This window comes from Lissotriton vulgaris, chromosome 7 (assembly GCF_964263255.1).
Source record: "Lissotriton vulgaris chromosome 7, aLisVul1.2, whole genome shotgun sequence".
Lineage (NCBI taxonomy): Eukaryota > Metazoa > Chordata > Amphibia > Caudata > Salamandridae > Lissotriton > Lissotriton vulgaris.
Window position 1 is genome coordinate 383158414 of NC_141695.1, and position 72089 is coordinate 383230502.

Consider the following 72089-nt stretch of genomic DNA (forward strand, 5'->3'; position numbering starts at 1 on the left):
TCTCTCAGTTAGCTGCGACTCTCCCTGCATAGGTCTCGTTTCGACTCTGTGAGACAACTAGTGCCTCGAAGGTGAGTATCCCCTCAGGATAAAGGAACATTTACAGTAAGCAGATACAACCATACAAAGCCATATATCCCCCCACCTCTTTCTCATCAAGTAACTCGTCCAACATTGTCTCAGGGTGTAGACCATACTTATCACGCAGGGTCACCAAACTCAGTTCTGTCCTGTTCCTCTAGCAGTCCTCCTGCTGCCTCGTCTAATAGCTGCCTTTCGGGGCTGTTGTGTTGCTCTATCGACCAGTCTTTTAACCCCTTCTGCAAAGCTTTCGGTCTGTGAAGATGTGGGATCGTCCCTGCCTGTTGACACGCAGCTTTTCCAGGTAAAGCATGGCATAGTCCACTCCAAGATCACGTCGCTGTTTTTTCAGCGGGGCAAACTGTTGGCGTGCCTCCTGGACACGAATCGTAAAGTCTGGAAATAGAGAGATAGTAGAACCTTCAAATCCCAAAGGCTGCTTCTCCCTGGCCAACTTTAGTGCGACGTCTCGTTCGCGGTAGTTGAGTAGTTTTGCAATGATTGAAGGGTGAGGCGCCCCCAGCGGTGGCCGGGGTCTCAAGGAGCGGTGCGCCCTTTCTACCCCGAATATAGTCGAGAACGAGTCTTCAATAGGTTCTCTGTAAATTGCTCCATATTACCAGTATGCGTGGTCTCCTGAAGCCCCGTGATTCTGAGGTTGCAGCGCCGAGAGCGCGCCTCTAAGTCTTCAGTCTTGTCCTGTAGACCCCACTGCAACCTGCCTAGTTGTTTGTAGTGAAAGTCAAGGGTGGTGTGCACTTTCTTCACTTTTGTCAGCCTCCGTTCAGACATATCTAGCCTCACTGCATTTTTGTCAAGCCTCTCAGCCTTGCGATCCATTCTGTAGGATAAGGCATCCATTTTTGTGCCTAGGAATGAAATACCACTCTGCAGACTTTTCTCTATGGCCACTAGCATGCCTCGAATATCCAGATGCGAGTCTTCTGTGGACTGCTCCTGCATTCAAGAGGCATCCTCAATGGACGTGTCTCTGGACTTGGACTACTTCTGTTCAAACAACAGCTTTGGTTGTGCCCTGTCGACCCTGCCCATCCTAGCCTTCAGCAGCCTGTACAACCGGCAAGGCTCAGCCAAACCGGGGGTGTCTGCGCTGTAGGAGGGGTGACAGCACGGTATGTTTAGCTTGCCCACTGAGTTAGTGACCCAGATGTCACTTCAGGCCAGGGGTGGCGTCAGACAGTGTCAGTCTATTAGCACTCCCTCCAGAAGGGGGGTCTGGCAGTCAACTTGAGGCCCCAGGACATCAGTACCACGCTTGACACTTATGGTGGTTTTCAGGATTACCTCTTCTGTTTTGCTGAGCACAGGGAGAGGTCGCTCTAGCCCCCTGCCAAGTCCACATGCAGTCTCTCCCTCACATTGATAATCTCTGAGATGGCATTTTGCTAACTGCCACAGTATTCACTACCGAGGGGTGCAGTGTCCTCTATATCCAATTCTGGATCTCTTGCGTGTCCTGAACACGTCTATCTAGCCAGCCCGGGACAAGGCGGGCAAACAGGCAGGGCGTAGCTTTCCCCAGTGGCTATTATTGCCACAAACTGTGCTGGCAATGTCTTAACGCCCGACCCTGCTCCCAGGGCGCAGCCCTAACCCCATCATGGGTCCCCCAACGGGTTCTGCAACTCCTAGCGTGGCTGGACACTTACTCCGCTGGCTGAACACACTCGAGGCTCTTAGTGTCTAAAATGGTGGCCTCACGTTGTCCGCTCACCAATATTCCCGAAGGCTCTGCTTTTTATGGAGGGGTGGGGTCGCTGCAAGAGTCTATTTTAATAGGCCCGACAGGCGGCTAAAAGGTCATTACTGGGCATCGGTGTCTCTTAACCCCCAGTGCATCAGGCTCCCTCCCGTAAGGCACTCCTCTCCAGCGCCGAGGCCGGCACATGTAGCAGGGTTCCTTCTCGGGCCTTGCCGAGTTCCGCGCAGCCACACCAGGAGGGAGGACACTCACCGCTTGACTCCGCCAGGGCAGTCCGAGCCACGATCTCAATGCGTGCTGGGGCGCTCCGTGTGTACCTCCAGTCCCCAAGCCGCTGTAGTTCCAGGCGAGTGACTCCCACTCCTCTCACACAAGTCCGACACTCGAGGCCCAGCTCTGTCGACCCCCGAAATCGCCTCAACATCGCCTAGAGTCGTGGTACAGCAGTCTGGAGCACTGCAAAACGCTGCCACAGGTCTCCGGGGTACAGGGGACTCGGATTCTGGACGCTTATAAGGCGCAGTTGCAGGATAAATACTGGATAATTAGACAGTGTTACGGGGCTCTCGGCTCAAGCGGCCGGCCATCTTGGTCGCCAGCAAGCTCCGCCCGCCCCCCAGGAGTAAGAAGCTATTACTTGCAAATAAGAGATTCACTGCCCATACTCCTTTGTCTGACTCTCCACCTGTTGATTCTGCTGTGCTGCGAGAAAATAACGTTATGGTGCACCTTGAGTCTTCAAGGTTGAAGATCTCACCACCATCCTCAACCAAAACACAGACTCCAGCCTCTGCCAACAAGCGCCTTAAACAGGACCCTCCCTCTCCGTCAAAGTCTGTTTCTCTAGTATCTCTGGACATTGTCTTAGAGGAAATTTGCGCTTTGCGCCCATTTATTGAAGAAACGAATTCCTGCTTGCAAGCAGCGACGGCTCGTGGAGGGAGTTACGGTGGGGCAGGAGGGTGGGGAGGGGGAGGGGCAGGGTGGAGGTTGCTAAAAACCGGCATATGGATAATTGCAGGTAAGTAAACAATTTAATTAATAAAACGAATTTCGTAGTGCGCCTTGCATCGCAAAATGCAATGCAGTGCGAGCTACGAAATTCGTTTTATTAATTAAATTGTTTACTTACCTGCAATTATCCATATGCCGGTTTTTAGCAACCTCCACCCTGCCCCTCCCCCTCCCCACCCTCCTGCCCCACCGTAACTCCCTCCACGAGCCGTCGCTGCTTGCAAGCTATGGATACTTAATGGTCACCTCGGGAATCTCACATTATTATAATGGAGCAACAAGTTGATGACCTACAAAATGTATCCACTAAATTGTCTACCTTAGAGAAGGAGGTCCTTTTGATAAGGAAATCAGTGGAGGACCTTGAAAATCGAAATAGGCCCAATAATCTTCGCTTGTATGTTCTTTCTGAAGGTTTGGAGGGTGATGATCCTGTCCATTTTTTCAACAACTTTCTTACAAAGCCTCTTAATCTTTCTGCATCTACGAATTTGCATATCCAACGAGCTCACAGGCTGGGTCCTCGTAAGCCACGAGGGGGAATTTTTCTATTTTTGAAATTTACAGACTTGCTACTAGTTTTAAATGCAGCCAAACATAAAAAACAGCTTGTTTGGTCAGGATCTAAATTGTTTTTCTCCCAGGATGTTTCTCCATCAACAGCTAAACGACGGAAAGAATTCCTTGACCTCCAGCCAGCTCTACATTCACTTGGAGCAAGATATGGAATATTTCACCCGTGTTTCTTCAAGGTTACTTTCCGCAACAATACTTTCATTTACACTCTGTGACATTGATGGAAATCTCTGGTCCTCTTTCTTCTACGCCCTCCATACCTTGACTTTCTTATCTTTCATTACATTATTTGATTCGATTTGCTTTACCTGATACTTTCTTTCTTTACAGGTTTTTGTTAATAAGTGTTATCTAACATGCCATTCTGACTTCTCATTTGTATCTTCTCTTCCTCTGTATCTCTGCAGGTTTTTATCTTTGTTGACTTATCTTTTTATCCGTTTCCAATTTGTTATATATGATCCCCGCTGTGGTGCTTCCTCCCTGGTTAGTCATGCCGTCTTCTCCCTTGTGTAGCCATTTCTCGTATTTTTCTCTTGTCTTCCCTTAGAAGGTACGTATTACAGTCGTCAATCCTTTTTATTTCCCCATTTACATTTTTATTTGGTAATATTGGATGTCATGTACCGTCTTCTCTTACTTTCTCTCCTACTACTCTCCTCTTTTTCCCTTCTTTTCTTTTTCTCCTCTTCTCTACAACCCTCTCCTTTTCTCTACTGTTTCCTTTATTTATGGCTTTTATGGTTGATTGTGTTATTCAATATACATATCAATGTAGCACTGTTGTTGGTTCTCTTGTTCTATATATATATTACTTATTCTCTCACGATTAGAGTTGTTACTTGGAATGTAAAATGATTTATTAACCCTATAAAAAGACAGATAATTATCTCTCATTTAGCTTCCTTTAATCCTGATTTAGCTTTATTACAAGAAACTCTTTTATCAGAGGGTGAGGTTTTTAAACTTAAACGCAATTGGGTTGGATCCGTTCTTGTTTCTCCTACCACTACAAAGAAAAATGGTGTTAAAATTTCATGTCATAAAAAGTTGAAATGTTCTGTTTTATCGCAAGAAAGTGACGCAGTTGGGAGATGGATTTTAGTTAAATTACTTACTAATGATAATATTTCTTTAACCGTCTTCCATATTTATGGTCCAACTCAACTAGATTATTCCTTCTGGCCTACTATTACAAACAAATGTTTGCAGCACAAAGATGATTTTTTTATCCTAGGGAGAAATTGCAATCCGATCATGGATCCCTTTATTGAGGGTAAGTCTCGGGTATGCCCCTCACAAAACTCACAAACAATTTCACAGCACCATTACACATCTTGTAGATGCTTGGAGATTATGTAACCCAGACCAAACATCATTTTCTTTTTCTTCACTCCACATGGCCCCCTAACCTGATTAGATTACCTTTTTCTATCTAAACCTTTGGTTCAAAATCTTATCTCCTCTTCAATCGAACCTATTTTGATCTCCGACCGTGCCCCGGTAATCGCTGATTTTGATCTGCTCCCTTCGCAATCCAAGTCCTCCAGATGGAGGTTTAATAACTTTCTTTTACAAGATCCATTCTTTTTTTCCTCCTTCACCTCTTTTGCTGAGGAATTATTCTCTTTAAATGAAGGTCCATCCGTTTCTTCTGCACTAGTATGGGACACTTTTAAAGCTGCTGCTCACGGTTTCATGATAGACTTTGTCTCTAGGGAAAAGAAGCATGCCCTTTCTCAACATAAAATCTTACTTGATAATATCAAACGCTTGGAACATCAATTCTATACATCCTCATCAGATTCTACTTTGCAGGAACTTGTTCATGCAAAACTGGATTTTAATAAGATTTCTACTGACAATGTTTCTTCTATTCTTCTTCGTAGTAGACCCCAATACTATGGAGGCTGTAATAGGGTGGGTTCTCTTCTAGCTAATTACCCAAAATCTAGAAAAGAAAGAACTCTGGTAGATTCTATTCAGTGAGAGGATGGGAAAACTCTTTTTAAAAACAATGACATTTTGGATGAATTTGCCTCCTTTTACGAAAACGTATACACTCTGGAATCTCCAGCACCGTCCCCTCTTATCGATTCATATCTCAACAATGTTCCTCTCTCTTCATCTTCAGGTCTTGACTTCGACTCCTTAGATTCAGATATATCGATCTAAGAGATTACTACTTCCCTAGGCTCATTAAAGAAAAGCAAATCCCCTGGCCCAGATGGTTTTTCAGTTGAATTTTATCTACATTTTTCTAATATCTTACTCCCAAAAATCTTCAATCGTTTTCAGTACTTTTGCACTACTGGTGCAGCAAGTGGTACTTTCTTAGAGGCTTCTATTTGTCGTATTCCTAAAGAGGGTAAAGATCCAAAATTCTGCAAAAACTACCATCCTATTTCTTTGATAAATGTAGATTATAAAATCTTTTCTAAAATTTTAGCATTATGCCTTTAATTACTCCTACCTCATTTAATTGGCTCAGAACAGTGTGGTTTCGTCAAAAGTAGACTAACATCTGATAATTCCTGATTATTGTTTCATTTTTCAAACAAAGCATCTATTCTGCCCTATCCCTCAGCTGCAATTTCCATTGACGCGGAAAAGGCTTTTGATAGAGTTGATTAGTCTTTTTTATTTAAGTCATTACGTTGGCATGGTTTTGTGCTGAAATTCATTTCCTTAGTTTCATTACTTTATACCACACCTATTGCATCTACTGTTGTCAATGGTATTATTTCAAAAAGCTTTTCCCTTCATCGTAGTGTTCGATAGGATTTCCCCCTCTCTCCTCTTCTTTTTATCTTATCTCTGAAACCCTTTTTGTCCCACATTCGTCACAACCCTTCTATTTCTGGGTTTCTGTATGCGGACGATATTTTGCTTTTTATTTCCAATCCGCAATCTTCTCCCCCCCTTTATTACCAGAAATGTATTATTTCTCTGCAGTATCAGGTTACAAAATTAATTCTGATAAAAAAGAAATTCTTCCTATAACCAAATTTAGCTCAAAACTTCATTTTGACCTAACGGGATTTCGCTAGAATACTTAAAAAATTAAATACCTTGGTGTATGGTTTACTAATTCCATTACAGACTTGATCACAATAAATTTGAAAGAAATCCTGGATCGGATTTCTAAACTACCTTCTTCCTGGAACTCTCTTTTTCTTTCCTGGTGGGGTGTATTGACTCTATTAAGATGATGGTCACCTCTATAATATTATATGTTCTTTCAATGCTCCCAGTTCATATCCCCTCTCTTATTTCAAAAAGCTGGATTCCCTTCTTTCTAAATTTCTAAGTTCTCCTTTCTAGAATTTCTCTATCTCATCTCAAGAAATAGAAATCTACTGGAGGTGTGAATTTTCCAAACTTTAGATTATATCATAAGGCCTTTTATCTTAGGCTTCTTATTGGCTTCATACTGATATCTCCTCTCTTACTCCGTCATGGGTCACTATTGAACACTGCCTTCTCTCCCCTTTTTCTTTTTCAGAGATCCTTTCTTTTACTGCCAAAACTAGCCTCACTTCTCTCCTGCTATTTAAACACACTTGCTCATTACCTAGACCCCATTTACAACCAAAGGTAATCTCCACGAATGCATTGTTATGTTCTCCTCTTTGACACAATCACTTTCTTACCATTAACAATTGACCTTTATTTTGGAGTGCTTGGAGATCTAAAGGTATCATTTAGATCCATGATATCTTTGATGGTATTTCTCATTGTTCTTTTCCCCATTTTCAAACAACTTTTCAATATCCTCGTTCGTTTCTACATAAACTTCAATTATTAATGGAAACCATCTTAGAAATGTTTTATTCTCATCCCCCTGAAGATTGCCTGCACACGTTAGATCTACTTATAAAAATGTTAATGTTAATACTCAAGGCCTCTCTTCTTTAAAAATTCTTCAACTCTGTGGATCCAGAATGATCCAAATCTAAGGTATAACTTGTGTAGGAGGCGGATCTGGGTTGTGAATGGAGCACTGATTTTTGGAACAGGATCTGGATCAGATTGTTAAAAATCTCCAGATCGGCATCCACCACTCAATCTATCTTTTTTATGTATCATAGATTGTTTTTTACTCCGATCTCCATTGCTACTTTTACACACTCTGATAACACATCTTGCTGGTCCTGTGACCATTCATTAGCTGACTTATATCATCTCCTTTTTTCTTGTCCTCATGTAGCCTCATTTTGGCCCAACCGGCTCAGATGGTGGTGCAGGAGTACCGACGGAGAGAGCGGTGCTTCCCTCGTGTCCTGAGCCGTTGCCAGGCGGGGTGGGGCCATTTGCTCCAACTATAATGTGACGATTATATCTTCTGCGAACAAAAGAATACACCTATAGAACCAGGTGATCTTTTTCATGTTGCTGCAATGTCAATACTCTGTCACTGTTTTAATCCATCACCTTACTTTTTGCAGTAGCATTTCATTATAATCCGGTCCTGATGAAAGCAATGGACTCTATAGTCCCTAGTATATTGCTGAAACATGTTGACCATTTTTACATCAGAGTAGATATTTGTTAAATCTACTTATGCTGCTCTTTTAATATTGGTGGAGCGAGCATAGAACCGAATAAAGTTGTCTTCTTTCTGCTCCCTCACCCAATTTTATACATCTTTTTCACTCACTTATCACACCCCCTTTTTTCACAGCACTGCAAATCAGTCACCCACTTATTCAATTGATGGGTAGTTTGTGACACTCCACCACTATTGGCCATCACTTGGTTCTCAGGAGGTTATACCAACTGACCCCCCATTTGAACCAGTGGTGTACCGGTCCTTGTGGACAACAGGAATGCCAAATGATGAAGGGCGGTTCCGAGTGGTGACTGATGGATATCCTGAGAGTAATCACTGGTATCCACCAATGTTTTCTATCACTGGTAGATGAGTTGACACTGTTCTATTAGTTTAATGAACCACACATAGACTTTGTAGACCCTCTGACACTCTTAGGTTGTTTTGCCTCATTTTGGTCACAAATTTGGTCTAAGGTCTCAACTATTTCTAATCTCCATACTCCCATATCAAATACCATTCTCTTTATGGGTAGTTTATCAGAATCACTTGCTTTGCTGTCTCATGAGCAGGGACTCTTCGACCTTATGTTAGCTTTAGCCTTTCAGCAGATTACACTTAATTGGAAATGTTCAAACAAACTCTCAGTTAAATACTGTTGGAACAAATTATGCCATTACCATAGGTTGGATACTGCCTTCGCATTCTTTCATAATCCACAGGGAAATAGAGATATATTTTGGTTACCACTAACTGGTTATTTGAATAAAATCTCCAACGTTCAGATATCCTGTAATTGTTCTGAAAATTTCAAGCCTCCATGATTTTTCTGCTGTATGTCTTTGCCTTTTTTTCTCTTTTCTTATTCTAAAATGTTTTATTATTGTAATCCTATTTGCACATATCAACCTATATTCCATTTTCTCTGATATATATTTATAGTTATTTAATCTTCAGTTGTGGAATATATTTGATCTCTCCCTTCTTTTTCTATCCCTCACCCTATTTTTGTTTTCTTTATGAATCCTAAAATTTTGTAAACAGTTTTCTGTAGCAATTCAAGAAAATCACTTTGCCAAGTGGTGCTGAAGCAGAAAGTAACAGGCAGGCAGTTGTAGATTGAAGATCCTTTAATAACAAAAGATCCCAGTCATTCATCAGCAGGGCAGCTCCCAACTGACCACCTTCAGGTAATAAAACCAGTCTGTTATGTTGGGCAAGGGATATCTATCAACAATAACACACTTGTTGAGGTATCTTAAGTCCACACACAGGCGTAGACTACCATTGGCTCTTCTGGCAGCGACGACAGACGGAAATCATTCTGTGCCCTCCACCTCTTCTATAATGCCACCATCCTTAAGTTTGTCAAACTCAAGACTCATCTCATCACGAACAGCCATGGACACATTTGTCACCTTACAATGTGCAGGTTGAGCATGAGCGACCAACCATATTTTGTGTTCGTAGTCCACCAAGTACCCCAGTTCCTCCCTAAAAACTTGTGGAAAATCTTTTCTCATCTGCACCACCAAATCTGGATCATCCAACACAACATGAAAAAAGAGCCCAAGTTATTGGGTTCTGAGACCTAGCTTGTGACAGGGCTACCGGCCAGTGTGGTCAGACAAAGCCCAAAAGAAAGAAAAATGTCTTTCTAGAGTCTCCTCACTCACCGGGGTTGACCCACAGTGAGATGATTCATCATTGGGGCTATTCCAGTTCTCTACGAACTGGGGCGTGCTACGACTTGCGAACTACGTAGGAGCATTATATTGTGAAGGACTATGTGTGGTGCAAAGTGTAGTGGAGTGGGTGTAGGTAATTTTAAAAGTACCGTGCTAATGGGCCTAAACAATTTATTCTTGCTCCTAGGTTGGTAAGGTTTAAAAATGGAGTAGAACACTCTATGGCAGTTCGGCGGAGCAGCGTGTGGGGTAAGACGGAGGACAACTCATCCTGAGTTCATTGCACAATAGCAATCACCCCCCAGACATTTCTGAATGCTCATGAAGCAAGCAAGCAATACTTGACAAGTCATGCAAATTGCATTAAACTTGAGCCAAACCGCTGTAGGCACATTGTAGCCTTTAGTTCTATACACATATTTATTTATCTATTTTTCACTTTTTGTTATTAACATAAATACATTTTTTATAACAAAACTAGTGAAACGTGAGTAAGGTGGGGAAGTTGTGCCCCCGTCCTGAAGAAGGAGCTCTGCCTCCGAAACATGTGGACGCACACATGAGGTACTGTCCATTAACACGACAGGTTTAACCTCGCACTTCACTTCTTTTAATGGTACCAGCCCGGGGTCATGAATACAAATGTTTTCTAGCATACCCACGAGCCAGGTATTTTTTAATCTTTTCACTATAATCCCACCACTCACATAAAATATCCCCAATCACATGCACCACATATAGTCATAACTAAAAGTGCTCCCGCGTAGTCGTAGGTCGTAGCACGTCGCATTCCGTTAGAGGGGTGCAAAGACCCCTATGATGAAGCATGACACCAAGGGGCCTTTTGGTGTGTGAGGGGTATTTTACACAACACTAAGTGCTCCCTTACCACTGTGGTGAACACTTCCCTAACACCCCTAGTTGGATTCCTTTTGTTTATGTAACTAACCCCTAGATTCATCAAAGTCCCGTTTTGCGAGTCCTTAATAGCGATTATTAAGGAATCGCTATTAAGGACTTGCAAAACGGGATTCATGTAGGAATCGCTAAATAAATTGCGATTCCTACACATTCCTTATTTGCGAATAGCAATTTGCTAATCGCAAATAAGGATGCAATTTCAAAGGTGCTAGGGGTGTCAAAAGGACACCCTGTAGCACTCCTGAAATGTACATTTTGACTTATGTTGCACACACACATGTCCAAAAGACATGTGTGTGTGTAACATACAACGGAGAAAAATGCACAAAAGTAAATTTTTCTCAGTTTTCGCTATTTACCACGAAGTCAGACTTCGCGGTAAATAGCGGCAAAAAATAGCGAAATCACTATGTATTAATGGTTCATGAATAGCATTTAAGGAATCTCAAAATGAGATTCCTTAAATGCGATCGCAATTTGAAAAATCGCAATTTTTTGCGATTTTTCAAATTGCGAGTTCATGACCCATTGATGAATTCCAAATGCCATTTTTGCGGGCGCAAACGGCTGAATTCTGCGATTTTCAACGTTTGCGCCCGCAAAAATGCTTCATGAATCTAGCTGTAAGTCTGTGGAGTCAGAATCCTTCTCTATTACTCTACCTCCCCCTCCAGTTTATTTGTAGAACACTCTATGCCAGCCTATAATGGAGATGGGATCAGTGTTACATCAAGATGCGGTCCGGTGGGGCAGCGAAGTAGGTGTTCCGGCGCGGCGTCTCCCAGTCCTAAGAGTATTTTGAAGGGAGACACCGCCCCCCACAGAGACCATGAAGTGTTATTTGGCACTTTTACAAATATACTGCGAAGAATAGAAATTGTATGTTTTATTATGCATGTTTTTATTAGTAGCAGCGTCCACCTATCCTTTATTATTTGTTTTCCTATTTAGGTTTAAACAGGAGTGGCATATACAGGGCTGGTCCCTGTGTGGTCCTGAAGAAAAGCTAGGGGAAGCTTGAAACATGTCGACCGTAACACTGATCCCATCTCCATTATAGGCTGGCATACAGTGTTCTACCCCATTTTTAAACCATACCAGCCTAGGAGCAAGAATAAATTGTTCAGGCCCACTAGCACGGTATTTTGAAAATCACCTACACCCACTCCACTCCACTTTGCACCACACATAGTCCTTCACAATATAGTGCTCCTACGTAGTTTGCAAGTAGTAGCACGCCCCAGTTCATAGAGAACTGGGATGGCTCCAATGATGAAGCATGTCACTGTGGGGCAACCCCGGTGAGTGAGGGGACTCTAGAAAGACATTTTTCTTTCTTTAGGGCTTTGTCTGACCACACTGGCCGGTAGCCCTGTCACAAGCTAGGTCTCAGAACTCAATACTGTGGGCTCTTTTTTCATGATACGTCTTCGGAGGGTGATCTAGCATTGCATACCTCCTTCTCCCCCATGTATATGTACGCATCCAACACACCAACAGGACATACCGTGTCTTTCTCTTTTAAACGAATGGGAACCGGATCACTGGGATAAGGATAAGTGTTTCACGTCAGGTGTTTCAACCTCAACATAGCTTTCTCTCCTCAGCAGAGCAACTGCTGCACTTAGTCTGGATGAGAGTATGACGTAGGAATGAGAGGCAGGAAAGAAAAATGAAACAGTTTCACCCAAAAAGTATTCCAGGTGTTGGGATCTTCTGAGGCTGCTGACTATGCCAGTGTAGCAATTGTAGAAAATCACTTTGCCAAGTGTTGTTGAAGCAGAAAGTAACAGGCAGGCAGTTATAGATTGAAAATTCTTTATTAACAGAAGATCCCAGCCATCCATCAGCAAGGCAGCTCCCAACTGACCAGTACAATCAAGTAATGACATTCCATTCCCAGGGTAGCCTACAGCACATTGCATCATAGTGGCAATCACATTTAGTGCCAAAACAGGGCCCATCTGTGATTGCTAATAAACACACTGTAAGGAATACCACACTTTCTACTTTGTTTCATGGCATATTTTATTTCGTATGTTCTAATTGTTCTTAAATATTGTTCTGATTTTTGCCCAATGTTGTATGATATAAAAAAAAGGTGAAAGGTGTGTTGTTACAGCTGCTTCTTTTCAAGCCCCTTTCTCTGCTACCCCTCCCCCTCCTCCACACGCAAGCCATCAAGGGCTAGAAATAACACTTCTGAAGTGAAAGCTCTCAGCTTCCTCGGCCAGCCAGCATGTCCGGCGCTTTACCGCAACCTATGCACACACATCAACAAAGGTGGGTGCAAAGAGCATAGTGCTGCATAGTGGGGCTAGGGGCCTCAGTGGGGCACAGGGTGACACCAAATGGCACAGCCGGTGTACTGTTCTAGGGACGATAGACCATTGGGTCAAGATACTTCTTCGGCTGGCTTAGTGCACTGTGCAGGTGAAGGGCTCACGTGCCAGAGTGGCCCGCTCAGTCCTCTAACCAAGGTCGATAACTTAAGTAAAGATGGTAAACAGTGTAGCAATTCGACAGGTTTCCACTGTTATAGTAATGGAAAGGTTTTCCAGGGAAAGGCCTGTGGGCGTTGCTGAGTAAAAGAAGACGCTTTCACGCATGTCTGTTTCAAGGGTACAGTATCCTTTAGCAAACACTTACAACTTTTAATAAACACATTCTAAAGGGGTGTTGTTACAGCTGTCTTTCAAGCCCCTTTCTCTGCCACCACTCCCCTTCCACACACAAACCATCAAGGACTAGAAATAACACATCTCAAGTTTACTTTTTCAGTGTGTGAATGCACGCAGCTTCCTCGAGCAGCCAGCATGCCCGACGCTTTACTGTACTCTGTGCACACGCATCAAAGGTGGCTGCAGAGAACGGATACAGCACTGAAAAAGGCCAGGATTCACAAACACAGAGATCCCACCGCACGTCGGGCTGGGGGCTCGGTGGGACGCAAGGTGGCACCGATTGGCACGGCTGGTGGACTGTTTTTGGTCCGATAGTTCTGTGGGTCGAAAAACTTCTGTGGATGGCTGAGTGCACTGCGTAGGTGAAGGGCTCATGTGCCAGAGTGGCCCACTCTGCCCTCCTTCCTTCCAAGGTCGATAACTTGAGTAAAGATGGCAAACAGTATAGTAATTCACAGGTTTCCACAGTTATAATAATGGAAAGGTTTTTCCAGGGAAAGGCAAGTTGGTGTGAGGGTTGGGGGTGGGGATTGGGGTGGGTTCTGGGTGAGGTTACCTCAGCTGCATTCAATTCTACAATTTTAGAAAACAGGTTATTGGCTACCTACACACTCTTTGCACTAAACACTTGGGCAACCCTCCCTCTCTCCACTTTGCCCTACCCCTGGGCCTCACTGCCTGTCACCGGTGGTGTGGGAGCTAGGGGTGACGTTTTACCAGTGTTTGAAAGGAGCGTGACCCGCTTTACCAGATACAGTGGGATTTGCCAAGATCAGGTGAAACAGATAACGCTCATTTACTCCCACTGAGTGCTCGCTTCATCCCGTCTAACCTGATACATTACATTTACCCCAGCTCCGTCAACTCATTTCCCAGTAATAATTTCATTTCCCGGAAATAATTTAGTTGATTGCTAAATCCAATCTCTCTGTACAGGTTTTTTTAATTCAATACGTATTTGGTCGAACCTACCGGCCCAGTATGCTTTAAAACTCACCATTTCGCACAATAGTCGCTATTCTATAATTCGCTCACCTTGCAGAGAAATCCATAAATCGGATCCAGTGGTGACCAGGGGCGTAGCTTCCATTGGGGCGCAGGCACAGTGGCACAGGGGCGCAGAGGCCTGAGGGGCCACCCAACACAGAATATTGCAGTATTTCAAAGTTCAAAGAGTGGCCAGGGGCCCATGTCCTCCTTGCACAAGGGCCCATATCCCTCCTTGCACGAGGGCTCATACCCTTCCTTGCACTGGGATTCATACCCTTCCTTGCACTTGGCCCATGTCCCTCCTTGCACTGTGGCCCACTCCCCTCCTTGCAATGAGGCCCATGCCCCTCCTTCCACTGAGGCCCATGCCCCTCCATCCACTGAGGCCCATGCCCCTCCTTCCACTGAGGCCCATGCCCCTCCTTCCTCTGGGGCCCATGCCCCTCCTTGCACTGGGGCCCATGTCCCTTTTTGCACTGGGGCCCATGTCCCTTTTTGCACTGGGGTCCATGTCCCTCTTTGCACTGGGGCCCATGTCCCTCTTTGCACTGGGGCCATGTCCCTCCTTGCACTGGGGACACGCCAAGATCAACCCCATCCTAAAGAAGCCCTTGGCGGATCTTACCGACCTCAAAAACTACAGACCCATCTTCCTGCACCCGTCCAACTCGCCACCTTCATCAAAGAGCACACCATCCTGGACGGAATGCAGAACAAATCAAAACATTCACCCCCAGTCAAAAGATCTGGGTTAAATCCATCATTCTATTGCTCACCATGCCACCCCAGTTTAGACGTGGCCATATGCAAATCAGTCTTGACCCTGTGCCTCATGGGAACAGTCCAGATCGAACTGCCAAGCCAGGTCCTCCCTTGACTGGAAACAAGGCTAGAATCACCTTCAAGATATTCATTCACGTACACAAGCCCTCCACAACACCAGAGCAGCGTACCTCAACTGATGACTCAACTTCCACCCACTCTAAAGAACCTTACGATCAGCCCAGCTCTCCTACGCCGTGGTTCCCGTGCCAGAAAGACCAGATTGAGAGCAACTCCTCCTTCCTCGCACCCAGAGCCTGGAACGCCCTACCGCTCCACCTCAGACGTACCACATCCCTCCCCATCTTCACGAGAAACCTAAAAACTTGGCTCTTCAACGGACCCCCTCCTTAATGGACTTGAACGTGCACCACCCCTCCTCCCCAGCTCCTTGAGACCCTTAACGGTGAGGAGTCATGCTCTACAAACACGTGATTGACTGCCTGCTCTTAAAAAAAAAAATGCATGCATTTTCAAAGGGAAAGGGGTTCCCTGGAGTCTCCTTCATGTTAACAAATGGGTTACCACCTACTTGAAGTAGGTGGTAAAATGTCAATGTTTTGAGACCGCATTTCCGCCACCAAACATTTGTACAGAACACTGCGAGTCGCTATTTAAAGGGACACCCTCAGCACGCCCCATCCAAATGCGAATCAGTAACCCATTTTGAGATTTGGTAATAGGTTACCAAAACTCAAAATGGGTTTGAACATGGGAAAATGCATTTTTCTGGTCGCAGACGGCCCGTTTCGGCGAATCTCGAAAAAAATGACGTATTTGTAACCCTAAATGTTAAATAAAGCTGAAAGTTTATATGCAAGCTTAACACAGGTTGAATTTCAGAATACCGAGCACAAAAATATTTAGCTGCTAAATTTCACAAACCTAAGTGTATATCTGTACACTATAAAATTACTATTTTTAGCTCTGTGTACCTTAACAATATACCTTTAGTCAAAGTACAGATATGTGGAGTTAGATATAGTACACCTATACTTAATTAGATAACGTAACTTCGATGTATTTTTTAAAACAAGATAATAGCCAGAATAGCTCCTCCCAAGCCTCAGTCCGATACCCACCAAGAATTACAGGGCAGATACACACCGGAATAGCTTGTAACTTGTACCTGAGACGCATGACCCCCACTCCTGTCCCGTGTCCACAAGTCCGACCAAAATGATCTCACCAGACTGTACAAAACCCGAACAAATTAATCCTGCGATATCACATGTTTTCAAAACAAAGTTAAGCCCCTTAAGCTTGCTGAGTTTGTTTTGCCTCCCACTCGGCGGAGCAGGACTTTGCTAAGATAGTGGCCTGGGCTGAGAGAACTTTGGCGCCTTTGCTGATGGTAGTGAATTAAACGAGACAGCAGCGGGCCCTTTTGTGTTCTCTGGTAATTTTCTGGACAAGCAGGGACTGGCCTCTGAACACAAACATCCCCAGACCTCCCCCAGGCCACCCAAATCACCTGGATAGCTTACCTGCCTCACACATATGACAGATTTGTTGGTGTGCTTCAGCAGGGGTCGAGAGAGGGCAAGGAAGAGGGTTAAAGGGGTGTTAAAAACATCACAAAGGGTATACTAATCACTTTCAACTGACTAAGCACACAGATGAACAGGCAGGGGCAAGGACAAGGCTGGAGCAAGATAAGAAGGGCGCTGCTATTGGCATTAGGGTGACCAACCATCCGTAAATTTCACGGATCGTCCGTAAATTGTATCTCACATCCGTTGTCCGTGATGATCCCATTTACGGACGCCTTTCGTCCGTAATTTTAGGCCTTCCCTGCAAGAAGCCTCAGCTCACTGATGGGGCCGCCTTGCACTCTTCCTCAGAGCACAAGAGCAGCTCCATCCACCCATTGTCATTCTGTATGTGGCTGATGATTGCCACATACAGAATGACAATGGGCCGTTTGGGCTATTACAGCATGGGGTGGCCTTCTCCTGCCTTGGTCTAGGGTAGGGCATTCTGTCAGATGAAAGAAATGTGCAAACACACCAATGCTGCTACAGAATCCAGTTCATGAAAAGAAGTTTTGAAAGAAGTTAAAAAGAAGGGGCTAGAGTTCTTTCACAGACTCATCTTTTTAGAACTGATGCATTTTCAATATTATATTCAACGAAGCCATGGTTGCTGCTTTTTTATTTTTTGCAACTAACAACCATTGACAATGCCAATAGTTCTCGCTTGTTATAGGCGTAACATTACTTGTGCTGTCATATATCTGGATACAATGACAGAAGAGGCCAAATACCAGTCGGGCGGCACACTATACAAAGCACAGATTTTTAGCTTAGGTTTTAAGCCACGCCCTTAATTACATCGCATACCACCTTTGGAGATACTCCCCAGTTTTTTCATCCCACTTAAAGCCCTGGAAACAACAACTCATGGCCTGGCACTATGCATTATTTATGACTTCGACTTTTTCAGATTGTCTATGTGCAGGGGCACAGTAAACCCTCCCTCCAGCCCTTACTTTAGGAACTACTGCAGGGATGACATTCTTGATAGCCTTCTACTGTCTGCAACTCTGCAGACAAAGGCTCAGCTCATAATTAATATGAAAAGGTGGGCGAGTGAGTAAGTGAAGGGATGGCTGGATGGCTGGATGGATTAGTGAAAGGGTGAATGGATGAATGAAAGGGTGAATGGATGTATAATGAGAAAAAGGATGGATGGATGAGTGAGTGGAAGAATGGATGAGAGAAAAGGTAAATAGATGGGTGGATGGGTGGATGGATTAGTGAAAGGCTGGATGGATGAGTGAAAGGGTGGATGATGGGCGAGTGAATGGGTGGATGGATGAGTGAAATGATGGATGGATTGATGAATTGATAAGTGAAATGGATAATGGATGGACGGATGAGTGAAAGGGTAGATGGAAGTATAGGTGAAAGGGAGAGTAGATGTAGAGTAGAGAGTAGTCGCCTGGACTACTGTAACGGTCTTCTCCTAGCAGCCAATGAGGGCGTTTTAAACAAATTCCAAGTAGTACAGAACACAGCAGCACGCCTGGTGACAAATGCCCCTCCCAGAACTCCATCTTAAACTGCTCAGTTGCCCATCCGGAAACGGGTGGAATTTAAGACCTGCTGCGTGGTGCACAAAAGTCTGCATAATCTAGGGCCGTCCTATCTAGCTGATAAATTTGTCCATCATCGCCCCTCACGTAACCTGCGCTCTAGTAACCAGATGTCACTGCAGATTCCCCGATTCAGCAAGACCAGACAGGGAGGACGTGCCCTCTCTGTAATGGGTCCACGACTGTGGAACAACCTTCCCTTCTCCCTTAGGCAGTGTACCAGCCACTCAATTTTCAGTAAGAGTCTTAAGACCACTCTGTTTCAGTACTAGAGCCTACCTCTCCTTGCACCCTCCGACAGCACTGCGCGGAGATACACCTTCGGGTGTGATTCAGGCGCGTTACAAACCTATAAATAAATAAATAAATGGACAAAAGGATGGCTAGATGAGTGAAGCAGTGAAAGGATGGATGAGAGAAAGGATGGATGGATGAGAGAAAAGATGGATGGATGAGTGAAAGGATGGATGAGTGATAGGGTCAATGGATGGATGGATTCATGAATGGATGAGTAGATGGATGGGTGGGTGGGTAGTTGGATGGATGGGTGGCTAAGTGAAAGGGTTGATGGAGAGAGAAAGGGAGATGGATGGATGACTGAAAGGGCGAATGGGTGGAAGGATGAGTGGCTAGGTGGATCGATGAGTAAGTGAAAGGATAGCTGTATGGGTGGAAGGGTAATTGGCTGGATGGATGAGTAAATGGATGAATGGGTAGAAGAGTGGATGAATTAGTGTATTGATGGATAGGGTGAAAGGGTTGTTGGATGGATAATGGATGGGTGAGTTAAAGGTTAAATGAAGGGATGGATGAGTGAAATGACGGATGGAAGGATACATGATGGATAGGTTTGCAAATAGTTGGATATGGATACGCTTATTTATATACTACTAGCTTACCCGTCGCGCATTGCTACGATCTCAGAAGAAAGGAAATTTAAGGAAACTTGTTATTATAACATTCAATTTACATTGTGTCATTTTTATTTAAACATATTCATTTTAATATGGAAAACATTTTAAAGTGTTGTTTTATTTCTGTTTATTTATTCTAGTGTTTGTGGATACCCGGTATTTTTTGTTTTTCGGTCTAGTGCGTACTCGAATAAATCAGAAGGTTTTCCAATGCGTGATCTGGCCACATACAGTTGTCCATGTGAGAAGCACGTAGTCTCCAATCTAGTCCACACACTTGCAGCGATTGTCCTTATGCTTTGTTGATGGTCATTGCAAAAGCGAGTCGCACCGGAAACTGTAAACGTTCAGTATTGGAAAGATTATGAGGGCCCTGAGGGGCCGATATTTAACAAATGTTTTTTTTTGTTTTTTTTGCCGGAAACCTTTGCAGGAGTGCACTCAACAACTTTTAACAATTTTTATTTTTTTTGCCAGAAACCTTTGCGGGAGTCAGATGAATGGTGTAGTAATGCATGAAAGGACAAAAAGACAGACATACATTTTTATTTATATATATAGACTAGCTTACCCGTTGCGTGTTGCTGCGATCTCAGAAGAAAGGATATTTAAGGAAACTTGTTATGATAACTTTTAATTTACATTGTGTCATTTTTATTGTGCAGGAAGGTGTTCCTTTCTGCACATAAACAATCCAGAATGGTGAACTGTTAATTCTATGTGGGCTGCATTGTGCAGCAAAAATAGAAGTTGCAAATCATACTTTTTTTAATGATTGTTTATGTGCAGGAAGAGTCACCTTCCTGCACATGAATAATCATTCATGGCTTTTTGCTGTTTCCATGTGTGCTGCACAATGCAGCATCCATAGAAACAGTAAAAACAGGAGAAATAAATGATTCCTCTTCTTTTCACCATGTTAGGTACAGGTATTCCCTGGTCTTAATTTTGGTGCTGCCTCCTACTTACGTCTCTCTTTTAAATATGGGGTAGCATCAAAATCAATGCACGTCCCTTTCATGCTAAGTGTGGCGTGAAAGGGGACCTTATTTAAAAGGAGGCTCTGAGCCACGTTAAGTTGCTCAACGCTTTCTGTAAATGAGGCAAAGAGTTTATCACCACGGGAACGTCATAAAAAGTGATGTTCCTGTAGTAGTAGGGCCTGGTAAATATGCCCCTAAGTCTCATTTACAGCTGGTTGTATTTATCACGCGGTAAAACTACCCTGGGGAAATATCATTACTGAAGACTGTGGTGTTAAACCTGGACAGTTTTACCTTCCCTTTCTCTACTTTGCAGGCCATGATGGACAATAATATGCATGTTCAGTTTTACCATCAGGTGTATTTGCATGATTTTTCCCTTTCATCCATTCTTTTAGAAATGTCACAAGGTAATTCTTGCAAAAATGTGTTCAGAAGGAAAATCAAATATCTGCAATTTGCACTTGACTTGGAATTCAAAATTCGAAATTGGCAGCAAACATCATTTCCACCTGATTTTCAATTTAGCGTGACACTCTCAATTAGGTCAATGGACAGTTTCTGAAGATCTATCCAAACTTCTTGGGATTACTGGAGTACTCTAGCCCTGTCAAGTTAAGTACTTACGTATGTGCAAATTGCACACCTGTTAAACACCAATTCTGTAGGTTTTAGTAATTATGGTACTTACAGGGTGTGGAAATTGCATATGATCCCACGTTTATGACCATATCGGGAGTAACATACTAATATAACTTGATTTACAACATTCTACAATCCACAAATTATTTTTTGTGCAATTTGTCAGAATGATTTTCTCCAGGTTTCATCTAGCAATAATTGTGTAGACAAAATTCCAGGCATGTGTAATTTGAACCTAGACTATGATCCCATTTCTAGAGCCCAAAACAGCATTAGTGTCAGACATGTAATGAGGCTCATTTCCACCTCTTCTTTGTTCTCCCACGAAGATCGCTCCCAGGTGTCTGGCACACGCTCAAGTCTCCAAAGTGATTGGGTAACACATTGTTAGGCTTACCTCCACCCCAAATCTAGTAGGCGAATAATGGGTTTGGTCTACCTGCTCAGTGAAATTATGTAGTTACAACTGTGATGGGTAGACGCCAGCTCATTAAACTGTTCACAAGTTTCTTAATACATCATTTCAGAACACAAGCCACTCCACCTTCTAAGTAAGGGATTACCCATCAATGACTTTAGAATTCATTATGTAACACATGGAAAAACAGTGCATAACTTCAGATCACATTTTCAAAAATTGGGCCATTTCATTGCAGTTATGGAAATTAAAAGTACTGTTATGTGAGTTTTTTTTTATTTGGATATTTGATTCCCCTTACATATTCTTCATCCCAACTTTGGAGCAGGTCTTTGGAAGTGCACCCATTTAAACATCTGTAAGCATAGAGTCACCATGACACAAGGACATAGGAAATTATGGGCCTGATTTAGAGTTTGGTGGACGGGAACTAAATGACAAACATGACAGATATCCCATCTGCCTTTATTACAAGTGCATTAGAGTGTAAAGCACTTGTAATGAGGGGGATAGGATATCTGTCGTGATAGGGTATGAGGCATATCTTGTCTGAGACAGAGTGCCCGTACACTACACTCTAAATCGACCAATAATATTTGGCTATGTTGGCCTATAAAAAGTAAACTCTTTACTAACTTTAGTTACTTTTTTAGATGTTTCAGGTCAAGTGAGATGATGGTATTTGGTTGCAACCCAGGTTGGCGAATAAAGCACCTCTTGGCACTGATGGCACCCTCACTTGCAAGACTTAAGCGCTTTGCAGTTTATGAAAGTGAGTCATCCGATGAAGGATGAAGCAGTAACGCTTGATTAGATCAGCTTATTTGAGCTCCATATAAATTGGTTCGATGTGCGGACTACTGTGTTCTCAAACTAATTTAACAACAAACAAAATAAGAGGTATGATTTCTCCGCTTCCATGTTATATAACTATTTAACAAACCACTCAATTTCAGTTTGAATACAAGACTGAAAGATCAGCTGGAATCCCAACCCAATGAGGGAGGAAAGCTGCCTCGTAGCGGAAGACACTGAGAAATGGTGACTCTGGTAATGTAAAGTTGGTGAGGTACACCGTCTCCCCACCGGCGAGGTATCCAGACCAATAACCAAAAGTCCCGATGGTCATAATTGTGTGGTTGCAATGGGCGAGAAGGGCAAAGTCTTTTCCTGGGGTCGACTCAATGCCATCACCCGAAAAGTAAACATCTCCTTTGGAGGCATCAATGTTCTCTCTGCACCACTGCATCCCATCGCTGGTCACTATGAAGACAGGCTCAAGATACTTCTTCCTAAAGTAGGCCATGGCATTTTGTAGGTAGTCTTTATCTGCTAACACCCCTTTCCAGATTTTGGGCATGACATAAACATAGTCCCCCCTGCGCACATGGATCCCAATGTAGGTCACATTTTTTCGGTCCCCTCTCAGCTGGTCCAGGTGCTGGTTGACCTCTTCCTTGATAAAGTCATGGAAGGTGAATTCTCTGAGGATCTCATCCCTGATAGGGTGGTAGAACGTCCATGAACAGGGATACCCGGTCAGCTTAACATACTTGCCCTTTATAGTCCGGTACTCATTGGACATCCAGTCATGGAGCTCATATTCCTTCCAACATATTGCAGTGGCATTGCTCCTCGGAAGTACAGGTAAGGAGATCTTGAAGATTTGGCTCAGCAATTGGTACATTTCGGGCAAAATGTATGCTGGGTGCCCATTGATCTTGGCCAGCGCATACAAAGCTGCATATTGTCCCATCTGGTTGCCCAAACGTCCCATGGGCCTAATGGTCCATACACTACTGTAGTTATCAAAATGTATTGAATTATTTTTTTCAGACCAGGATATGGTACAGGGGCATGTATTAAAAAAGGAACAGAATGTGCTGATATGTAGGAAGTAAGCATATGTCACCAGACACAGGGACAAATATAGGACAAAGAAGAGAAGGCAAATCTTTAGTCTTCGGTGTTTCAGCATCAATCTTCGAGGATCACAGTGGCATTTCCTGCTCCCAAAATAAACAAACAATGAAAAGGAAACGTTATAACACTGCAAAGAGAAAACATTTTCAGTAAGAATGTGTTTTTGAAGGATATATAAAAAATTATTACTTTTCTGACTACACTAGAGCCTCTAAAAAGCCTTGCATACAGTGGACTCGGCCAGTCATAAGCAGCCCCTGTTAGAAATTCTTCTGCTATTGTTAAAGGCCAATCCATCTCTTATTTTAAGAGGCGGATCCACATCACGACCCCCCCCACCCCCCACCCGCCCTCCCCAGCTCAGAAACCTCCACTGGCTCCCCATCCAGAAAAGATTCCAGTTCAAGATCCTCATGTGCTCCTGCAAAGCTCTATACCATTAAGGACAAGCCCACGTTACCATCGACTGAACTTCCATCTCTCCACAAGACACCTATGCTCCTCCTCACTTACACTCATGTGCACTCCCATGCATCTGTCCCAGCCGCAGCGGGGGTCACTCCTTCTGCTACATCGCCACCAAGACCTTGAATGACCTGCCTCTCCACCTCCGAATAGCACCCTCCCTGGTGGACTTCAGTAAGAAACTCAAGACCATGCTGTTCAGCAGAGACATGGCACCCTCAGCACCTAGATTCCCCTAGGGCTGATAGAGTTGTGCTATATAAATGCGGATTGATTTATTGATTGATCTACAAAGCGGAAAGAAAATGTTACTTACCATTTGTAACAATCTTTTTTTTATTTTTATTTTGTTTTTTATTTTTTTTTCTGAAAAGAAAAGGGATAACACAACCAAAAGGATATACAAAAAAAAGGCAAAATAGTCATCTTCATATTTACCAAGACAGTAAGCAAGTCCACCAGTATAGCAACAACAGTTATCATATAAATGCACCTCTTAGTCCCATCTTGTTGCGTGTTAGCATCACTACCATATGAAAAGAAAAGTATTGAGGTATGAGATAGTAACGCTGAAGCAAAAAGTAATGTTAAAGCAACCTGAAAGGAGAGGAGAAAAAACTTGCACCAATATACAACTGCAGCTCATCAACAGGTAACTTGGTTTCAAACATTGTGCAATCCCAGCGACTGCAGTTCACTTCCATAGTCATCACTACTTGTAGAGGATCCCCATTGCTACATTAGGCGCTTGCCCTGCCCCTCCCAGGCGCCTCCCTCCACCAAGAGGCTCAGTCACCCTTATTCAACAGATATAGCCTCAAAGGTTCCCAAATGTCTCTTGGACGTGACCTAACGGGCAGCTCCTCCGCGTACACCGTGAGGTTATCCCGACAGTATACCAGGTCAGTCAGCCACGCTTTGATTAGAGGCTTGCACCTCTTTCCCCATGTAATCGCCACTCTACGAGTAGCCAGCAGTAACGCCAGATGCACAAAGGTGGCGGTCGCTCCCCTCACATGCGGCGAATTTCTTTGCTGAAAAAATTCAAAAGATCCTCCTGTCCCTCCCTCCTCTACCTCCTGAAGAACCTATCCTCCCTTTGCCAGATGATACAGATATTATTCTGCCTTGCCTCCCTTCCTTTTCCCCCCTCAGTACGGAACTGTTGCCCACGCTTTTCAACTCTGTAAAAAGCGGTTCTCCGCTAGACCCTGCCCCTATGAATATTCTAAAGTTAGCCTTGCCCAACATCAGCACATACATTATCCATCTAGTTAACACCTCACTTGAATTAGGAAGGGTACCCCAAGACTGGAAATTGGCAATGGTCAAGGCCTTGTTAAAGAAGCCTCATCTCGACCCCCAGGACTTTTCCAATTATCGTCCCATCTCCCTGCTCCCCGGCATTAGTAAACTTGCAGAGAAATGGGTAAATAAACAACTAGCATCCTTTCTGGAGACCCATAACCTGCTCCATTCAACCCAAACTGGGTTTCGGAAGGGACAGGGTACGGAGACGGCACTGCTGAGGGTGGTAGAGGATTCCAGGAGGATTCTGGACGCAGGTGGCAGCGCGGCCATTATCCTCCTGGACCTCAGTGCCGCTTTCGACACGGTGAACCACCGTGTCCTCCTGTCTCGTCTCAAAAAACTGGGCGTCAAAGACAGGGCACTCATGTGGCTGGAGTCCTTCCTTGGTGACAGATCCTTCAAGGTCTTTACAGAAAATAGCTGCTCTCCATCAATGCCATTACAGTGTGGGGTGCCACAGGGCTCCTCCCTTAGCCCCACACTGTTTAATGTTTATATGGCGCCCCTGGCAGAAGTAGTTGCCCCCTTTGGGATCCAACTGGTAAGCTATGCTGACGACACCCAGCTAGTTGTTTCTCTTAATCAGTTGGAATCCTCCCCCTCCAGGCTCTGTCATTGCCTGGAGGCAGTAGCAAACTGGATGGACCTGTCCCACCTGAAATTGAATGGAGGTAAAACGGAGCTGATGCTTCTAGGAAAACGAGCCACATTTGACAACTCGATACACTGGCCCTCCTGTATGGGTCCAAGACCCACTCCAAAGACCGAGATAAAGAGTCTCGGCTTCTGGTTGGACGCAGAGTTGTCATTTAAGACCCAGGCAAGGAAAACAGTAGCCACCTGCTTCGGACTGCTGAAAACAATCCGGAAAATCCTTCCTCAGTTACCCGAGGCAGCAAAGAAAACCATTGTCCAGTCCCTTGTCCTATCCAGGTTGGATTATGGAAATGCGCTCTATCTTGGAGCCCCCGTGTCGGTTATTCGGCAACTTCAGGTTGTCCAGAATTCCGCAGCACGGCTACTCACGGGCACGAGCCATCGTACATCAGCCAGGCCCGCACTCCGCACCTTGCATTGGCTCCCCATAAAGGAGCGAATCTATTTCAAGACCCTCTGCACGGTCCATAAAACACTCTATGGGAGTGGCCCCCCCATTCTAGAGGATATGATCAGACCTTACAACCCTACCAGGAATCTTCGCTCGAACCAACAAAACTTGCTGACAGTGCCTAGGATCAGGAGATCCCGCACAGGAGGTCGCCTGTTCTCGCACAACGCGGCTGGGCTGTGGAATGCTCTTCCTCCACCTCTTCGCCAAGAGCCTAACCTCCTTGTCTTTCGGAAAAAGTTAAAAACTCTTCTGTTTCCAAAAAACTAGTTAAAATGGTTCTCTATTTTTAATTCATCTCCGCTTGGTTAGTCTTAAGCGCTGGGATGCTCCCGAGTGGCCATGCGCTATAGAAGAGCCTTTTTAATAATAATAATAATAATAATGCGGCGCACAACACAAAAGACACTCCAGCGGGGCGCATGGGATGTCCACCGCAACCATTTCGCGCAAGCAATCAACCACAGCTATCCAGAAGTCTGCCACCTTCCTACAGCTCAAGGCCAAGTGCATGAAATCCGCGTCATCCTGTCCACACCTGTCCCATCTAGCTGACACACGCAACCCATAGCGGTACAATCATGCTGGCGTGTAGTATACCTAATGAATGTACTTAAAGTGAATAATCTTGAGATTCCCATTCATACAAAGCTTTCCAGTTAATCCACAAATATGCTTCAATTATCCTCAGATATCGCTGTAGGCAAGCAGTCATTCCATCTAACCCAGCTCTTGTCCTCCGCATCCACCACTTCATCTTTAATGAGTTTATACAAATTGGATAGCAGTCTCTTATTATTAGAGACCGTGATAACCGATTGCAGTGACAGTAGCTCTGATGGCTCCGCTGGAAAAGTGGGGTCGCATGCCTCAATCTATGTACCGCAAAACGGAAAAGGAGCGACTGATTGGTGATATGTTGCATATCCTCCTGCGCAATGAAAGCACCATTCGGATAGACATCGCACATGTGCGTGATGCCCGCCTCCCTCAGGACTCTCATCGACGGAGCCTCCTGAGTGACAGACAGATGCGCATGGTGTTCGAGGGGCGTCGCCGACGCATACAGCGGCAATTTCCGGGCCAACCGCCCAATCCTCTACGAGACTAAGATTGTGGCGTCTACCAAGTTAATTTCCGCCTTCGGAGTACCACGCGAGTTGTGAGTGACCACACTGTGCAGTGGGATCGGAGAAGTGTCTCCCTCCTCCACCGCAACATGCGGCGAGAATGCATGTAATATGTAATATAGGTACTGTGCCTGCGCACTAAGATAGTATACATAGAAGTCCGGCGCCGCAAAACCCCCTCGCTCATAGCTCTTCGTTAGGGTCGTCCACTGCACTCACGCGGCTCTGCCCCCCCAGACCAGATGCAGCAGCTGGCCGCGGAGAGTCGCGAAGAATGCCATATTCAACACGATTGGCACATTCACAAATAAATAGAGGAACCTAGGCAACACCACCATTTTTATTAGAGCAATGCGATCAGCGAGTGACAGCGGCAGCAGAATCCAGGCATCAACCATTTCCTCCAACCGAGAGCATGCCGTGCCATAGTTCTCTCTAATTACAACCGCGGGGTCTCGATGTATCCACACACCCAAATATTTGATTGGGTCCTTAGACCACAGCAGGGGGAAGTCCAGCTCAGGGCACGCAGCACCCGCCATAAGCGGTATTATATAGGACTTTTCCCAAATATTCTGTAGCCCTGAGAGAAGGCCAAATCTGACATATTCACACAGCAGCTGCGACAAATACTTGCTTGGTTCCCGCAAAAAAAGGACCATGTCGTCTGCAAATAGAGATATCGCAACCGGGCGACAATTAAAATTCAGCGCAACCTCCCTGTGACGTTGCCGGATGACACAGGCTAGCGGCTCCAAGACGATCGCAAACAGGAGAGGCGAGAGGGGGCAACCCTGACGCGTGCCACGCTCTATGCTCAGCCAAGACCTTCGCCAGTATCTTGGCGTCAATATTTATTAGCGATATCGGGCGGTACGACTCACACCGATCCGCCGGCTTGTCCTTTTTGAGCAGTGTAATGATTAGAGCCTCACGCAGCATATTTCTTATAAAATTCCGCTGTGAGGCCATCCGGCCCTGGTGCCTTACCATTAGGCAATGACGCTATAGCCAGCTTTATATCCTGTTCATCAATAGGAAGGGTGAAGTATTTGCGCTGCACATCAGAGAGCCAGGCGCACGCAATGCCCTCCAAAAAGTTATCAAACTCCACCCGTCGCGGGGAGCCTTTCGCGCTGTACAAGTTTGCATAATAGCTGCGGAACTGCTCGGCAATGGCCTCCGGCACGTAGTGTTCAGCCCCAGTGTCGTCTACAATCCTGTCTACGCGCTGCTGGTCGTGTTGTTCTTTAATTTTAGACACTAATGTGCGGCCCGGCCTACCCGCCTCACCATAGTGCCTGGCCAAAAGCCTGCGGGATAAATATTTGATCTCTGACTCCGCAAATGTATCATAGTCCCGAAGCAGTTCTTGTATTCGGGCTAATTTAGGCATCTCAGGCCGACACGCGTAGTCACGTTCCCGGTCCCGTAACTCACGCTCGACCCTCTGCAATTGTTGACGTATATCACGCAAAATGCCCGCTGCCGTGCCTATGCACACACCCCTGATGGTGACCTGAAAGGCCTCCAAAAGCGTAGATATCTGGTCCACAGTGCCCTTATTCAGTGCAAAATACTGCACTATTGCATCATATACGGTCTTCTCATACACTGGATCAAGAAGCGCCTCCGAGCGCAATCTCCACGTGAACGGTTTATGCACCCCATTCGGATAGCGTAGTGTTAACCTCACCGGGTTATGATCCGATAGCGTGCAAGCCAGCAGCGCCACTTCGTCAACCCACTCCATCAGTTCCCTATCAACTAGCCAGTAATCAAGCCTCGACCAGCTTCCATGCATAGGTGTGGCATGTGTACCCTCTTTTCTATGCGAGTTACGCACTCTCCAGACATCATACAACCCAAACTCTTCTATCACTCTTCTAACTCTCTCAGCAACTCTCGGGGTGCGGTGTGTCAATGGATTCGATTTGTTCAACTGCACATTCAAATAAGTGTTTAAATCCCCACCCAGATCACGGGCGCAGGCGGCCTCTCACGCAATATGCTGCACGCACGTTCTATACATACTGGGTCATCTGCTATTGATCCATACAAATTTACAAGTGTGATCAACGAGCCACGTAGCTTCCCACACACCATTGCACACCTCCCCTCTAAGTCCACATATCTACGCAGCTCCTGGAAATCAACCCCTCTCTTGACCAGTATCATCACACCTCTTGCGTATGACGAGCATGAAGAAGCCAACCTAAAGCCCGCCCATCTTCTCATCACACCACCCGCATCCGCCGCGGTCAGATGCGTCTCCTGCAATAAAGCAATCTGAATCCCATGCCTATTCAGATATGCGAGCACTTGTCTTACTTTCTTAGGGAAATTAAGGCCACGCACGTTCCATGTTACCATTATACATTTATCCGCCATTGAAGCACACCCTGTCTGAATTCGCCTGTTTCCAATCCCAATTCCCCAAGGGGGGCCGTGCCAGCAGCTGAGTAGTAATAGAACCAGTGGAAAGTCACCACACCATGCCTGCACAAATGACCAGTCTCAAGAATAAAAGAATACCAAAGAAACAGAAACAACCCAACCTCATCCACCCCCTCCAACCTCCCACTCCAACCTCCCTATCAGGTCGAGAACATACCCCCCCGTCTCCCTCCACAGCACTACCAAATGAGTGATACCCACTCGGGGACGAGGAACAGCAGTGCATACACGCACCGAAGTGCGGCCGCCGCAACCAGTATCACTAACCCCCCGTCAGGACCTACAGCAAAACATAGCACACATAGCAATAAACTGCCATCGTCTGACCAGCACCCATAGGAGACGCCATTGTCAGCTCGGCGTGTGTACATCCCCCACTCCAACATTGTAAGCTAATCCAGCAAAATACAGCAAGTAAATAAGATGATGTCCCAGGCAAGGTACAAACTCCCACTTCAGCACAAGGGACAAGCAAGACTCAATGCGAATCCATCTCTAGTCAGCGTCATCCAGCCTAGAGGCTGCCGGTTCTTCCTCCACCTGCTGCCGTCTGGAGCTGTGCTTACAAATATGCTTTGTGAACTTCAGTGCGGACTTCGCGTCCGTGAAAAAGTGCGGTTGTTCATCATGTGAGATTTTTCATTCTGCCGGATATAGCATGGCATAGGGGACGGCGGCCTCACGCAGCAGCCTCTTCACTGGCACAAACTCCCTGCGCGCAGCCTGCACTGTCTGCGTGTAGTCCGGAAAAAACGACAAAGTATCTCCCTTATATACCACTGGCTCCTTTGCCCTAGCCTCCCTCAGGACAGCGTCCCTGTCGGCATAGTTGAGTAAGCGCACGATTATTGGCTGCGGAGGCGCTCCCGGCTTGGGCCTGGGCCCCTGAGACCTATGCGCCCTTTCAACAATCATGACATTAGACAGTACCGGACCAAAAAGCTCACGTAGCATCCCGTCAATGAAGGGCTTCATTTCGGAGATAGGGGTGGTCTCCGAAAGGCCAATAATTCTGATGTTGTTGTGCCTAGAGCGCGCCCCCAAGTCCTCATTTTTTGCGCTTATCACTTCAAGGATTTTCTCCATTTGGAGCAACTGTGTGCGCGCCTCTGCCTGCGCGTCATGTTCATCAGAGACCCTATTCTCCAGGACATCAAGACGGCGCTCATGCTTATCTACCTTTTTCTTCACTATGTCCAGCCCTGTTGCCAGAGAATCTATTTTACTGTCAATGGACTTCACGCCAGCTCTATGTTCAAGCAGTATTGTCCTGCTGTCATCTTCAGCGTCATCTTGTCCTCCCCGCGCTCCACGCTGGTCTCCCTGTTCTCCAGACCCTTCCGTTGTGCGTGTCTGCCTTTTGTTTTCGAACGTCAGCTTCACCTGCCTGTGCTCTGCCTTGCCCATTGTGGACCCTTGCTGAGGCGCAATCTCCGTAGTTAACCCTCGCGGTGGAGACAAGTGCGCAGCTATCAGCAGGGATGGGGGCCTGTAGCTCCGGGCGCCCCACTGTTCCTGCACCCTCGTGGCACGACCAACTATGCACCGGTGAAGAACAGCAGCAGACCGGTCTGGCCGGATATGCGCCCGTCAGATTACCACATGGGCCCTCCACACAGCACGCCAGCAGGATCGCCGCCAGTCACCTCCAGGCAGATGCTGCAATCCCAGGGGGAAGCTTCTCCTCCACAGCCAGGAGAGTCACAGACTAGGGCCCAAGAAGTCACAGCAATGCGAGTCGGCGCTGCTGCATCTGGAGTCACATTACCCCTAACAGCGTACACCACCAGCACACTATCAGCTCACTCCCAGAGATCCACCACAATGGCCTCCGCCTGCACTCTTATGAAGACACAGCGGCCTGTGTGCAGCTCGACTCCAGCCACAGTGCTAGCCCCCAGTGCCTCAGAGCTCCCCTGCCTCTTTCTCAGTCACCCACCGCCGCGTATGACATATGGGCCAACCAAGACGAACAGCAGAATCAAGCCCCACCGACACATAGAGCTGCCCAGGGCCCAGCCGGGTGATCAGAGCGCCACAGGGACCTCGCCCTCACGAGCCCCACCGCACAGCACCGGCCAGGCGCCGCCACCCTCGGCGTGCGACACACCCCGCTGGGTCTGCACCGCAGTGCCCGCTGAGCCCGACCCCCCTAGCTCCCCACACACCTCTGGTCACCTTGCGTGCCAGGTCCACGTCTTCAGCCACACTCCGGGGGTTCCAGGCAGGCCACACTCGACTCCCAGCTCCACCAGTACAGGCCCAGCACTCCAGCCGCCCAAACAGGCTCCGCGTCCGTTCCTCTGCTGTCTCCGGGGCCCTCCTCACATCCTGTCAGTCCCGGGCCGTCGCGCACTCCAGAACTGCAAGGGCTGAGTCCGCATCGCCAGTCCGCCTTCGCCTGCCACTCTACGAGCCTCAAGAAGTCAGCACCAGTGGCCCTCTTCAGGCCGCCCACGTGAACGCCGCCATTTTCTCAGCGCCACAGCCGCCGTCGTCTCGTCGAATCAATGGGGAAAGCGCCAGTTCCACAGTGCCAGCGTCAGCTGGAAACCTGCCCAGCGACCTCCGGGGTGCCACACGATGTTTCACGATCAGCCCCGACAGGGTAAGGATGGTATTTGCCCGGTATTGAGGTTGCGGCGCGCAGAGCTCCCTTACAAGGCAGCCATTCCGCTCCGCGTCGTAGCCGCGCCCCCTACCATTTGTAACAATCTTCTGGTGGACCCTCTAACTCCCTGTCTCCTCATCTCCTGAATATCCCCATGCATCAGATTATCCCCAGGAACATTTTGCAGTACTTCTCCTGTGCCAGTAGGTGGTATCGACTCCATCTCGAAATGGGTTGCTACACAGATGTAACATCACTTGACACATATCATGCCACACTGGCATATTGAAGTCAGAGTCTCATCCATTTTTTCTTAGCCCCTGGAAGCAGATATGATGTTAGCTTAATTTTACTGTGAATAAGCAGTGCAGTTATTTCTAATATGGCACCTTTCTATCCTGCTCATTAAGACCATCCTGCAGAACACTGAGGAATCTACAGGTAGGGTACCCACCAGAAAGACTAAGTACATTATTCTTCTGATGAATGCTTCTACTTGCAGATTCCTCATTATTTGGGTACATACCACAATAGTACTTCCTCCCAAGTGGTGAGTCTGAAGGAACGTTCAGACCCTGAAATTCCACAGTACAGAACGAGCAAAATGGCCATCCCATCTTGCATCTGAATCCAAGTAATAATGCTTGGAGAATGTGTGAAAGGAAGAGTTTGATGATTTTTCTGTGGTGGAATGAGCAAAAGTGCCTCCTGGTAGTTCTTACTTAGCAAGGGCATAAACAATCTTAATGTAGAAGATGATCTTTCTTCTGGGCCACCTAACTGCCTTATGATGGACCAGCAGATGTCCATTAGGCTTGCTTGCATATCACCTGGGAATCCTGTGGATCTCAGCCAGGAATGTCTCCCTCAGGCAACCGAAGATCCCATGCCATTGGTCACCGAATCCAAAGTGTCCAGGCCTGCAATAGGTATCTGTCTGGAAGCATCCTGGTTGTCCTTCCTCACCTCAAGGTACCTTGTCTTTCAAGTTGTCATTTCTCAAAAGGCAAAGTATGGCATTCAAGGAACACAGGTACAGACTCCACGCTGAAAACACATTCTTTCTACGGCCTCTAGGTTTTTGGACTGTCTGTTTGGTGACGCCAAGGGAAATGCTTGTGAGTTTTGTTTGGAGCAGGAGATGCTTGCACTATCAAACTTCAGGCAAAGGGTGGATGGACAAAAAAATCAGGATCCTGTGGATCCATGCTGTATCAATGAGTGATCGATCTGTTTAGTACAGGGAAAGATGTGAGTTTCTCCCAAGCCACCAAGATTGTCTCCATTAGGTCATTGGTGAAGGAGAACAAAGGCTCAGACACTGCCAAAGCGGGCTATAATATCTCAGTGAGACCATTAGATTTTGCCTCCACCTTGGAATGCGGTATCCCCAGATCTCCTTAGGACTGCAGTAAAAGAGGCTACCTCCAGACAGAATCAAGCCCCACCGACACATAGAGCTGCCCAGGGCCCAGCCGGGTGCCTAGGTGTGCCTGAACGGGCCATCACTGGCAGGGTGGGAGGGAGGAGCTGGGCACAGCTCCACTTGCACTTGAATGGATGTCGGCATGGTGGCCATCTTGTCTTGGTCCAACACCCATCCCGTGCCAGAAAGCAAAGAACTTGGGCATCTGGTTCGATACTGACCTTACTTTCGGTCCCCAGATCAATCAGGTGGTCGGATCATGTTTTGGGACCCTCAAAAGCCTTAGGAAGACTTTGAAGTTTTTACCTATGAAAGCCCGACAAACCTTGGTGCATGCACTTGTCACATCAAAGATGGATTACGGCAATCTTCTCTATTTAGGGACCTTGGAGAAGAATCTTAGTCGCCTACAGGTCCTACAGAATGCCGCTGCCCGACTAGTGCTTAGACTACCCAGAAGAGCAGCATCTGCTGCTGCCCTCCGATCATTGCATTGGCTCCCGGTTAGAAGTAGGGTAGAATTCAAAGCACTATGCACGTGCCATCGGATCATCAATGGGAAGTCCCCTCTCCCTTTGCAAGGACTACTGACCTCTTATGAGCCGTCCCGTTCTTTGAGATCCTCCGGCTCAGGACTCCTGGTTGTTCCCAAGGTGTCTAGAGCCCGGATGGGTGGAAGATCTTTTAGGTACCTTGCAGCCTCTAGATGGAACAAACTTCCCATGGCACTGCGACTCGAACCATCTGAACTAATCTTTAGAGCCAAGCTTAAAACTGCACTATTCGCTCAGTAAGGTAGGCCGCTTCTGTAGATCCCAGTAAATATCTCTCCTTAGCGCGGGGACACGCCGCTGTGCGTCACCAAGCGCTTTACAAAACTCCCTAAATAAATAAATAAATAAATAAATACACTGTCTTCTGCATCAATTCAGGGGGCTGCACTCCCACTGAAGTTAGTCTCAAGGCATGGCTGACAATACAGGATGCCTGGTGACTTCAAAGGGAAACCCTAGGAGCTTCTCCCCGATTTCAAAGGCACATCTGGGTAGAAATACTTGACCATAGACACCAGCACTTCAGTACACTTCTGGACCTGTGGGTTCTCTGCCAGGAAGAAGGACTGCTCTGCTCCTGCAAGAACTGCCACTCTACTGGACTGCTACTCTAAAGGACCTGCTACCCTGCTGTTCTGACCTGCTGCTCTCTTGCCTGGGGAGGAAGAACTGCACCTATAATTTCATCTTGAACCCAGGACCGCAGAGTGACTCACAGAGCTAGTATGCTGGCCTCCTGATCGGTGCCTCAGGGACATAAAAGGCTCCCAAACAAGCTTCTGCACTCAGCTGCAGCAAGTTCCTGACCTCCAAGCGGAGCTTCTAAGGTCCTGGACCATTGGTGTAGCTCACAGGCACTTAAAATCAAGATTTTGGGTTCTTTGCAAACAGGCTTGTTCACACTGGAACCACACTGCTGGCACCAAAAATCAGCACGAGCCGTCACCAGACGGTCTCTTCACACACCAAACACTGATTGCCCGAGGAGGTACCGCCAATGCGAAGATGTAGCCTTCCTGTCTGTGACGCCTGGACTGCTCTGTGTGCCACTCCTACCATTGTCGCAACACTCTCCTTTCTTCCGCAACCCCATTGCTGCGAACAGGACTCCTGGCACAAAGCTTGAGAAGATAAACCTTAAGAGGGACTAATCTGGGGCTGTTTCCGAACCATATCCCATTGCGATTAGCCTGAACTTTTGACTTTGACCCGGTCCACAATTAATGACTCTAGTTTTGGTGATTGGTTTTTTGTCATTTTGGTCTTGTTGTATTTATTAAAGGACGCTCTATCCTGGTCTGGGGTCTTTTTATGTGGTGTTTTCACTGATTAAAGTGTTGCACAAATACTTCACACATTGCCACTGAGTTACGCCTGGCTGCTCTGTGCCACGCTACCAGGAGGTTGAGCACAAGTTAATTGTGGGTCTGCTGGTGTCTTTCCTTCCAAAGGATTGTGCTTGCTGCTCGACCAGAGCTCACATCCCAGTCAGCCAGTAATCCCGTTTTTTATAGGTGAGAAATCTGCAGGGTAGGAGTCCATTAGAATGACCGTACACACATTAAATTATTGCAAGAATAGACGACTCTGTGACGGAAGTAACTCATCAATAATAGATAATTAATGTTAATGGGCACAGTCTTTTTCTAATTTACACGCACTTTCTACGTTCGGAGTTGCATAGAGACTGTGCCAATAAAATGTATGATTATGGATCACTCATTATTAACCCTATAAAACTAGTCTATGGCTTCTCCCAAATTGAGACCCATAACAACAGGTGTATTTTAATTAAGTCCTTCAAGTAGGAAGCACCCAGTTCAGAGTGACACATATAGGTAGGGAAAAAATGTGATATCGTCGCCATCCTTCGTAAAAAACAGTTTTCACCCTTGTGTAATCATCAGAATAACTCTAATAGACTGCTTGTTTATCAAAAGGAGACTAGCTAGAGAGCAGGGGTTAATCTGACATTATTATTATTGTTTTCATAGCGACTCAGTATAGTTTTGCCAATTGGCAGTGGCACCTGTTGGGTGTCTTTGGAAAGCCCTCACCCACCAACCTAGTTGGTGGCATGCTTCATCATCGGGCCCACCCAGTGACACCTAGCGTGTCCCGGGTGTGCTTCGACGCCTGATTACAGCGGAGCAGGTATGTCACTGTGTGTGCGGTGTAGGGTGTTCAGGTATGTGAAGTTAAAACGGCTTGGCGGATGGTCCCTGGGGTGAGGATACTTTATTAAAAGGGCCTCCGTCAGCGGTTAAAAATAAGGCTGTGGGACGTTAGAGGCGGGTTACGACCTCCTACATCCTTAGAGTGTCAACATGTTTCAGCCAGTGCCTTATTACTAATCTGGCTTTCATCAGGACTGTAAGATATGTGTGGGTTAAAATAGGGGTTGTGTAGTGTAGTCTATGTGTCTACACGCCCTAAAGTGTATCTAACTGTGAGAGGGGGGATTCCCTTCTCAAGATCACGCTTTCAAGGCTTGTTTTTGCTCCAAGGTTATTGAAGTGGCAAGGTGTGGCCAGGATTTCTGGCCAGCAGCAGCGTGGGACCTGTTGTGACTCCTTCGCAGAACCGGTTCTGCGAAGGAGGCACAACAGGTCCCACTTGCCAGGCCCAAATATTCCTTTTATTACGTATAAGGCACCCCTTAGGTAGGCTCAAGATAGCCCCATTGGCAGGGTGCAGTCTATGTGAAAGGTAGGACATGCACTGTGTTTTACACGTCCTGATAGTGAAATACTGCTAATTTCATTTTTAGGTCTCGGCCTGATCCAACGCATGCGCTGCTCTCGGGAGAGCATTTAGTAGCTCTCAGAAATGCTACTTTGCCGGCGATCAGCTTGGTAGAACGCGCGCGCGCATGCGAGTTATAGCAAGCTGATCGCCGGCAAAATAGCATTTCTGAGAGCTACACACCAGGGGCGTCACCACTCGCGTTTTTTTTCGCCTGTTTTTTTTGTTCTTTTCGACCCGGCCGTGCGGCCAATGCTTGAATTTTTTTGTTTAGCAGACTATAGACGCTCACCCTCTGTGTCTTATCGATCAAGTCCCGATCACTCCCTGCTTTGACGAGGTCCAGGCTGAGCTCTTGGGCTTCTTCGAGCACCGCCAGATTAGTGATCACTTCCGCCTCTCTGATTGCAGAGTGCTTCAGTCTTTTATGTAAAGCGCGACACACGCTTTCAAGTTAAAAAAAACTCGAGACTTGTTATATTTATAAACATGACCGAGCAGGCGCTCCCCGCGGCGCACCTCACAATGTGGGAATACTTCAGCCACACTTTTGTGTTGAAGTATGGTGGCCGGGCTTTATTTTAGGGACTCAACTACCACCATTTTTTTAAATAACACTTCTCAGCACGCAGCTCATTTCACGAGAGCCATGCTTTCTCTTTTCCCAGTGACAAAATCAGCCTGCCTATTGGAGCTCCTCCCACCCAAGCTGCCCGTTTAAGGAGACTACGCCTTTGTAATCTGCTGGTCTGAGCCTCACCCGGGATCACCTCTACAGCCGCTGCCGGCCTCAGACCTGCCCACCTCCCCTTCTCCCCTGCAGCAGCTGATCCACTGTCGCCCACACCACTCTGCAGCATGGTGGACAAAGAGAGCCACCTGAGGATAGTAGGTGCCCTTCATGCTTGTTTTTCTTGCTGTGTAAATGGCACAAACTTATCGGAGCGCTTTACATAAGCTGTGCATTTCAGACAGACGCATTCATTTATAGGCTCGAGGAGAGTGAGCAATTTGCTTAGCTTTCCATTGAGCACTGGTTGCCATACAGAAGGACGCATTCATTTTTAGGCACGGGGAGAGTGCGCAATTTGCCTAGTGTTCGGTGAGCACTGGTTGCAGTACAGACGGCGGATTCATTTTTAGGCAAGGGGAGAGTGAATGGCATAAATTCCCCTAACCTTACTTAACCAATTATTCCTCGCCTACCTTATTAAAAGGAGAAACTTTACCGCAGAGGTGGAGCGCAGCTGTCCTTTGCAGACGGAAGTCACAGCGCTTGCTGCTGTGTGCACTGAGGCTCACAGACCATTCATGCCATTATTAATATTAATTAAGCATGGAGCCCGCTCCTCAATGGGTGAAGTAGCGCTCTGCGCCTCAGACTGATAGTATGTTCACTGCAGTACAGAGTCACACCCGCTTGCAGCCAGGCACGGCCGGTAGTAGGTGTAACTGCAGGGCGGTGACGTAGGGAGGGGGAGGGGCAGGGTGGGAGGTTGTAATGTATGGATTACGGACTATAACAGGTAAGTAAACTTATAAATAAATAAAACGAATTTCGTTGTGTGCACTGCATCACCAAATTCGATGCAGTGCACACATCGAAATTCGTTTTATTTATTTATAAATTTACTTACCTGTTATAGTCCGTAATCCATACATGACAACCCCCCCGGCCCTCCCCCTCCCTACGTCAACGCCCTGCAGTTACACATACTACCGGCGTGCCTGCTTGCAGCTTATAACAAAACATAGCGCTGCATGCAGCCTCTCTGTGCACGTGGCCTGGGAGTGCATAAAAACGTCACTGGCTCAACAGGAGTGGTGGTATGCTGTGCATTTTACCTCTAGTTTTGTCTTCCTTCTGCATTGCGTTGTAAAGGCGAGTTGTTAATCAGTGCTACAGCACAAATGACTTTGCTGTGCCAACAACAGACCTTGGAAAAGAAACCTGTTGTATCTTGGGAAAGGCAGAACATTCATTGTTGTCTTAGTGAAGCATGCTCTCAACTTCGTGCAAGCAATGACAACACATGCGTTTATGGAATTTTTTTCTTAGTTGAACCTTTTTTGCTAACTTAAATACTCCTTCTCGCCTTCTGTTCTTCTTGCTTGCCCTTCTCTCTCCATCACCCTCCCATATTCAGATGTTGCGTAACAAACTTCCTTCTTCCATTTCACGTGTTACTATTTTGTTGCTCCTCATCCTCCTCCCACCCCTTCATTGATCTGATGCCTAAGGCCTGCTGTTTCGGTCGACAATGAACTCTACCCTCTCCATGGTAATTAACAATGTAAACAAGACATAGTAATCCCTTCACTTTTTATAGTTAAAGAGTGTCCAACTGCCCACAAGGGCAAACATCAATTTCATAATTATAACATGTTTATTTTCATAGCCAAAGCTTTCATTTCTGAATAACATTCCATGCAATTGGATGTTTTTAAAATTGTGTTGTTTTTGCTAAAGGCTTCCATATGCCTTTCCTCCTGTGTGCTGTTAGAAAGACGAGTTGTAGAACAGAGCTTTAGCAGAAATTACTTTAAAGGTGCATTGCTAAACACTTATAAGGCTCCAAAGGCGAGACCTATTTACTATTCCAATGCTTGTTTCCTTTTTGCCACTGTTTACTGTTTTTCTGCCTCTAATTGTTGCTTCTTTTGCCACTTTCGCCTCTAGAGCCCTGTGCCCTCCCCACCTGCCCCCACAAGCTCCCCTCCCTCGTGCTTCCCACCGCTGCCTCCCTGCGGCCCGCCCCCCTGGTACCCCATTAGCCGCCCCTCTCCCACCTCCCAGCTGCTCCTCCCTTCCATAGCCCCTCATATGGAGACTGCGCGGTGGTGAAGGGAGCGACCTTTGACCCTGTCTCCAGGTAGGTCACCCCCTCAGCCACCACACGGTCCCCCTGTGCCGCTGTCCTGCTGCCCGCTGTGTCCGCGCCTGGTTGCCTGTGATTGTTGCCGTCCTTTTTTCTTCTGCCTCGGACTGTTTCTCCTTTTTGCCACTGTTTACTGTTTTTCCTTTTTTGCCACTGTTTACTGTTTTTCTGCCTCTAATTGTTGCTTCTTTTGCCACTGTCGCCTCTAGTGCCCTGTGCCCTCCCCCCTGCCCCCACCCACTCCCCTCCCTCGCGCTTCCCGCCGCTGCCTCCCTGCGGCCCCGCCCCCTGGTGCCCCATTCGCCCCCCCGCTCCCGCCTCCAAGCTGCTCCTCTCTCCCAAAGCCCCTCATATGGAAGCGGCGCTGCGGCCGCGCAGTGGGCGCACCAAAGGCAAGCCCGTCTGTGCCCGTTTGCGCCTGGACCGCGCACAGCGCCAGAACCCCTGGCCCCCGCCGAAACCAAGAAACCCGACTGAGATACGACACCACCACCTTCCACGCACTCAACACCGACCGACCAGCCGCCTGCTACCAAGCCACTCTGAAGCGCACCCACGGACCCTTCTCCTGCCAAATCTGCTAATTCACCTGCGTCTGAACATACACCCCACCACCCGGACCAGGCAACAACAACAAACACCTTAAGTGCATCCTGTTCAACACCCGCTCTGTCCATAAGCACACCGTCGAACTCTGGGACATCATCGACACAACAGCACCAGACGTGGCCTTCCTCACAGAAACCTGGATGAATGCCTCCTCAGCCCCGACATCGCCATAGCCATCCCGGGCGGCTACAAGATCACCCGAAAGGACTGCGTCAACCAAACCGGAACACCATCGACTTCACGACCAACTCTGAAGATGCCCTCACCACCGCCGAACACCTACACTTCCAGATCCACACCGACCCCAAGACCACCCTCAGAGGAACCCTCGTCTACAGACCCCCGGGCCCACGCACATAATTCAGTGAAGCCATTGCCGACTTCATCAGCCCACATGCCCTCGCCTCATCAGACTACATCCTCCTAGGGGACCTGAACTTCCACCTGGAGAACAACAATGACAACAACACCACCACCCTGCTCGCCAACCTCACCAACCTCGGACTCAAGCAACTGGTGAACACCCGTACCCACTACGCTGGCCACACGCTCAACCCCATCTTCTCTGCCAGGAGCCACGTTGCCTTCAGCCACTCCACCAGACTACACTGGACCGACCACAGCTGCATCCACTTCACCTTTAAGAAGACCACATCCGACCACCGCCCGCAACAGATCTCCCGTAGATGCTGGAGCAAAGTCACTGCTGACCAGCTAACCACATCACTGAGCCAGAACCCACCAATCACACCACTGACACCAATGACGCAGCCAGCAACCTCACACAGTGGATCGTCAACTGCGCCTACGCCCTTGCACCACTGAAAAACCCTCCAGGCAAGCCCGGCAACAGGAAAACAACATGGTTCACCAACGACTTCAAAGAATCAAAGAAGTCCTGCGGAACCCTCGAGAAAACATGGCACCGCGAACAGATGACAGAAAACATGACATCCCTCAAGAACGCCACCCGCAAACACCACCAGCTGATCCGCACCACCAAATAGACATTGTTCAAAGAACAGCTGGACAACAACACACACAACAGCAAGGAACACTTCAGCATCATAAAAGAGCTCTCCAATCCCAACGCCAACAGCAACAACGTCACAACGCCAACAGCAACAACGTTGCAAGACCTCTGCAACTCCCTCCCCACGTTCTTTCACCGTAAGATCGCCGATATCCACGACAGCTTCGGTGCCCAGACTCCACCCCCAGCCACTGAGCCAACACCCCCGACAACCACCCTCAGCGCTTGGACTTCCATCAGCACCGAAGACACCGCCCACGCTATGAACACCATCCACTCCGGCTCTCCTTCCGACCCATGCCCTCACCACATCTTCAACAAAGCTGACACCATCATCGCTCCCCACCTACAGAACGTCATAAACAACTCCCTCGTGTCCACCACCTTCCCAGAGAGCTGGAAGCACGCAGAGATCAACGCCCTACTGAAGAAACCCACAGCGGACCCTAAAGACCTCAAAAACGTTCGCCCCATCTCCTTCTTCCCTTCCCTGCAAAAGTTATTGAGAAAATCGTCAATAAACATCTGACTGCATTCCTCGAGGCCAATGGATCCCTCGACCCATCCCAGTCCGGATTTCGAGCCATCCACAGCACTGAGACCGCCCTCATCGCAGCCACCGACATCAGGACCCTACTTGACAATGGGGAAACAACCGCCCTCATCCTCCTAGACCTCTCAGCCGTTTTTGATACAGTCTGCCATCGTACCCTAATAACCCACCTCCACAATGCCGGGATCCAAGGTAAAGCCCTGGACTGGATCACCTCGTTCCTCTCCGACAGAACCCAGAGAGTCCGCCTCCCTCCCTTCCGCTCCGCGACCACCGAGATCATCTGCGGCATACCCCAAGGCTCCTCGCTCAGCCCAACCCTCTTCAATATCTATATGAGCCCCCTCACCACCATCGCACGCAAACACAACCTCAACATCATCTCATACGCCGACGACACCCAGCTAATGCTCTCCCTCACCAAAGACCCAGCCACCGCCAATCTCAACCTCCAGGAAGGAATGAAAAACGTCGCTGAATGGATGAAACTCAGTCTTCTGAAACTGAACTCAGACAAAATGGAGGTCCTCATCCTCGGACCATCCCCATCCGCTTGGGACGACTCCTGGTGGCCCACAGAACTGGGCACCACACCAACACCCACTGACCATGCACGCAAACTGGGATTCATCCTGGACTCCTCTCTCACTATGCAAGTCAACACCATCTCATCATCATGCTTCAACACCCTGCGCATGCTCCGTAAGATCTTCCGGTGGATCCGTACAGGAACTAGAAAGACGGTCACTCAGGCCCTTGTCACCAGCCAACTAAACTACGGGACTGCCCTATACCAGGGGTCTCCAAACCGGTCCTGGAGGGCCGGATCCATGCTAGATTTTTGGGATATCCCCATTGAGATACATATAGTAATTTTAAAAATCTGGCATGGATCCGGCCCTTCAGAACCGGTTTGGAGACCCATGCCCTATTCGCAGGAACGACAGTCAAACTTCAGAAAAGACTCCAAAGCATACAGAGCGCATCTGCACGACTCATCCTCGACATCCCCCGCCACAGCCACATATCAGCCGACCTGAGAGACCTGCACTGGCTCCCCGTCAACAAAAGGATCACGTTCAAGAACTGCCTCACTTTCTACACTCCAACACGCAAGCTCCACTCCGCCAGAATCGCCACCGTCCCACGGATCCGCAGAACCACTGCCAGAGGAAGATCATTCTCCTACCTGTCGGCCAAGACGTGGAACTCCCTCCACGCCCATCTACGACTGTCCCAGGACCACCTCACATTCAGGAAACACCTCAAGACCTGGCTCTTCGACCAGTAGTGGCACTCCCCACCCCTCCCCCAGAGCCTTCAGACCCCTAAGGGTGAGTAGTGTGCTCTAAAAATATATTGATTGATTGATTGATGGTTCACTATTGCAAGGACTATCTCTCCAATGGGTTATTATTGGAGCTGCTTTGTAACACCTTACAAGGGTAACTTTTAATTGGGAAGAGATGGAAGGTCAGAGTTTGGGTTCCCTGAACTCATGATTTAAAAATACATCTTTCTGTGAAGGTGGTTTTTAAAGTGTGTCGTTGAAAATGCCACTTTTGGAAAGTGTATAGCAAAAAACAGTGTCTCAACTGGATAATATTGAAAAATAAGACAATTGAAAACAGTGCTATAAATCACAATTAGGAAGGGGAAAAGGGGAGGGAGACCACAATGTAATAGTAGGGTGAAAGGGGGCATTATCTTCCATTACCATTCTGTGCCTCTGCCTTCCTGTGATATACATGTCTGGTTTAGACTGAAAGTTGGACTGTTTGTGCGATCACTCAAGACAGTCTCACAAAGGGAGCTGAGGTGTGCCCTGAATATCCTGATTGCCCATTACCAGACTGATGGGCCTTCCTGAGCTAGAATAATGAAAGGAGTTGTCACTGATACCTGAATAGGGCTGTGCCTGTCTTCACACACCCCTGTAGTGTGTCTGGAGCCAGGTCAGGGCAAGGCAGGATCTGTGCACTACAAAGACTATCCTTTGAAGTATGCCTACTTCAAAGGTAGAAAGAAGTATAAGTATTGGACCTATAAGCCCACATTTTGAGAATAATTCTGGATCAAGAGGAGATTCAGCCAAGAAGAAGAGTTGGAAAAACTGTAGGAAGAAAACTGCCAATCTGCTTGTTGCTGTGCTCTGCTGGCCTGCTGCTTACTGCTTCTGTCTTGGGCAAAGGAAGGACCGGACTTTACTTTCTTATCCTGCTTGTCAAGGTTCTCCAAGGGCTTTTGTGTGCTTGCTTCCTGTTGGAAGTCTCAGGACCATAAAAGACTTAATCTGCAGCTCCCGTGAACTCCTCTGACAAGTAGTGCCAATTCCGGTTCTGGGCTATTGGAGCTGGTTTTTCTGCTTCAAGGACTGATAATCCATGCATCGCAGTTCAGTGCCTATTTTCCTGCCGCAAGCCCACTGTGAAGATGAAAAACAAATGTATCGCCGTAGGGTGGCAGAAGAATCGACACAGCTCCTGTTGAGTGGCTAAGGAATTGCAGCGGCCAGAGTCCTGAGCACCATGTTTCCTACTTAACAGATCCCTACGCTGACACTGATGCAGGCCCTGCTGTGTGGCTGAAGGAATCAATGCGTCACCTGCATGCAGCTGAGAACATTGATGCACATTGCCTTTTTCGCTGTCAATCCACCCAGTGCTTCTGAATTTTCCACTCATTCCACCTGTGCGCCAAGTCTCCAGCGACGCCGTAAGGAGCCGAGTCTGCGTGTACGGAATTTGACACATTGCTTCTCCTCGCAGGAAGGCATCGATGCAACACTTCTCCTGCCATGCAGAAGAACTGACGCCTCCATTCCCTTGGTACTCAGGAATCAATGCATTGCTTGTGTTTTCTGATGCTTTGCTCTTCTGCGGCTGCTTTTCGTCTCGGATTTTGCCACATTAAAGTTACTTTGTGCTAAAATTAACGCATCCATAGAGTTCTATGGACTAAACTAGCTTGAACCTTTGAAAAATTGAAATCTCTGCTTGTGTATGTTGGATTTTTGTCATTTTGGTCTTGTTTGGTTTAGTGGTTTAGATAAAGATTCGTTAATTTTCTAAACTGGTGGGATGTCCATTTGTAGTGTTGTCATTGTGTTATTGTGTTTATGTACATATGTGTTACCTATTGCCTCTGAGATAAGTCTGGCTGCTCATACCAAGCTACCAAGGGAGTAGGAAGAGGATATCTCGAGTGTGTAACTCCCTTACCTTAACTAGAAGGAAGGGCCCCTGCTTGCACAGGGTGCAGGCCACTGCAAACTAGAGACCACCATTTCTAACACCCACGCTACCCACTAGGGCCAGGATATCAAAATGCCAATCACAGCCAGCTTGTCACACAGCCCATCGACTCCTGCTTCTTACAGTGCTCACCAATATACATCAACCCTTATCCAGGACAGCTAGAGGGGATTTTAGAGTCCACACACCCACCTCAGTGACTTACGTCATGTTTATGTGCGATGTACAGGATTACAGGATTAAAATACGGCAGCTGTCAACAAGGGGATGATTTTCACCAAGGTCTCCTAAGTGGCATCACAGACCGTAAGGAACATTTCCCCTTGCTGACAGCTGTGCATCTACAATTTCAAGTCTAGCCTAATCCACTACAAATTAACTGCTAAATGGGAAGCACACATAAAAACAAGGTTTTCTTTGCATATTTTACAATATATTTGTCATTCTTGTACAATAGTTGACGTGTTTACATTACAGAATTATCGCTGATTTTATATTGGCAGTGAGAACATTAAACTTCAAGGGGAACAGATAATTGCCATGAATTTTTTGGGTTCATGATAGAATATCGATGTAACAAACATCGATGTTCTGAATATATAAGTCAAAATATAGAATAGAAAAATATCGACGCCCTATACTTAAACAAGTAAGTACAAAAATATTGATTCAAAAATATCAAAATAAAAAATATAGATGTAAAAAATTTAGAATTAAAATTATATATAAGATAATATAAAATATATTAAATAATAATATTATTTTCAACAAGCTAAATTAAACGTAATATACATTTTCACTAAATATAATAAACTTAATTTAAAAAATATATAAACACACAAACATGATAATTTATACATATACATATAGTTAACCATTATCTTTATTTCATTTGTCAACTTTAAAATTATATAAAAATTAAATATATATATCAATATTTTAAAATAAAAAAATCATTCTATAATAATAATTTAAAACATTACATTATTTTTTAAAAAATGGAACTTACATTTCGCAATACAATTAATGCAAGAGTAGGGTAAACGTTGGATAGCAAAGGGGTAAAAATTACTATTCGCACTCCAGTGAGTGTAACAGTAGGGTAAGTGATGGATAGCGGAGTGGTAAAAATTGCTATTCCCACTCCAATGAGTTAAAAAGTAGGGAAAGTGCTGGATAGCGGAGACGTAAAAATTACTATTCCCACTCCAGTGACTGCAACAGTAGGGAAAATGCTGGATAGCGGGCGGGTAAAAATTACTATTCCCACTCCAGTAAGAGAAACAGTAGGGAAAGTGTTGGTTAGCAAAGAGGAAAAAATTACTGTTCCCACTCCAATGAATGCAACAGTAGGGAAAGTGCTGGATAGCGAAGGGGTCATCATTATTATTCCTGCTCCAGTGAGTGCAACAGTAGGGAAAGTGTTGGATAGTGGAGGCATAAAAATTACTATTCCCACTCCAGTGAGGGCAACAGTAGGGAAAGTGCTGGATAGCGAAGATATACAAATTACTATTCCCACTCCAGTTAGTGCAACAGTAGGAAAAGTGATGGATAGCAGAGGGGTATAAATTACTATTCCCACTCCAGTGAGTGCAACAGTAGCGACTGTGCTGGATTGCAGAGAAACAAAAATTACTAATAAAATTTAAACAACAGAAACAATTTTAAAAATCATAAAAATAAAGAAACAATATTAAACAAATATACATTTAAAAATATTAAACATATAAAAAGAAGACATATATTATTAATTACATGTAACAAAAAGCTAAAAAATATATCAAATAAATTAATAAACACATTTAAAAACAATAATTATTTAAAAGGACCAAATATTAACAAACAAACAAAATGATGTAAAACATACATGTTTTAATGTATTTTCTACCCTATACCACACCAATTAAAAAACACTTAAGAAGTTGTGTTTAAATGTATTTCCATAATTAATAATCAATTAAAAAATTATTAATAAAATAATGTTAAAAGCATTGAATAAACATGATTTAACACTATAATATAGACAACACACACCCAAAACTAATTACACAATGACCATATATATTTTTAATTAATTAATTAAAATGTATTAATTATTAATTCATCAATTAAAAATAAATTACTTTCAAACCTTCCCACATATAAATACCACAACACACACCGAAAAGTAATTACACAATTACCATTATTAATTACTATTTAATTTAATAAAATTAATTAACAACTAATTATTGAATCATCAATTAAAAATATATTACTTCCCACCCTGCCTACTATTTACACCTATACATACCGCAACACACACCTAACATTATTTAAGCAATTACCATAATTAATTACTAAATAATTAATTAAAATTAACTAATAACTAATTATTGAATCAATTACAAATATATTATTTCCCACCCTTTCTACTATTTACACCTATACATTCCACAACACACACCTAAAATTATTTACACAATTACCATAATTAATTACTAATTAATTAAGTAAAATTAAATAACAACTAATTATTGAATCATCAATTAAAAATATATTACTTTGCACCCTCCCCACTATTTACTGTTATACATACCACAACACACACCTACAATTATTTACACAATTACCATAATTAATTGCCAATTCATTAGTTAAAAATTATTAACAACAAATTATTAATTAATTCATAAAACAATGAAAATGCTTTCTACAACACTGTAACATCTCAATTAAACAAATATTAATAAATAAAAAATATTTAATACATTTAATATAATTAAATTATTTCCCATCCTATTCCCCTATAAACCCACAATTCACTACGGTACTAAAAATTAAAAATTCAAATAAAATAAATTAATAACTACTAAAAATAATCAATACATTTAATATAATTAAATTACTTCCCACCCTATTCCCCTATAGTTCGACAACCTGCTCCGGTACTAAAAACACAAAATTCTAATAATAAAATGTAATAACTACTAAAGTTTTAACACATAATAAAAATGCAAACAATTCTTATACAAAACAAATACACCACATAAATATAAAATATCTACTAAAATTTGCAACAATAATAGAAAATCGATATTTTTAACAACTATATTTTTGCAAAAGACAGTACACACTTTGATATTTTAAACATCAATATTACTTACCTAAAATCGTTATTCTTGACCACGATATTTTTTTGACGATATTTCTAACCCACAATATTTTTACCTTGATATTTGTACAAGTCGATGTTTTTATTCTGTCTCTGCATCACTTTTTTGGTATCTATACTCAAAGACAGACTGAAAAGTCTAAACCACAGAATCAGCTTGAGTGACAAAAAGGAGGAACTCGCTACAAATATTAAAAATTCTTCTGTCATGCCTTTGGAGTGATAAAATGCTGCACGACTAATCTTTCTTATACACTTCGCCTTTTAACAATACTCACGCCGTGAGTAAAACATCTTCAAAAGGTTTCAAAATGGCTGCGTTGTATATTTTCTCTGTACTTCGAAATTTCACTCTATATTTGTTATCTCCTTTTCTTCCACTTCAACTACATATAAATACTCCAAACAGCTATTATTTGGAAGTTTGAACAAGTTATGTAGAACTAACTCCCTTGAGAAATCTACAGTAAGCAGGAGCAAAATACCTGCCGACTTCACTGGCTGAAGGAGAGTGTTATCAATAGAAATAACCCTGACATGTCAAATGTTTATCAAGAATGTCAAATCAATGGCAAAAGTATACTTTATTAACAATTAAAAATATAAATACAATAAAATTACTTACTAAATACCATCCATGGAAAAAAACAGAAAGAAATTTTGAAAAATGATCAGATTTTAATCAAGAAATCAATGCTAATGAGTGCGCCTGTCTTAATACGAAATGAGTATATAGTTTTACTTCCTTGCTTTCCGTAGAATGAATAGATGTTTTTAATCATAAAGGGCCATATGTATCAACACATTTTCCCATAGACACAGAATGGGTAAAACCCTTTGATACATCTGGCCCAAAATGTCAACTCGGTCCTCTATGCAGAGATTGCTAACAGACAAGCCAATATGAGCCAACTGTGATTAGGATTTTTTGGGGAAAATCCCCCCCCCCCCAGACAGTGAATTGAATCTGGCTCAAAAAATAGTGCAACACGTACCACCCTACTGATGGGGAGGCCGGTGTGACATGATATTGGCATTAAACTCTCCTAAACAGCAGGGTATTATGGGCACACGGGCTGACACAGAATCCAGGAGTATCAGGTGTGAACTATGACAATGATACAACAAAATGTGGAAAGAGCCAGTGTGGCTAGTTTAAAGTGGCTGTTGTTTGACAATGAAGGGTGACCAAAGGGCGAAGGAAGTACAATAGGTGTACAATTGGGGTGGCTGGGGTGATAGGAGGGGGTTCTTCAGCCCATTGTGTGCAAGCAGTGCTTAATAAGTGCTGGTGCGCAAAGCTCTGCTCAGAAGCCGGGCAGGCACTATTAAATGTCAGCGTGCTGGATACCAATGCTGCGTAGTCTTGATTCTACCTCATACCGCTTTAATTCATTACCAGACACTCCCACCCCTTTATTCCACGCTTGCGGGTTCCTCCTTTGTCCCTTTGTGACTTTTTTCCGTCTTTTTCTTCTTCCTTCTTTCCCCTTTGTGTGTTTTTTCTTCTCTTCTTCCCAGTAAATTTATGATGCTCAAAATTAAGTTCCGGCCCCAAAAATGAGTGCCAGCTGACCCCACCTATTCAAATTAAGCATTGTCTGCAAGGGTGTTCCATGCACACAGTTACCTTCTCATGTCACAGGCCCTGTCCGCCTTTTCACGACTCTCCCAGCGTCTTGAGGCTTCCTCACTGCTGTCCAACAGTCCGCCACGATCCAAGCTCTGGAAAAACACAGACACGCTCTTTGAGCAAAGTGTACCGGTGAGTTTACTGCAAAACTATGAGCGTCTGAGAAACACAGCCGGCAAACGCCATCCAGATCAACAACTTCGAGACCCCTCGTCGATCAGACACATAAAATGGCTGCGGGTCCGGGCGCGGGGGCTTCATTCAAGTCTCCACGCTGTCTCTGACGCTCTAAAGTCCACAGCAAGAGGCACTCTTCTAATAACTGGGAATACCTGTCTTTCGACGTCCAGAAAGACCCCCCCCCCCTACCTCGGTAGAAATTGTAACGAACTAGCTGACAACTAGCCCCTGCTGGATCTAGGTAGTTGGTGACCTGTGGGTTTCGGAAATCTGCTCATCTCATGCTTGAACCCGGCCCTGACCAGGTGAATGCTGGTTCTTCCCCCCAGTACAGGCAAGCTGGGAGAGACTCACTTCAAGGACAATCAGTAACATCTTGTATCTAGGCTGGGAGCAGGCGCTGGAGCTGAAACGGAGCCCAGCTGAATGCACGCACGGCACTCTATGCTGAAATATGAACTCGTTTTTACTTTCTCGGAACTGTTGAATTGTAAATTGCGCCCTGCAGATTACAGAAGTCTTTCTGCGATGTATACAATACCCACTGAGCTGTCTTATACAAAGGCAGTGCTCTGCAATGGGCACGTTAACCCTATAAGCTATTTTATGATGATTAAAACCTCAGCTATTATCCGCAAATCTCTCCACCATTAACCACCTCAACCGAGCTCTTCTAGCAGCACTGTGCCCTCTTGCTGCATACGCAGAGATCTCCCCGCCGTAACATGCACACTGTCTGAAACAACAGCCTGTCATCCGAAAAGAACAACACCAGCTTCACTACAGCACTTTCCTCATCTGGCAATTTTCGGGGGGCAGAGTTGGTAAAATAACACATATGTACTAGCAAACTATCGACCACCCCAGATGACATCAAACAATTTCTGCCTCCCCTGCCACCAGCTTGTGGTTTCTGAGAGCACATTTGTTTGTTCCCATTACCAGCCCTGTGCACTGACCTGTCTGATAACGATCCAGTCTCTGCCTGAACTGACAAAGTTCGGAAATTCCGCCTTTAGACCGAAAGTTGGTAATAAATACATTTGTAGACACTTCTCTACTAGCATCTTTTTTCCCTTTTTTTCTCTCTGGGTAAACGGTCGAGTGCCCTAACTGATTTTATCCTACAACTTCACTTTCTCCTACGTCCAATTCCTACTTACATTTCTCAAGAAATCAAAGCTCGCCTCAGTCATACCTATGCGCCGTCTCGCCACCCCACCTTCCTCCCCAAGTCACTGCTGAAGCGCAAGAGTGCAACTGTCACCGGAGAGGTGCTTTGCCCCCACCCACATTTTGGGGATCAGGAGAACATGTTTTGATTGAGCAGAAATTGTGTGCTTCCATAAAAAAAAAGATTTTAGGGGCACATGCATGGCATTGCAATGCTATTTAAGTGTTACATAACTAGACGATGCATTGTGTTTTTCTCTGGCAGCAGCATGGATGGGAGGAGAGCAGTCATTAGCATACATGGATTTTTAGGTCTGGCTTGACAGTGCAACTATCACCTAACCTTTTAACCTACACCACTACCTACACCACTATTATACAGTGCTTTGCTTCCATGCAAATACCTATCCATTTCCATGCTACTTGCAGTGCTTCACATGACGTCTTGAAATGTCTTTATAGTCAGACCTATTGGCATTGCCAATGCATGTTTATGTTGCCAACTCAACCCAAGCAACACCAACAGGAGCTTCATGTAATTATGTGTATACATTGCAACAAAATAGTTGGGGGAAAAAATGCAGCCAAGAAAACACCCCTCTGGTCTGGCGTTAGCCAATACTTTTTGATTTTGCTAAACTTATATCTATAATATACTTACATAATGGAGCTTTCAGAGACCTTTCTTTATCCATTGGTCTGTTCTTGTGTCATGCACATTTTGTTTTCGCCTACTGCAGCATACAGCATGGGGCAATAGGTCTGCCTATTTTAGCCACTGGCTAACTTCCCTTTGAGTAACTGCATTCAGCCCTTTCACAAGAGGCAGACCGAACACAAGCTAGTTCCCGTCCGCCATCTTGGGTAGGTAGTGACGCTCTGGGAGATTCTCAGGCGCCATATTGGTTGGGGTCAGAGGCTCGAGCAGCCGGAAGCCCGCTCGGCGTAATACCATAACTAGGATGTGTAGGCAGACGCGCAGCGGATGCGTGCAGCGGAGGCGCCGTAGATGTGCCGGAGGTGCGCCAGAGGTAAGCCCGTTTGCGCCCGTTCGCGTCCCGGGCGCCTCTGGCGCACCTGCCCCTCCATACCCTGCTGATTCCTGCCCTGCTCCCACTGAGGACTTAGAGCCCAAGGCCATTCTTACCCCGCACAAGACATTGTCTTGCGGCTTGTTGAATGCACGCTCTTTGATAAAGCACCACGCTGAGACTGCTTTATTAATTGAATCGTCACAGCTGGATATACTGTTCGTGACTGAAACGTGGGCCACGAAGGACTGTGGCATGGAACTGGGCTGGGCTTGCCCGCCAGGCTATTTGATAAGGCATACTCCCCGCACCTCAGGCAGGGGTGGTGGGGTAGGCTACATCTTCAGAGACTCTATCTCCTTGACCGAATTGGTGGTTACGGAGGTAGCAGGGTTTGAGCTTATGGGCTTTTCCATCGTGGCTCAAGGAGGTACTTTAGTAGCAGGTCTTCTATGCTACAGACCGCCCTCTCTGCCCATGACAGCCCTTCAATCTCTGATTGATCTGATCTACGACCTTTCCAACTCGCATACCAATTTTCTAGTACTGGGTGATTTCAACCTGTGGCCTTCTGGCCCCCATGACCTGGCCTTTCGAGAACTGTGCCAAGCCTGTAGCAATATCCAACTTGCTCAACTGATCCAGGTACCCACCCATGATAGGGGACACATACTAGACTTGGTATTTGCTGATAAGAACTTAGTTGTGGTAGATAAGGTCGAGGCCCAGGGTTGGACCGATCATTCCCTGATTGTTTTGTCCCTTCTTATGCCTGCCCCATGGAGACCCAATAAACCGGCCGGCAGGAAGTTGAATCGGCAATGGAATCGTCTCCTTAGGGAGCCGATTCGACCCACACTGCTACCGGGAACCTTTCAGATGGAGGAGAATGTGGACAAGAGCTATGCTTCTCTCTGCCGGCATATTGTATCATCTCTTGATGACCTGGCCCCTTTGCGTAAGGTGAGAGACAGGCCCAGAGGCCTAAATGCCTGGTTCAGCGAAGAACTGGGGCACTTCAAACTTCGCTGCAAACAGGCGGAGCGTACATGGAGGAGAGGATATAGGGAGCAGGATAAGGCGGCTTATAAAGCAGCCCTGCACGAATACAAGGCCCAGTTAAGAATCGCAAAAGCTAAGTTTTTGGAAGACACTTTGGCGAAGGCCTCTAACAAATCTCAGACCCTGTTCAGATTGGTTAAGACTTTGTCTGACCCGCCTTGCACGGCGTCTACTATCCCGGCCTCGCAGGCACTGTGCGACTCGCTGGCCCTTGCATTTGAGGAGAAAATCAGGACCATCCTGACTGGACTCAAAAGTTCTGAACAATCTGTAACATCTGCAGTCTCTTCTTTGGACCCTTCTGACAACCTGGGCTCCAAATGGGCACCTAGCAAGTAAGGTATGCCTCAGTTGTCCAGCTTTCCCGTTCCCTCGTTAGAGGAATTTGTTATCCTGGCAAGTAGTGTATCGTCAGGATCACCGCTGGATCCAATGCCTCATAAGATCTGGAAGGCTTTTCAAGATGAGCTTTTCCCTCCGTTGCACTCCATCTGCTGTCAATCATTGACCACAGCGTCAGTCCCAGACAGCTGGAAGTTGGCTATTGTAACACCTTTGTTGAAAAAGGCTTCTCTGGACCCTCTCTGTTCGGCTAATTACAGGCCAATTTCGCTATTACCATTTGCGATAAAAATTCTCGAGAGATGGGTCACAAGAGCCTTATCCAACTTCCTGGAAACAAATCTATGTCTGGATGCTGCACAATTTGGCTTCAGGCCAGCGCACGGCACCGAGACGGCCTTGGTCACCGTGTTGGATGATCTGCGAACGCGAGTCGACAAGGGCAAGTCTGCATTTTTGGTGCTACTTGACATGTCGGCCGCGTTCGACACGGTGGACCATGAAGTACTACTTGGCCGTCTTCGGAGTGCGGGAGTGAGCGGTCTGGCCCTAGACTGGCTCACTTCCTATTTGGATAACCGACAACAAGCCGTGGCATTACCACCATTTCGATCAGCCACTAGGCAGGTGAAACAGGGAGTCCCTCAAGGATCGGCAATTAGTCCGATCCTATTTAATATATATCTCGGTCCCTTGATAGCACTGATAAAGTCATTCGGCATATCTGTTGTCAACTATGCCGATGACACTCAGTTGATTTTTTCATTGGAGGGTTCAGAGACTATTTCAAGGGATGCCTTTCACCGTTGTATGGCAGCCACAGCAGCATGGTTGCGAGCCAATGCGTTGCAATTCAATGGGTCAAAAACAGAGGTACTCTACTGCTCCTTGGACCGAACTCCCCGTACACTACCGGCCGATTTTTGGCCAGTGTCCATCCCGGGCTCGGTGGAGGCGGCAGAGTCAGCTCGCAACCTGGGAGTTCTATTCGAACCCAATTTGCAGCTTGATGCCTCCGTAAACAAGACGGCAGCAACGTGTATGGGTTTGCTCCGTGCTCTACGGAAAATCTTGCCACTTCTTCCACGGGGCTCCAGAGCTGAGGTAGTGCGTAGTTCCATTCTCAGTAGGATCGACTACTGCAACGCACTACTTCTGGGTGCCCCGAAGATTCTGGTCCTAAAGCTTCAAAGGATCCAGAATATGGCCGCTAAATTGGCCTTGTCTCGACCGCGGTCCGCCTCTTCATCGGCAGCTTTGGCCGATTTGCATTGGCTCCCAGTCCAGCAGAGAATTGCGTTTAAAGCTCTCTGCCTTGTTTTTAGGGCCCTGCATGGACTGGGACCAATACCTCTTCAGAATCTTTTCCTCTGGTATCAGGCAGCCAGACCTCTAAGATCGTCTTCGGCGTTCCTGGTAAAAGTCCCTAAAATCAATAGAATGAGAATGGGTGGTCGCGCTTTCAGTTTTACGGCTGCCACGCTGTGGAATACTCTCCCTCTGGCATTGAGGAGTTGCCCTGGTCTGCTTACTTTTAAAAAGGACCTTAAAATTTACTTGTTCCCCAGAGTAATGTAGCTTTTGTAATAGATGCATGGTTAGGTCTCAGCGCCAGGATACCCTTTGGGTGACAGCTGCGCTCAATAAGCAATAAATACAATACAATACAATACAATACAGCGCCAGTGTTTTTCATTTTCCTTTATTATTATTTTAGTATTGCCTTTGTAGAAATCCCAGATAAGAGCACAGGGGAAATTTCTGGTTTATCAGTTCCTGTCTCCTGCCAATGATGTCCTAAATTGCTCTTGGACTGACCATTGTTTATTTATATTACTGAGGCTTTTTTCACAGCATACCTTCTCCCCTTCTTCTCAGTCTTTCTGCTTTTCTTTCTTTCTTGCCTTCTTTCACAAAGACAACAGGCTGGCTGCCAATGCCAGACCAATTCGATTGGCTTTTCTGAGTCTATCTTAGGAAAGACCTTTTCATTTTACTAAAATTATGTGTACAACATAGTAATCTATAGAGGGTTACAGCCAGACTTTGTCCATTAGTGTGTGGTTCTGTAATCCAGATTTTTCTTCCACCCACTCCAGAATACATCAAGGGGCAATGTTTCAGCTGACTTCAGCCATTGGCTGACTTTGCTATGAATTACAGCTTGCTGCCCTATCAGAAGGAGCACATAAACACACAAAATAGTTCCCTTCAATGCCAGGGAGTACTATGGCAACATGTACCTTTTTGAGACCAAGACACAATTTTTGCTTTTAGTCAGTGTCTATGTTTAGATTGATGGGTCCCAACAGCTTCCGGACAATAACGTTTTGCGAAAACCATGAGAAAACGAAACAAGAATTGACAAAAGGCTGGGGGCCAATGCCAGAGTTATTGGCTTTGCCAATGCTTCTACATGGGTGCACTTAGATAGGTGGTGTTGAAAAATTATAGCTTTCACTGAACAAATATATTAATTACCCCAGGCATCATAGGTGGGGTTTCCCCAGACTTTTCACCTTTAGACCTCCTGCTTTTCCTGTTTCTGCTGACTTTAGGAATCTGGGCACTTTACCACTGATTACAAGTGATAACGTGCATGCGCTCTATACTTAAAACATGGTAACATTGGTTAATCCACAATTGACATGTTTAATTTATCTATAAATCCCTAGTAAAGTGCACTACATGTGACCATGGTCTGTAAATTCAATGCTACTAGCGGGCCTGCCATTACAACATAATAGAGTAAACCAAGAGATGCTGGGACCTGGGTATAATTTGGTATAGATGGGAACTAAAAAAGTTATTTAAAAATAGAAGCAAATTCTTTTTATTCCAGGTCAATACCAATTTCATTCATATACAATAGTAAGGGTGGGCAACATGTTTCGGCAATTACCCTTTAACTGTTCCAAATATATATATATATATATATATATATATATATATATATGTATATATATATATATATATATATATATGAATGACAAGAATTTAAATCTCCGCTTTACTGGTGAGGTTAGCTCAGTGGCAGTGAGTTATCTCGACCTAAGAGTAGAGATTAAGGGCAATGAGGTTACTACATCACTGTACAGAAAACCCACCACTGGTAACAGCATATTACATGCTGACAGCGGACACCCAGTTGCCCTAAAGAAAAGTATCCCTTATAGGGAGCTTCTGCGCCTTAAGCAATTGCTCCCGAGATGAGGATTTCTTAAAATGTGCTGATGAGAGCATAGAGAGATTTAAATCTTGGGGATGCGAAAGTGCCCTCTTAATAAAAACTCTCAACAAAGTGTCCGAAATTCCACGCCATCAACTGTTGACTGATGCCAGGGCTGAAATGAAAAAAAGCAAGGAGGAAGGCAAATTCCGTCTAATCACATCATTTTCTGAAGATGACAGTTTTCTGAAAACCACTCTTAGAAAAAACTGGCATATTCTGAAAACTGATCCTATTATTGTACAAGATATTCCCCAAGGCCCTCTAGTTACATTTAAGAAGGCCAGATACATTAAAGACCTATTGGTGCATAGTCATCTGGACATCCCCAAAAAGAAATATAACACCTTGAAAGACATGAGAGGATTCTTCCCATGCGGAAAGTGTAAAGCCTGTGCATTCAGTAAGAGGGTGTTGGGTTATGATGTGCCAGGATTGCAAGAGCGCAAGAAAATATCTAAATTTATTACCTGTCAAACATCATATGTTGTTTATTGTTTGGTCTGTCCGTGCAATCCCAGATATATTGGGAGCACGGTGAACAATGTTAAATTAAGAATTTTGGAGCATATGCGGGCCATATCAAACAAGGATATGAAATCACCAGTGGCTAGGCATTATGCTATCAAACACAAAAGCGGCAGAGATGCCTTGCTATACTTTGGTATTTACCATGTCCCTGACCATGAGAGAGGGGGTGATAGGCTGACCAAACTTAGACGTCTGGAATCAAGATTTATAATAGATCTCCAGACCAAGACTCCCAAAGGCCTTAACAGTGCGGAGGAACTTGCTGTACACCTGGGGAAGTGAACCTTGTCCCTTTTCGACAATACTGTATTACACCAGTACATCCCTTAATTGCTGCTAATTATTTTATGATTAAGGGAACAGCCGGTTGACGGCTTAATTATGAGGTACATTAGGCGGTTCCTGCTGGAGCCGCCCATGCCGATCGACGGCAAGATTTATCTTTACACAGGTTGTGCAATAACTAATTGAACGTAGGTCTAAATGAATTGTGGACCCTTGCTGCAATAATCATGTTTATTAATTTATCAACTTAATGTTATGCATGGTTTTTAAAGTAATGTCATTTTAATTCATATGCATTAAAAATTGTAAATACATCATGTTTTTGCACTCTGTAAGATGGCGCTCACTGGTGTTATGCTGGTGAGCAGTCATACCTCCATTTCCCTTATCTAGTCATGTGCTGGGTCCCTTTAAAGTAAGCTTCCGTGTTTCACTGTGGTGAACACATTGATAAAGGGGTTTCCCTGAACGCGTCTGTGCGAAGCATAAAAATAAAGTGAATCGCTTGGAATAATCACCCCGCGAGTGCCGTTTCCTTCCTTCCCGGCCGGGAGAGGGGGGTTCTGGAGCGGAAAAAAAAAAAATTAAAAAAAAAAAAATAAATAAAAAAAAAAAAATATATATATATATATATATATATATATATATATATATATATATACACAAACCCCCATATCAAGGACAAGAAAGTGAAAAAACAGGAGATGGGGCAAGCACAAACACAAATCAACAACAGAAGAAACAGAAAAAACAAACATACAGAAAAACAACAGACAATGAATGATGCAATAGAACCAGAAAAAAACACAGTCATTAACCTTTCTAATATGGCTTTGACACCAATTGAAGAAGAAATATTGACACTTGGCCTCTCCTTCTGCAAGAGAACGAACTTTGATTATATACAAACACGTATGGACCTGCATCAATTTATCATGAAACTCAAACTACGTAAATACTTTTTTAATTCTAAAGACAAAAGTATCATCCCCCATTCAGAAGAGAGTGCGAATGATTCTCAATGCAACTGGAACATAGTAGACATGGAATTCATCAGGGCAATGGCAGAACTTGATGCTGGGGAGCCGACACAAATCATGGAAACACAAGAAGTGGTAATTCACACAGGACTTACAATAGGAGGAACTATTAAAACTCTGTTTAAACCAAGATCTACATTCTAACCGTTAATGCCAAAAGATAACATCGACATTTTCTCAGAAAGAGTAATAAAAGATTTGAAAGAACTATCCGTTGAAAGCAGCAACAATTTCACCAAAACCCAGCATAATGAAAAAATGGAATACGAAAACGTTATGAAAAAAATCAAAGACAGAAACGACATTATAGTACACTGGTCTGACAAGGGAGGAAATGTGGTCTTATGGCCACAGGAGATGTACAATAATGAAGCACTGCTGCAGCTTTCTGACAGGGACTGCTACACAAGAATTAGTGCAACAAACATTGCAAACATACAGGACAGTTACCACAAATGCTTGTATAACTGGAAATCAGCAGGAACCATTAACAACTTGAATTTGAATTTTTGAAAAACAATTACACTGTAACTCCGCATTTGTATCTGCTCCCAAAGATACGTAAAAATGAAACCTGCCCCCCGGGGAGGCCAATAATATCGGCGATAGGCAGATTATTTGAAAATATAAGCAATTTTGTTGATCATTTTTTGGAGCCCATTGTGAGAGACTTGCCTTCATACATAAGAGACAGTGGAGACTTTTTGAGAAAAATATATGATGTAAATTGGCACAGTGAATATGTTTTCATGACATTAGATGTACAAAGCTTGTACACGAGTATCCGATACAGAGATGGGCTGAACGCAGTGAATATGTTTTCATGACATTAGATGTACAAAGCTTGTACACGAGTATCGGATACAGAGATGGGCTGAACGCCTTAAAATACATTGTTACAGAGTACTACCACCATACCCACATGCTCTTGCAGATGTCTGAATGGTGTCTAGAGAATAACACTTCTATGTTTAATAAATTGCTTTACAAACAGACACAGGGGAGGGCCATGGGTACTTGCTTCGCCCCCAGCTATGCTAATTTGCACATGGGCTGGTGGGAGGAGCAAGTAATCATAAGAACCCAAATGTCAGAAAATGTGGCACTGTACAGTTGCTACATAGACAACATTTTTCTGATATGGAAGGGGAGTGAGGAAAGTGCAGCGGAGTTCAAAACACACTCAATCTTAAATTCACCAGCACAACCAGCAAAACCGCTATCACTTTCCTAGACTTGGAACTATACGTTTTCAACAACAAGATACAGTTCAGAACCTTTCGGAAACCTACTGCAGGTAACACCATCCTGTACGCTTCAAGTTTCCACCCCTCTAGTCTGATTAATAGCATCCCAAATGTCTCAGGATGAGACGTAACTGCAGCACACAGGAGAGCTACACGGAAGCCAAACAGGGACTATTTAACAGACTCCGTACTAGAGGTTACCCCAACCAAATACTAGAAATAGCAGAGCAGAAATGTAATGGAAAAATCAGGGAGAATCTAATACTCAAAATCATCAGCAGAGTCTTCCCAACCCAAAAAAACAGAGGCACCACGTATGATTACAGGATATAACGCTTACCACAGTAAATTGTGTAGAATCCTCTACAGACACTGGCCCATAGTACGCAATGATCCCACCATAGGTAAAATCTGTGCCAAATTCCCACAGCTAACTTTCAGAAGGGCCAAATCGATGAAAGAAGAAATAGTGTTGAATATACCACGCAAAGCACCAATGAAAAACCCTTGGCTTAAAAGTGCAAATGGGTTTTACAAATGCACCAAGTGCAAAGCGTGTCGACATGGTGTTAACACTAATAAAGTTCAGTTGCCACTTAGGAAGACTCCACTTGACATTCGAGAGAACTTTTCTTGCAAAACAGACTTTGCGGTCTATGTTCTACAATGTAGCTGCAATAAAAGATACGTGGGCAGCACTATACACTCTGTCCACGTAAGAATACTGCAACATCTAAGGGCAATCAGCAACGATGACCCCACATACCCAGTTGCACGACACATCAACACCTATCACGAAGGCAAAGCAGAAAACATCCAATACTTTGTGATAGACAGTGTCAAGAAAAACGTCAGAGGTGGAAATAGACAACTGGCACTCAGGAGGCTGGAATCAAGATACATTCTCTTACTCGATTCCAAGGCTCCCAATGGCTTGAACGCAGACGAAGCCCTTAGTGTGCACCTGTAATTATGCCCTGAAGCTCTTTGCAGTCTCCCCTCACACAAACCCACTCCTCCAGAACATTACTTACTTTATGTAATTTTAATTCACTCTATTCACTGCCAACAACAGGTGAGAGAAGACATACATCTTGTAGTCGGCTAGTGTCTTATCAACTTCTAGAAACACCATCCTCAACAATGGACAAGAACCTCCCTACAGCCATCACCAATGGCACATCAAAGGCTTTAGTCAATGCACATGGTTTGTTCGGGCACTAGTCCCTTGATAGCAGCATTTGGCCAGATCAGGAATCTACTACCAGTTAGTTAAATACGACAGGGATACTATTCCCTGACCAGTCAAGGCCTGACTAAGTTAACACTGTTTGCGCATTTATGCGCTACATTTAAGCAACATGTTAAACAACAAACCTGCGCTTCTCTGACCGATACCACACTGGGCTTATTTAATAGAAAAACACATTCATGTGTTTGATCATAAAGGTTCTTGTTTTGAAACACACTGCCGCAATACACCATGCAGTAAGACTCACTGGAGCCAATCCGCCCGACATCGTAATGACCCCTATATGTTTATCTATACACTGTTATAAAAGAATCCATTCACTACATTAAAACACTAAGCAGCAGATCTACAATAAGTGCTACATCCCCAGAGATATGCCAGTTACTGTGTACTGTGATATGACCTCCTTCTGGCGCAGGGCTTTATAATGTGATGCACCTTCCAGATGTGTCACATTGTAAATACTGCACACCATGGCACATCTTTTGCACCAAAAAAGAAGGAGAGATCTCTGGGTAGTTCTGGAGTTTAGGTGGAAAGCAGCTCTTGTTAGAGCACTCTCAACACCAGCGACACTCTAGATCTACTCACCTCAAGTGTCTGTTTTTCTAAGTCTTTAAGCATAGGATTAGCAAAGTGTCATCCACGCTGAGATAGAAAAAGACATAGGGGCATATTATCAAGGGGGTTTATCTCCACTTTTTGGGCTTTAAAAGCCAAGAAAGTTGAGATAAAATTATCTCCCTATTACCTAGCTGTCCCTAACACCAGTTAATGATAGCTAGTAGGAGATAGCGACCATCTTGGGCACCACTTTGCATGTCAGTGATATTTATCACTAATGACATGCAAAGTGGGCTTGCCAAGATGTTAGCGACTGGAAACAGTCTCTAACATCGCTATCTCCTATTACCAACTTTTGGAGATATTCGCGCTAAGCGGGAATATCTCCAAAAGCTAACACCTGCCCATAGCAGTTCTTAGCCATGTTATCCAATGGGAGGTGGATAACATGGCTAAGAGCATTAGCTCGGTAATGCATGAATATCGCTGACTTTTCAGCGATATTCATGCATTGCGGCAGATTTTTATCGCATTTGCGATAAACCTTGGTAATACCAAGGTTTATCTGCGATAAAAATCGCCGCAGCTCTGCGGTAAATTTTTGTCTCTAACCAAGCAATAGCGATAATTATCGCTATTGCTTGGTAATATGCCCCAAAGTCTTTTGCCATTTCTACAGCAAAGTCTTTAAGCATAGGACTAGCACAGTGCTGTGCTTGCTGAGCTGTAAAATGACAAAAGCCATTTATCACTCCAGGCACAGTATTACCGCTTTGAAATGGTAAAATACCAACTCAAGCCAACCTGAAATGAGTAGAAGCAACTCCTGCCACAGTGGTGTTGAGAGTGCTCTAACAAGAACTGCGTTCCACCTAAACTCGAGAACTACCCAGAGTTCTCTCCTTTTTTTTGCATAATTTATACATCTTTTGCACCACCAGTGCATCAAAAAAGTGACGCAAAATCTGTGTTAAAAGAGGCACAAGGGGGTTGTAAATCCACCTGTAACACATAGAAATTCATCCAGGCATTTTCACCAGCAGTGCAAATTGAAGCATAGACTTGTAACATATTTATGTGCATATGTTACAGTCAAGTGCTTCCGAGGTACTTCAGTATACTACAGGTAAACTGCTTATAGATATATGCTGTGGCAATTCTGCACTTTCACATTCTCAATACACTAGTAATGTAGTCATTTATTCATTTATTAACTACACATTCATTCTTAGAAACTTTTATACACTAACATAGAAATATAGTTCTTTCTTTGACCAGTGAAGGTAGTTCTAAAAAGAACTGTTTTTTTGTGTTTGTAGTTTTCTTTTTTTGTGTGTTTTGTCAACAAGTTTTTTTTTAAACCAAAAAAATGCAATTGGAAGCCAAAAAGTGTTCAACAGGAACAAAAGAATGAAAAAGAACTAATGTCGAGGACACCAATGTTCCTGCTTCCTGCGTCTTATCAGGTCTATAGACTGTTCCCATAACACAAAAGTTTATCGCAATAAATGCATACAATTTTAATTTCACCAAAGTCAGGATCAATTTGTGGGTGTGGACTGCTTGCTTAAAATGCTGCTACAGCAGTTGATGTGCTTGGTGCAGTAGCAGGTGGGTTGTCCTACAACCTCCGTCTTGCAGCTCTAGCAAAGTTGTTGGGGTGCAAGTTCTTCACGTGTTGCACCATATTTGCTGTGCCAAAGGAGTATTTTTTAGATGGATCACCCCTTAAAAGAATTGTTTGTCAAATTTTACAGGTTACTTTTGGAGCATTAACCTTTTTTTGCCCTTCAGGAAAAGTAAAAAACTTCCAAATTAGAGCTTCTTTCCTCTTCGTTGGAGGATCTTCAGGAATGGAATCTCCCTCTGAAGAATAGCTGCCAATTCCTGTTATTATGGTGATCTTCCTTCTATTTGACAGGATTCTCAGAAGAGATGCTTCTTCTTAGAAAGTCAAAGTAGAATAATTAAAATGGGATGGAACTTTCAACAGTTGGAATAGGAAGTGTCATGAACCAATCAAATCTCTTGTTTTAAAGTCACATGGCTTTGCGTACGCTTATGGTGGGCATGACGTTTCACCGCGATTTGTGTAATTGCTTTTAAAAGAAATGTACGATTGTTATAAGTTAAACAAAACTATTTTCATAATTATCCCAGATAATTTCTTCTCTTAGTATGTACATTAAATACATAAATATATGTTTTTAAACATTTAAAAACATTGGTGCCTTTCGCGTACAGGGCGCCGTACTTGATGTCACACAGAACCTTTGATGCACCGCGTAACGTCAAAGCGTATTCGTAGCGCATGCGCAGGTACACGCCGAGTATGATTAGCAGTACAAAGTATGGTGCGATCACCCTCTCAGTGTCAAATCAGAGCACAGGGCGTGCTACGAGAATGAGTACAAGTGGTCACTCATTGGAGATGCGATTCTGGGCCTGCCTCTGCGCACATGATAACCTCACCCCCGTCTCTCTCTGCTATTTATTGTTGGTGCACACACTCACACTTCCACATGCGCGGTACACGCCCGCCCACACTCCCCAGATGTCACCACCTAGCTTTCTTGCTATTACTAAGCCTGGAAGCCAATACATTCTCAATAGGAGGTCCCCTAGGGCCGTCATTCTTGTAGAGCGCGAAAACGCTTCCAATGACGGCCCTGGGCTTGGATTGGTCTGCCTCCGCGGTTCCCATATATTGAGGGCACTGACGTGAGCACGCTCTCTTTTGCCTGCCTGTGCTGCGGTGACAGACAGACTGTCGTCGGCGATTGTACTACGAACTGTTTGCTCGAGCGGAGGACGACTCGTGACACTCAACGTGGTGTCACTGCTGCTGCCGCCCAGCCAAGCCACCATAGGCGCGATGGCGGCGGCGCATGCGCCCAACCCCCCCCAGGCCCGGCCAAAGCTCCAGCCTTTGAAGACAAGACAAGAGACGACAAAAGCAAAGGTAAGAGAAGCCATCACAACATCAGCCTCCGCTGTAAATTGTACCTGCATGATAGTATTTTTTTTTTGTGTGTGACGTGGCCCTTTCAGCTCTGTTCTGCTTTATTTTTGTGCGCAACATGCTTTGTGCTTCTTCGTATTTGCTCCCTCCTAATCCTCCCGTGACTTTTAATATTTATTGCTGCCTCACGTGGCCTTCCAAGGCCTCTATTCTTATTGATCGTATATTGCTGATCGGAATATTTCCAACTGCGTCACGGGGCCCACCTAGGCCTTTTTTAAATAAATTGTGCGTGCATGAATTTCTGTGTCGTGTTTTTGAACTGTGTCACGTGATTTAGCCTGTATTGTTATAAATTGTGCGTTCATAATAGTATTATTTTTTTACTGAGTCACGTGCCCCTCCCAGCTCTGTTTTACTTTATTTTTGTGCAGAACATGCTTTGTGCTTCTTCGTATTTGCTCCCTCCTAATCCTCCTGTGACTTTTAATATTTATTACTGCCTCACGTGGCCTTCCCAGGCCTCTATTCTAATTGATTGTATGTGGTTGAACGTAAAGCTTGTTTCCGAAACAACGACAAGTTATCTGTCAAAGGAGAGAATATGTAGTATGCAGCAGGCGCGCAAAACCCATTAGGCTAACGGGGCTTCAACCCCCCACCCATCGTCTGTGTCTCTTCCACGTTTTAATGTCCTTTTATCTATCTCTTTCTTACTGTCTCTCACATCATTTCTTTTCTTTTTTACAGTTATGGACGCTGCTGTCTCCACTGTGCCATATAAAACCTTACCCGAGTTTAAGTGGTGAACTCTTTTGACTACAGTGAAGCCTGCTTCAACCATCTTTTAATCATGTCTATGTCACTAGGAGAGCAAACAAACTTGTTTCCGAAACAACAACAAATTATCTGTGAAGGGAGAGAGTCGATAGTGTGCAGCAGCTTGACTGTGTAGAATTGTATAATTACCACAGAGCAGTGACAACAGATAGGTTTCAACAGTCTGAGAAACAGATCTACAAGCTTATTGCGCCACTTTTGTGTCACTTTTAACATGGGTAAAGTTGCGCATGGAGCTTGTAAATCTGCGTCTGGCTATTCAAGAAAAAATTTCAACTCCAGGCTCTGCGAGCCAGTTTTAATGTTGTTTTCTCTCTTTCTCTCTCTCACTCTGTAACATCATTTCTCTTTCTCTTTTAAAGTTATAGACACTGCTATCTACTTTGACGTGTAATAGCAGAGTTCAATTGAAGTTGTGAACTTGTTGGCCGCAATGTTTATACAAGGTAAGCACAGCGGCCTAGATATACAATGCCTCCATTGCAATGCATTAGAAATAAGTCGGCCTATTTAAAATCCTGTTGTGCCACTTTTGTGTCAGTAACACAGTAGACACTTCCATATAGACACCACTTGAACGCAGGACTATAACAGAAGTGAAATGTACTAGTCACACTGCACACGTAAAATCGTAGTGTTACCTTCACTTGTAATGCTTCACCTAATTAAGTCACATCTACATAACTTTAAACTCTTGTTTTTTTTTTGTTTTGCAAGATTACCTACCCAACGTCTTTTGGAGTCCACATCACAATTTGTTTATAGTACTGTTTTTTTAAAGTTATTTTTCTAGTTGTTTATTACATTATCTTTAAGTTACGTTTACAGTTATTGTTGTTTTAATAAAAGTTAATTAAAAAAACTATATACTTGGTTTTTTTTTGGGGGGGGGCGGTCCACAACAAAAATAATATTTATAATTTGAAATACTATAGTAAGATGTTTGACAGTATGGTTGAAAACTACTAACTGTACAATAAGTTATATTTTCTCTGGATGGACTACAACATAGAAAAGAAATCAAAGTAATACAATGTGTATCACAGTTACAAACCTCTTGCGACATTTTCGCGTGCAAACCTACCCCCCTACAAAATTAACTGTCTCGGCCTCAATGACGCCCCTCAAACCACGAAAACAACCACCGGAGAATTCTACATAGTGTGATGGAGGCTGCGTGGCCCACTGCCTGCTCCCCTGGAGTCCACCACACCCAGACCCGTTCCTGCAGTGTCCTGGGGGAAAACAGCCATTACAACACGGTCATAACCAAGTGTGATCATTACCACAAATTCATTAGCACGCATATTGCTTTACCACGCATGCCTTTACCATGCATGCTTTTAGAACTAGTATACATTTACCACGCATGATAAAGGCATAAGCATGATAATGGCTTTGTGGTGACGGACACACGTTGTAATGGCTGTGGCTTACGTGCTTCAAATTAGTTTTTAGGTATGCATGTGACCAAGTCTGATAACATCGGAGGCCAAGGACAAACAACGTGGTGTCTATGGCAGGAAATCTCATCGATCACAGAGAAGATAGGCGGAGGGTAAAATGAAAGTAACAGGTATAATAAAAATATCGGAGAAAAACTACTAAAATGGCGGTGCACGGAGTATGTAATCAACGTTTGGTGCCTCAGTAATACGTTTCAAATAAATATACATAGAAAATAATAATTAATATATGACAAAAGTATAGCAGCGCATGACACACACGGCCCGTGAAAAGAAATCGGCAAATTTAATTCCTGAAATGTGGACACTTTTGCTTGCGAACTTCAAGAAAAAGAAAGAAACATGGGCTTGGAAACGAGGCTGCGCATGCATAGAGAGTACAACTGGTACACAAAAAAAAACAGAAAGTTTCACATACTATCATAGAAATATAGCTCTTTTTTTCACCAGTAAAGTTAGTTCTCAAAACGAACTGTTTTTTTTAGCTCCAATGCCCCCACGATCCCAGACGGCTCCCCGCGTCCTTCGAGAGCAGGCATTACTTTGACAGAGAGCAGCTTACATGCTGCTCTCTCTAACAAAAAGCAATCTGCTTTCCTACTTGAAAGAGAGAGCAGATTAACTTGCTCTCTCTTTCAAATTGGAAAGTGGTTTGCTGTGGTAAAGTGGGAGCCGGGACGCTCCCGCCCTACCATAGCAAACTGCAGTGTCCCCGGGGTAGGCACCCCGAGACACTAAAGGAGCCAGCCCTGGGAGACGGTGGTCCCCAGCACCATCAAGGGCTCCAGGAGGGAGGCCGTTTGACCCCCTCCCAACATTAAAAAGCCCCGGGGTGCAGGTCCCCGGGGCTGAAAGGTCATTTTACATATTACTGACCCAGGAAGGTAGCAGTCCCCGGGGCGTGTACGGGGGAGGGGGAGAAAAAAATCAACCCCCCAAAATTTCTATATTGTATGAGAGGGACTGCGTGGCCCTCCACCTAGTGCCCTGGAGTCCACGACGCACAGACCCGGTTGCTGCAGTGTCCATTGGGGGAAACAGCCATTACAATGCGGTCATAAACACGCGTGATCGACACCACAAAGCCATTAGCACGCATATGACTTTACCACACATGCATTTACCATGCATGCTTTTACAACTAGTATACATTTACCACGCATGATAAAGGCATAAGCATGATAATGGCTTTGTGGTGACGGACACGCGTTGTAATGGCTGTGGCTTACGTGCTTCAAATTAGTTTTTAGGTATGCGTGTGACCAAGTCTGTTAACATCGGAGGCCAAGGACAAACAACGTGGTGTCTGTGGCAGGAAATCTCATCGATCACAGACAAGATAGGCAGAGGGTAAAATGAAAGTATCAGGTATAATAAAAATAACGGAGGAAAACTCCTAAAATGGCGGTGCACGAAGTATGTAATCAACGTTTGGCGCCTCAGTAATACGTTTCAAATAAATATAGATAGAAAATAATTATTACTATATGAAGAAAGTATAGCAGCGAATGACACACACGGCCCTTAAAAAGAAAGCGGCAAATTTAATACCTGAAATGAGGACACCTTTGCTTGCGAACTTCAAGAAAAAGAAAGAAACATAGGCTTGGAAATGAGGTTGCGCATGCATAAAGAGTACAACTGGTACACACAAAAAAACGGAAAGTTTCACATACTATCATAGAAATATAGCTCTTTTTTTCACAAGTAAAGTTAGTTCTCAAAAAGAACAGTTTTTTTAGCCCCAATGCCCCCATGATCCGAGACAGCTCCCTGCGTCCTTCGAGAGTCGGCATTGCTTTGACAGAGAGAGCAGCTTACATGCTGCTCTCTCTAACGAAAAGCAATCTGCTTTCCTACTTGAAAGAGAGAGCAGATTAACTTGCTCTCTCTTTAAAATAGGAAAGCGGTCTGCTGTGGTAAAGTGGGAGCCGTGACGCTCCCGCCCTACCATAGCAAACAGCAGTGTCCAAGGGCAAGGCACCCCAAGACAGTGCAGGAGCCGGCCCTGGGAGGCGGTGGTCCCCAGGGCCATCAAGGGCTCCAGGAGGGAGGCCGCGTGACCCCCTCCCAACATTAAAATGCAGGTCCCCGGGGCTGAAAGGTCATTTTACATATTACTGACCCAGGAAGGTGGCGGTCCCCGAGGTGTGTACAGGGGGAGGGGGAGAAAAAACAACCCGCCAAAATGTCTAAATTGTATGAGAGGGACTGCGTGGCCCTCTACTAGTGCCCTGGAGTCCACAACACACAGACCCGGTTGCTGCAGTGTCCATTGGGGGGAAACAGCCATTACAATGCGGTCATAAACACGCGTGATCTTCACCACGAAGCCATTAGCACGCATATGACTTCACCACGCATGTATTTACCATGCATGCTTTTACAACTAGTATACATTTACCACGCAAGATAAAGGCATAAGCATGATAATGGCTTTGTGGTGACGGACACGCGTTGTAATGGCTGTGGCTTACGTGCTTCAAATTAGTTTTTAGGTATGCGTGTGACCAGCTTACATGCTGCTCTCTCTGACGAAAAACAATCTGCTTCCCTACTTGAAAGAGAGAGCAGATTAACTTTTGTTGTGAATGAAGAAGGACTCTCAAGGGGAAGTTAGGAAGGATTTATTAAAAGATAATGAATCAGAAAGGCCCACGGGGAAGAGGGTAAAAGGTCAGATCAGGACAGGGTGAAAGGGCGGAATGAGGGGCAGGAAGGATGACGTCACATAAATACCTCCGAAGAGAATGCTGTGACGTAAACCAGTGAACATGGAAAACATACTGTGAACACATTCTGCCACGGACAAGTGTCATAATACAAAACTAACAAAAAACATGTACAACAACTTGCTCTCTCTTTCAAATAGGAAAGCGGTTTGCTGTGGTAAAGTGGGAGCCGGGATGATGCCGCCCTACCATAGCAAACAGCAGTGTCCCGGGGGTAGGCACCCCGAGACACTGCAAGAGCCGGCCCTGAGAGGTAGTGGTCCCCAGGTCCATCAAGGGTTCCAGGAGGGGGGCTGCGTAACCCCCTCCCAACATTAAAAAACCCAGGGGAGTACAGGTCCCCGGGGTTGGAAGGTCATTTTACATATTACTGCCACAGTAAGGTGGTGGTCCCCGAGACCTGTAGGGGGGCGGGGGAGCTGAAAACATACTTTAAAAGGAAAAAACCTGAGGGGGCTGCGGGGGGCTGTATAGCCCCCCATTATGGAAAAAAATTGCCCCTGAGATTTGGCCCCCCCCAGAGGATAATTAAGAATAAAACGGGCTTCTAGTTTTTTATGCCTTTTCCACCGCGCACGCGTACTATACTCGTACCCCACGATTTCTTATTTTTTTAAATAAATAAAAAATGGGGGCCTAAAGATCCATGTGGGACCCCCTGAGCAGGCCTAGAAGGTCAGGATGTTTCTACACTGCCCCCTTTCCTTATTTTTCAACTTTGTTTTACTGTTTTCTTGTGACTCGGTTCTACCGAGGCACAGTATAGCTGACAACACTTCCTGGTTTGGAGTGTTGACAGACAGTTGACATCCAATCAGCATGAAGCTCATGCTCATAATTGAAAGGATTTCCGTACGCGGACAGTACTTCATCTATAGATATCACTATGATTTTCTCAGGAACTACTGAACAGATTTACATTTGAAGTGTCTTTGAACTCTACCTCTCTGCCAAATTTGGTGTAATTCCGTTCAGCCGTTCGGGCTATAGCCCTGGCTAAAGGTCCCTATGGAAAATTGCATGGGGAAAACATGTTTTGGGACACCCTTTTTTCTAGGCCCCCACTTGAGGAATCACCCCCAAACTTTCAGGAAAGGAGCGGAACCAAGCAGGCCATTTCCTTGAAGAAATTCGCGGAGATTCGTCCACCGGCGCCAAAGTTATTCCAAATAGAATGTTGTGGATTTCCTATGGAAACTAGGTCCTAACTACGACGATTCGAATTCGTAGCCGTTTCCGTACGAATCATACAAATCCATCCGAATCACGTAGTATGATCCGTCGGAAAAAAATACGTCTGAATCTTCGCAAACCGTACGAATAGCAAGTGAAAATCCGTACAATACGGACCCTCACGGTGAACCGTACGAATCGTAAGCTTGCTGTACAACCCGACAAGTACGATCCGGACCGGGGACCGAGAATGCGATTCATACGGAAAACATCGTATGAGCAATTTGTGCGGAGAGCCACACATTCACATATGCACTGTACCCCTGCAATCATGGGGGTACACACCGTACCCCTATGCTCTGTACCCCTAAGCACCGTACCCCTATGCTCTGTACCCCTATGCACCATACCCCTACGCACCTTACCCCAATGCACCACACCCCTATGCTCTGTACCCCTACGAACCCTACCCCTATGCTCTGTACCCCTACGCACCGTACCCCTGCAATCATGGGGTGTACTTGCATACCCGGGGGGTCCGTTTCGCACGTGGTTCGAGTCGAAATCTGCTTTTACGGACGTTTTAAACTCCTGTAGAAAAAGAGTCTTACGGAGTGTTGTCGTAACGAATCGTACTTGCTGGGTCAGAAAAAGCTGCTTCTATCCATACAGACGTCGCGTACTGCATGTTCCGAATGCGATTTGTACGTATTTTTAAGTCATATGGTCTTTCGTACGATTTGTACGGAGATTTGCTTTGGATTCGGATCGTACATCATCGTACGTATGGGGACGTTGAAGGTGTACGATTTGTACGGGAAAAATGCTCAGTACGGCTATTCATAGGGGATTTTACAGAATCGGAATCAACCCCAATATTGTGGTAAACAATATCGTTAACAAAAATATGTCAACAATATAATTTACTGTAACATCATTCTCCTATACTTATAAAGGGAAGTACAAAATCATCAGGAAAAAATATTGTTGACGTTAATATTGTCAAAAAATAGACACAAATATTGAT

The 72089-nt window shown here is 45.0% G+C and overlaps 1 protein-coding gene across 1 annotated transcript; it reads right to left on the reverse strand.

The window, feature by feature from the left end:
* Positions 1–21655: 21655 nt before the first annotated feature.
* On the reverse strand, positions 21656–50164 carry LOC147701697 (galactoside alpha-(1,2)-fucosyltransferase 2-like). Its single transcript, XM_086930330.1, has 2 exons — positions 49951–50164; positions 21656–23111 (listed from the first exon to the last, which is right to left on the reverse strand). Exons 1-2 carry the CDS (start codon positions 49956–49958, stop codon positions 22058–22060), a joined length of 1062 nt encoding a protein of 353 aa, XP_086786456.1. The 5' UTR covers positions 49959–50164; the 3' UTR covers positions 21656–22057.
* Positions 50165–72089: the final 21925 nt, after the last annotated feature.